The sequence below is a fragment of the Manis pentadactyla genome, chromosome 8, assembly GCF_030020395.1.
Source record: "Manis pentadactyla isolate mManPen7 chromosome 8, mManPen7.hap1, whole genome shotgun sequence".
In the NCBI taxonomy this organism is placed as follows: Eukaryota; Metazoa; Chordata; class Mammalia; order Pholidota; family Manidae; genus Manis; species Manis pentadactyla.
In genome coordinates, this window is record NC_080026.1 from 115,020,915 (window position 1) to 115,093,003 (window position 72,089).

A 72,089-nucleotide genomic window follows, 5' to 3' on the forward strand; every position below is an offset into this window, starting at 1 on the left:
CACTGACTGTGAACGGGTATGTTGGGGGGACTTGGTGAAGGGGGGAACCTAGTAAACATAATGTCCTTCATGTAACTGTAGATTAATGATACCAAAATAAAATTTTAAAACAAAAGGCCGCTGCTGGCACACAGCTGACAGGTAGGGGCGCTGGTATCACAGAGGAGCGCACCTTGCATGCCTGCCACTGCGCACAGGGCTCTGCGCTGCTCTGACGGAGACCCCACCCACAGCAGCTTGGGGGATTAACCCAGTGGCTGCTCCAGGAGTGCGGGTAACCGACACCGGTAGACGAGAAAGGCAAGGCATCCAGCAAGCAGGAAAGGACTTTCTGCTCCCAACTGGCACACCCACAACCTGCCTACAGCCACCACTATCACCATGAAAACACAAAATAATTTAGTCCAGTCCAAGATAGTTCAGACAACACCTGAGAGAGGAGCTGCAGAGGCAGAGCTAACCAGTCTACCTGAAAAAGAATTCAAAATAAAAATCATAAACATGCTGACAGAGCTGCAGAGAAATATGCAAGAGCTAAGGTATGAAGTCTGGAGGGAGATTAGAGAAGTGAAACAAACTCTGGAAGGATTTATAAGCAGAATGCATAAGATGCAAGAGGCCACTGATGGAATAGAAACCAGAGAACATGAATGCATAGAAGCTGATACACAGAGAGATAAAAGTATCTCCAGGAATGAAACAATATTAAGAGAACTGCGTGACCAATCCAAAAGGAACAATATCCGCATTATAGGGGTACCAGAAGAAGAAGAAGAAGAGAGAAAAAGGTATAGAACGTGTCTTTGAAGAAATAATTGCTGAGAACTTCCCCAAACTGGGGGAGGAAATAGTTGCTCAGACTACGGAGGCACACAGAACTCCCGAGAGATGGGACCCAAAGAAGACAACACCAAGACACATAATAATTAAAATGGCAAAGATCAACGACAAGGACAGAGTATTAAAGGAAGCCAGAGAGAGAAAAAAGGTCACCTACAAAGGAAACCCCATCAGGCTATCATCAGACTTCTCAACAGAAACCTTACAGGCCAGAAGAGAATGGCATGATATATTTAATGCAATGAAACAAAACGGCCATGAACCAAGGATACTGTATCCAGCACAATTATCATTTAAATATGATGGGGGGATTAAACAATTCCCAGACAAGCAGAAGTTGAGCGAATTGGCCTCCCACAAACCACCTCTACAGGGTATCTTAGAGGGACTAATCTGGTTGGGAGCAGTCCTGAAAAGAGCACAGAAAAAAATATCCAACATATGAAGAATGGAGGAGGAGAAATAAGAAGGGAGAGAAATAATCATCAGACTGTGTTTATAATAGCTCAATAAGTGAGTTAAGTTAGACAGTAAGGTAGTAAGCCAACCTTGAACCTTTGGTAACCACGAATCTAAAGCCTGCAATGGCAATAAGTACATACCTATCGATAATCACCCAAATGTAAATGGACTGAATGCACCAATCAAAAGACACAGAGTAAAAGAATGGATAAAAAAGCAAGTCCCATCTATATACTGCTTACAAGAGACTCACCTTAATCCCAAAGACATGCACAGATTAAAAGTCAAAGGATGGAAAAAGATATTTCATGCAAACAATAGGGAGAAAAAAGCAGGTGTGGCAATACTAGTATCAGATAAAATAGACTTCAAAATAAAGAAAGTAACAAGAGATAAAGAAGGACATTACATAATGATAAAGGGCTCAGTCCAACAAGAGGATATAACCATTATAAACGTATATGCACCCAATACAGGAGCACCAATATATGTAAAACAAATACTAACAGAATTAAAGGAGGAAACAGAATTCAATGCATTCATTTGGAGAGACTTTAACACACCACTCACTCCAAAGGACAGATCTATCAGACAGAAAATAAGGAAGTACACAAAGGCACCGAACAACACACTAAAACAGATGGAACTAATAGACATCTATAGAACTCTACATCCAAATGCACATTCTTCTCAAGTGCACATGGAACATTCTCCAGAATAGACCACATACTAGGTCACAAAAAGAGCCTCAGTAAATTCCAAAAGACTGAAATCCTACCAACCAACTTCTCAGACCACAAAGGTATAAAACTAGAAATAAATTGTATAAACAAAGCGAAAGGCTCACAAACACATGGAGGCTTAACAACATGCTCCTAAATAATCAATGGATCAACGACCAAATTAAAATGGAGATCCAGCAATATATGGAAACAAATGGCAACAACAACACTAAGCCCCAACTTCTGTGGGACGCAGCAAAAGCAGTCTTAAGAGGAAAGTATATAGCAATCCAGGCATATTTAAAGAAGGAAGAACAATCCCAAATGAATGGTCTAATGTCACAATTATCGAAATTGGAAAAAGAACAACAAATGAGGCCTAAGGTCAGCAGAAGGAGGGACATAATAAAGATCAGAGAAGAAATAAATAAAATTGAGAAGAATAAAACTATAGCAAAAATCAATGAAACCAAGAGCTGGTTCTTCGAGAAAATAAACAAAATAGATAAGCCTCTAGCCAGACTTATTAAGAGGAAAAGAGAGTCAACACACATCAACAGAATCAGAAACGAGAACGGAAAACATCACAATGGACCCCACAGAAATACAAAGAATTATTAGAGAATACTATGAAAACCTATATGCTAAGAAGCTGGAAAACCTAGGAGAAATGGACAACTTCCTAGAAAAATACAACCTTCCAAGACTGACCCAGAAAGAAACAGAAAATCTAAACAGACCAATTACCAGCAAAGAAATTGAAGCAATAATCAAAAAACTACCCAAGAACAAAACCCCGGGCCAGATGGATTTACCTCGGAATTTTATCAGACATACAGAGAAGACATAATACCCATTCTCCTTAAAGTTTTCCAAAAAACAGAAGAGGAGGGAATACTCCTGAACTCATTCTATGAAGCCAACATCACCCTAATGCCAAAATCAGGCAAAGACCCCACCAAAAAAGAAAACTACTGACCAATATCCCCAATGAACGTAGACACAAAAATACTCAACAAAATATTAGGAAATCAAATTCAAAAATACATCAAGAGACAGATGTGAAAATATGGCGTTGTGAGAGGAGAGACAGAGGCTTCCTCCTAAAACTGTACACAATTAGAAAATTTAATTGGCACAACTAATACTGACAGAGCAACAGGAAAGAGGACGGCGTCAGACTGCACACACCTGGAGAAGAGAGCAGAACTCAGCGAACGGGGTAACGTACCAGAGCTGTGGCTCCGCGGGACCCGAGGCCCTCCCCCACCCCAGCTCACCGGTGGGAGGAAGAGAAACAGAGAAGGGAGGGAGTGGAAGGCTTGGGACTGCTGAACACCTAGCTCCGGAGATCTGCTCTGGGAGCACAATCCTACATTTCATGGTGCTTTCATGAGACTCGCATGACTACCGGGTTGGAATGTTAATACAGACAGAGTTCCTGGGGAGACTGGGATTCCGGCTCCTTGTGGAAAGCAGGGATCCATATCCGGCTGCTCTGGGACAAAAACTTACACCTGTGTGCCTGGCCCACTGACTCAGGCAATGGAGACAGGCACAGCAGCTGGGAGGCAGGGAACAGCTATTTTCTCCCCCCAGGCACCAGAACCACTCCCCTGCGACCCCCAACATTGCTTCAGGGGCTGAGCAGTTCCAGAATAGAGCTTCTGGACACTAAAGGGCACCATATACAAACATGAAACACCAAAGGAACCTTGTCCAGAGTAAAATTGTTAATACAACTCCCGAGAAAGATTTAAATGATATGGACCTCGTGACTTTTCCCAAAAGCGAGTTCAAAATAAAAATCATCAACATCCTAATGGAGGTATGGAAAGACATCCAAGAACTCAGGAATGAATTCAGGTTGGAGATCCAATAGTTGAAGAACACAATGGAGGGTATTAAAAGCAGGTTGGATATGGTGGAAGAGCCAATAAATGAAATAGAAACTAGAGAAGAGGAATACAAAGAAGCTGAGGCACAGAGAGAAAAAAGGATCTCTAAGAATGAAAGAATATTGAGAGAACTGTGTGACCAATCCAAGCAGAACAATATTCGCATTATAGGGATACCAGAAGAAGAAGAGAGAGAGGAAGGGATAGAAAGTGTCTTTGAGGAGGAAGTTGCTGAAAACTTCCCCAAGCTGCGAAAGGAGATAGTCTCTCAGGCCATGGAGATCCACAGATCTCCCAACATAAGGGACCCAAGGAAGACAACACCAAGACACATAGTAATTAAAATGGGAAAGATCAAGGATAAGGACAGACTGTTAAAAGCAGCCAGAGGAAGAAATAAGATCACATAAAAAGGAAAGCCCATCAGGCTAACATCAGACTTCTCAGCAGAAACCTTACAGGCCAGAAGGGAGTGGCATGATGTATTTAATGCCATGAAGCAGAAGGGCCTGCAACCAAGATTACTTTATCCGGCGAGATTATCATTTAAATTTGAAGGAGGGATTAAATAATTTCCAGAGAAGCAAAAGCTAAGAGAGTTTACCTCCCACAAACCATCTCTGCAGTCAATTTTGGAGGGACTGCTATAGATAGAAGTGTTCCTAGGGTTGGATAGCTGTCACCAGAGGTAGTAAAACCATGGTAGGGAGGATGGAGCAGCTGATTGCGAGGCAAATACAGAATTAAATTGACTATCCCCAAAGTCAATCAAGGGATAGACAAAAAGTACAGAATTTGATACCTAATATATAAAGAATGAAGGAGGAAGAAAAAGGAGGACAAACAGAAAAGAACCTTTAGATTGTGTTTGTAACAGCATACTAAGTGAGTTAAGTTAGACTCTTAGATAGTAAGGAAAGTAATCTGGAACCTTTGGTAACCACGAATCTAAAGCCTGAAATGGCGATAAGTACATACCAATCAATAATCACCCAAATGTAAATGGACTGAATGCACCAATCAAAAGACACAGAGTAATAGAATGGATAAAAAAACAAGACGCATCTTTATGCTGCTTACAAGAGACTCACCTCAAACCCAAAGACATGCACAGATTAAAAGTCAAGGGATGGAAAAAGATATTTCATGCAAACAATAGGGAGAAAAAAGCAGGTGTTGCAGTACTAGTACCAGACAAAATAGACTTCAAAACACAGAAAGTAACAAGAGATAAAGAAGCACACTAATAATGATAAAGGGCTCAGTCCATCAAGAGGATATAACCATTATAAATACATATGAACCCAACACAGGAGCGCCAGCATATGTGAAACAAATACTATCAGAACTAAAGGAGGCAATAGAATGCAATGTATTCATTTTAGGAGACTTCAACACACCATTCACTCCAAATGAAAGATCCACCAGACAGAAAATAAGTAAGGATACAGAGGCACTGAACAACACACTAGAACAGATGGACCTAATAGACATCTATAGAACTCTACACCCAAAAGCAACAGGATACACATTCTTCTCAAGGGCACATGGAACATTCTCCAGAATAGGTGACATACTAGGCCACAAAAAGAGCCTCAGTAAATTCAAAAAGATTGAAATTCTACCAACCAACTTTTCAGACCACAAAGGTATAAAACTAGAAATAAATTGTACAAACAAAGCAAAAAGGCTCACAAACACGTGGAGGCTTAACAACATGCTTCTAAAAAGTCAACGCAACAACGACCAAATTAAAATGGAGATCTAGCAATATATGGAAATAAATGACAACAGCAACACAAAGCCCCAACTTCTTTGGGATGCAGCAAAAGCAGTCTTAAGAGGAAAGTATATAGCAATCCAGGCATATTTAAAGAAGGAAGAACAAACCCAAATGAACAGTCTAACGTCACAATTATCAAAATTGGAAAAAGAAGAACAAATGAGGCCTAAAGTCAGCAGAAGGAGGGACATAATAAAGATCAGAGAAGAAATAAACAAAATTGAGAAAAATAAAGCAATAGAAAAAATCTATGAAACCAAGGGCTGGTTCTTTGAGAAAATAAACAAAATAGATAAGTCTCTAGCCGGATTTATTAAGAGAAAAAGAGAATCTACACACACCAACAGAATCAAAAATGTTGCTAGAAAGGAAACATCACGACGGACCCAACAGAAATACAAAGAATTACTAGAGACTACTATGAAAACCTATATGCTAAGAAGCTGGAAAACCTAGAAGAAATGGACAACTTCCTAGAAAAATACAACCTTCCAAGACTGACCAAGCAAGAAACACAAAATCTAAACAAACCAATTACCAGCAAAGAAATTGAAGCAATAATCAAAAACCTACCCAAGAAAAAAAAACCCGGGCCAGATGGATTAACCTCGGAATTTTATAAGACATGCAGAGAAGACATAATACCCATTCTCCTTAAAGTTTTCCAAAAAATAGAAGAAGAGGGAATACTCCCAAACTCATTCTATGAAGCCAACATCACCATAATTCCAAAACCAGGCAAAGACGACCCCAACAAAAAAGAAAATTACAGACTAATATCCCTAATGAACGTAGATGCAAAAATACTCAATAAAATATTAGCAAACCGAATTCAAAAATATATCAAAAGGATCATACACCAAGACCAAGTGGGATTCATCCCAGGAATGCAAGGATGGTACAACATTCAAAAATCCATTAAAATAATTCACCACATCAACAAAAAGAAGGATAAAAACCACATGATCATCTCCATAGATGCTGAAAAAACATTCGACAAAATTCAACATCCATTCATGATAAAAACTCTCAGCAAAATGGGTATAGACGGCAAGTACCTCAACATAATAAAAGCCATATATGATACACCCACAGCCAACATCATACTGAACAGCGAGAAGCTGAACGCTTTTCCTCTGCGATCGGGAACAAGACAGGGATGCCCACTCTCCCCACTGTTATTCAACATAGTACTGGAGGTCCTAGCCATGGCAATTAAACAAAATAAAGAAATACAAGGAATCCAGATTGGTTAAGAAGTTAAACTGTCACTATTTGCAGATGACATGATATTATACATAAAAAACCCTAAAGACTCCACTCCAAAACTACTAGAACTGATATTGGAATACAGCAATATTGCAGGATACAAAATTAACACACAGAAATCTGTGGCTTTCCTATACACTAACAATGAACCAACAGAAAGAGAAATCAGGAAAACAATTCCATTCACAATTGCATCAAAAAGAATAAAATACCTAGGAATAAACCTAACCAAAGAAGTGAAAGACCCACACCCTGAAAACTATAAGACACTCTTAAGAGAAATTAAAGAGGACACTAACAAATGGAAATTCATCCCATGCTCTTGGCTAGGAAGAATTAATATAGTCAAAATGGCCATCCTACCCAAAGCAATATACAGATTTGATGCAATCCCTATCAAATTACCAAGAACATTCTTCAATGAACTGGAACAAATAGTTCAAAAATTCATAAGGAAACACCAAAGACCCCGAATAGCCAAAGCAAATCTGAGTAAGAAGAATAAAGTGGGGGGGATCTCACTCCCCAGCTTCAAGCTCTACTACAAAATCATAGTAATCAAGACAATTTGGTACTGGCACAAGAACAGAGCCACAGACCAGTGGAACAGATTAGAGACTCCAGACATTAACCCAAACATATACGGTCAATTAATATTCGATAAAGGAGCCATGGACATACAACGGGGAAATGACAGTCTCTTCAACAGATGGTGCTGGCAAAACTGGACAACTACATGTAAGAGAATGAAACTGGATCACTGTCTAACCCCATACACAAAAGTAAATTCAAAATTGATCAAAGACCTGAATGTAAGTCATGAAACCATAAAACTCTTAGAAAAAAACATTGGCAAAAATCTCTTGGACATAAACATTAGTGACTTCTTCATGAACATATCTCCCCGGGCAAGGAAAACAAAAGCAAAAATGAACAAGTGGGACTATATCGAGCTGAAAAGCTTCTGTACAGCAAAAGACACCATCAATAGAAGAAAAAGTACCCTTCAGTATGGGAGAATATATTCATAAATGACAGATCTGATAAAGGCTTGACATCCAAAATATATAAAGAGCTCACACACCTCAACAAACAAAAAGCAAATAATCCAATTAAAAAATGGGTACAGGAGCTGAATAGACACTTCTCCAAAGAAGAAATACAGATGGCCAACAGACACATGAAAAGATGCTCCACATCGCTTCTCATCAGAGAAATGCAAATTAAAACCACAATGAGATATCATCTCACAACAGTAAGGATGGCTAACATCCAAAAGACAAACAACAACAAATGTTGGCGAGGTTGTGGAGAAAGGGGAACCCTCCTACACTGTTGGTCGGAATGTAAATTAGTTCAACCATTATGGAAAGCAGTATGGAGGTTCCTCAAAATGCTCAAAATAGAAATACCATTTGACCCAGGAATTCCACTTCTAGGAATTTACCCTAAGAATGCAGCACTCCAGTTTGAAAAAGACAGATGCACCCCTATGTTTATCGCTGCACTATTTACAATAGCCAAGATATGGAAGCAACCTAAATGTCCATCAGTACATGATTGGATAAAGAAGATGTGGTACATATACACAATGGAATATTACGCAGCCCTAAGAAAAAAAGATATCTCACCATTCGCAACAACACGGATGGAGCTAGAGGGAATTATGGTCAGTGAAATAAGCCAGGCGGAGAAAGACAAGTACCAAATGATCTCACTCATATGTGGAGTGTAAGGACAAAAGAAAAACTGAAGGAACAAAACAGCAGCAGAATTACAGAACCCAAGAATGGACTAACAGTTACCAAAGGGTAAGAGACTGGGAGAATGGGAGGGTCGGGAGAGATAAGGGCAGGGAAGAAGAAAGGGGGTATTATGATTAGCATGTATAATGTGGGGGGTGGGGGAAAGGGGAGGGCTGTGCAACACAGAGAAGACAAGTAGTGATTCTACAACATCTTCCTATGCTGATGGACAGTGACTGTAATGGGGTTTGTGGGAGGGACTTGGGGTAGGGGAATGCCTAGTAAACATAATGTTCTTCATGTAATTGTAGATTAATGATAACACAAAAAAATGGATTAAACACCTAAATATAAAACCTGAAACTATAAAACATAGCTTTTATAGAACTAGAAGAAAACATAGGCAGAAAGCTCTTGAACATTCACATTAGTAATTTTTGGGGGGATGTGTCTCCCCAGACAAGGGAACCAAAGGCAAAAATAAAGAAGTAGTACTACTTCAAACTAAAAAGCTTCTGCACAGCAAAGGAAACCACCAACAAAATGCAAAGGCAGCCTAATGTATGGGAGAATGTATCTGCAAATTATATATCCAATATGGGGTAATAAACAAAATATATTAAAAAACTCATACAACTCAACTCCAGAAAAAAACAAGTAATCCAATTAAAAAGTATGCACTGTACCCAAATAGACATTTTTCCTAAGAAGGCATATAGATGGCCAACAGACATGAAAAGATAGTCAACATCACTAATCATCAAGAAAATGCATATCAAAATCACAATGAGATACTTCACACCAGTCAGACTGGCTATTAATATCAAGAACACAAGAAATAAGAATTGGAGAGGATGTGGAGAAAGGGAACACTTCTAAATTGTTGATGAGAATGTAAGTTAGTGCAGCCACCATGGAAAGCAGTATGGAGGTTTCTCAAAAAATGAAAAATACAATACAATCTAGTAATTCCACTTGCGGGAATTTAACCTGAAGAAAACAAAAATCACTAATTCAAAAAGACATATGCACCCCTATGTTTCACTGCAGTGTCATTTACAACAGCCAAAATATGAAAGCAATGTAAGTGTCTATCATCAGACAAATGGATAAGGAATATGAGGTACATATGTACATAATGGACTCAGTCATAAAAATGAATGAACTCTCACCATTTGCACCATAGACGGACCTAGAGGATATTAAGCTAAGTGAAATAAGACAAAGACAAATACTGTATGTGGAACCTAAAAACAAAACAAATGAACAAACAAACAAAACAGAAACAGATCCATAAACACACAGAAGAGACTGAAATAGACAAAAGGGGAAAAAATTAGTTAGAATGTCTGATATCTTGATCTCAGTGACAGTGACATGAATATATACACATGTCAAAATTCCTCAAGCTGTACACTAAGATTTGTGTATTTTATTGTAGGTATCTCAATTAATAAATTATGTGTATCAATGAAAAGTCATTTAGACTAGGTTTAAGTAAAAAAGAATCGCTACATTTTATAAGCAACATAATAGGGATGTATGACACATCTTTTTGAAAATTACATCATTCATACAATAATTAATAACAAGTGAGAAATTATGCATTAAAATTTATTAGCAAATGTTTCTAAGTGTTATACCCTGCTGGTGCATGAGGTAACTATACAGCATTTGCTAACCACTGTAAAACAAACTTAACTAATAAATCGCAGAGTTGGTCCTCAGTTGCACTGCATTCCAATCATGGGAGAACTAGACTCCAGTTTTAAAGTTCCAATGTAAGGAGTCCTATGGTTGCCACTACTGCATCAGGGAATTCTTAAAAGCAAAGGGAATGTTTCATGCACTTAGTTTCATGCTGATGCCAAAAAATGCTTTCCAAGCCTTTTTTTTTTCAGTATGTATACTGACTTTAGTGTTTTGCCTTCAGTATACTGACTTTTATAGTACCAGGGTGTAGGCAGTAAGAAAATTTGAAAAGCTCAGTATATTAAAAAACATAAGTATATTCACTTTATGTAAATGGAGTTAGTTTTATTTTTCTCCCACCTACTCACCTCAAGCACTTACTTTCTTCCGGGCATTTACATTTTTGTTCCACTGACAGCTTGCTAGCTACCAATAGAAAAGGTTGACAATGAATTTGCACCTACTGTGAAGCTGGTTGACAGATAACCCAAAAGCCAACAAACAGGCCTAAAACACCCAATATCGTCAGAAGGCCATGTACTGTTTGAAGTCCAATGTGGTTTTTTTTGATACTTCAACCAAAAGCACACATAACTATTACTTTCAGAAATGTGAAAAAGTATGACTTTGATGGCGGGGAGGAAGGAAAGAGAAATAAAGTGAGCGGGAGAAAACAGTGGCATATCCTATGTGCTGATGAAAGAAAAACGACAGGAAAAAACATGAAGACAGAAACTGAAGGACAAATTTGTAGGTCATCACTAAGACTGACAAGCCCAAGTTGAGCGCCTCCAAACAGCAAAAGAATGCATTTAATATAATCTATGAGAGCAGGAGGAGGAGGGAGGACTTGCACACAGGAGCACACAGCACAGCTGCTGGAAGGGAAGCTTCACCGAGAACCCAGCCGTGCGGATGCCCTCAGTTAGCCTGGTGATGTAACCTGCATCACCTCTTCGGTAGGCAATGACACAAAAAGGGAACCACAAAGAGCAAAAGCAGGCAGTGTCCAACTCAAGGAGATTCCAAGAAGAGATCCCCTGCTCAGAGACTTAAGAAATCCAATTTGTACTGTAATAACTCAATAATGGGGCCAGATGTGTCATAACTAAACACTGAATCATGCAACTAAAACAAAACCCTTTCTGTGGTTCTACATGTCAAGCAGCTAATGAAAGTCAGAGGAAAGGAAAATAATGTGTTTTACAAAGTGAACGCTCCTATCTACATTACATATATTTCTTAATAAACCAGCTTTCTCATGTACGTAAACTTCTATAAGCTTATGGTCAATGTGAACTTCTTTTGAGAGAATGACCTATACTTGTGGGGTGACACTGATAACAGGTGTCCGATCTACAAAGCTGAGAGCAAACGTAAAGGTAAACTCTGCTGTGAACCGACCCTCAGTTGGCTGCCACTCAGCCAGCCAACTAGCCGGCCTCCTCTGGTGTTGCACTGACTATGCCTTGCATTTTAATTAGCCTGCAACAAAGCCCCAGGGTTCTTAGGAAACAAAGACTCCAAGAGCTAGTACTCTCCTAGGGAAGCCTGCAGTACGAAGAAAACTGAGCTCCTAAGGATCATAAAAATAATGCCTCAAGTTTTCATTTAACAGATAAGCACTGAGGATATGATCAGTAAGCAAAAATTTACTGACAGGAGGAGGGCCTAAGAAATCTCTCTTGCGCACACACACAGAACAATGACCAGAAGTGCTAAATAAATGGTGCAACAAGAGCTTATAAAGAGGGTAAATGAAAGTCAAGAAAGGTTTCCCTGAAAAAGTGAAAAGTAAAGTAGAAGTATGAAATGTAATAACGAGAGGAAAAAGAGCTTCGGGTAAAAGGAACACCATGAGGAAAGGATCTACAGGGTGCTGTGCTGGACAGTGGAGGAAGGCCAGTGCAGCTGAAGCACAGAGACTGAGGAGGATGTGGTATATCTGACACAAGGGGAGAGACTGGCCTTATTTAGACTGCTCTCCACCAAAACCAACGGAGCTACCACCTAGGTTTCAAGAAAGGGGTGGGGAGGTCACATGATCAGATTGATGTTTTGAAGACACCATGCCAGCTGCACTAGAGAGATCAGATTAGAGGTAGGGAAGGGTCAAGGAAAATAGCTGGGGGTCGGTGGGAGATACAACCTAGACAAGATGAGAGTGCTGAGTAAACAGTGATGCAGAGGTCTGAAAGATAACAGTGAATTTGAACTGTTTTTCAGATACATTTTTTTCCCTTGAAGTTAATTCTTCTGCCAATTTTCTATGACACATTCTCTTTAATTTTCATGAGCAATTTTATAGTAATGATATTAGCTGTTTATGTCATATTTGCTGTATTTCTTTTTTCTACTTGGTTGTCCTATTTTTTTCCTTTGGCATGTTCTTCAGTTTTTCTATAAATGTATCCATATTTTTTTCCCTTTGTAGTTTTTCTTTCATTTATTTTCAATTTCAACACCTTCCCTCCTCTCCACTTTTTTCTGTCTCCCCCCCCCACCTTCATACAAGAACATAAAAAATTTACTTCAGTGTAGGATGTGTATAATTCATTCAGACTTCCAGCAACATTTACAGAGCACCTACGTTGTACGGGAGAGACATATACACAAAACAGAGAAACAGGTACAAGTGTTTCCAAAGTAGAGAGCACTCTGGCTGCACACAGAACAGACACCTCGCCCAGACTGAGGAGAATTAGTCAAAACTCCCTGAAGGTCAAATTTAACTGTTCTGAAGGGGCCTGGAAACTAAGTGCAAGAAGAGCGAGCCTTAAATGAAGAGTGGTAAATGACTATCACTCCTACTCTCGGAGTAATTTCAGAATTGAACAGGAAGCTCACTAGTATTTTCCATGAATTCCCAGGGATATCATTCCAGGTAAGGTCTCAGACTACCTCAGACGTAATCTAATGGTAAAAGTCCACCAAATGTTTTCTGGAACTAGCACAAGCTTAATGTATGCTTATGAATATATACTAAATACTCTCAGTTTCCCTTTTCAATATATTTAAAATGAAATCTAGGCTTAAAACCTAGCAGCAAAGCAATAACATATTTCGGTTTTATTTCCTACTTCACCCCACAAGTTCCCATCAATGAAGAGTTACCTATCCCTATACCTCCCAAGAGGCTTCCTACTGCCACCTCTTCTCTGCTTATTCCAGTCCCTCTGCCTGGAATGCCCTCTTCCCCTTCCCTCATCACCAACTGCGATTCCCGTGTAAGATCCTTAAAAAACAAGAACAAATATCACTCACCTCATTTTGCTCCGGGCATTATTCTGTATCATAGGTGGGTGTTTCTTACTCTTTCCTATCTGAGTGTGGCTTGCCTGGCTACTGAAAGTGTGTCATACACAACTACATAATGTATGAACAGTGACTTACTCACGGGCAGACACCTTCATACCCACTGAACAAAGATAACAAAAAACTTCCTTTGCTGTAGCTGTGAGATCCTCATTTGACCCTTGCTTTCCCAGATTACTTTAGGTCTTCAGATGACTTATGACTCCCTTGAAGAGAAGCGGAAACTGGAAAGACGACAGGCGCAGAAAGGGTAGCCTACGGATATGGACACGTTATGGTGGAGGTGATGAGAGCAAACGCCTGATTTAGGGCTGGATTTACTAGAGAGAAAGAGAACTGGATACAGCACGCATAAATAGCTTTCTCTTAAAATTTCGGTGTGAATGGAGAGAAGACATGCGGCAACGAACACACACAGTTAAAACCGGTACTGTCTCGTGCCAGAGCAGCCGTGTGTGAGGAATTCCCCACGGGTCTCCATCCCGCCCTCCGCTTCCGGCGGCCAGGAAAGGCAGGTAACGCGGAATGGCAGTTTAACTGTTGGCACCGCGCGCCTCACGGACTCCAGTCAACACAGCTCTCACGACCTTGGGAGGAAAGCACCACGAGCTTCGCGTACAGACAAGGGCACCGAACAGAGACACCAAATCACCTTCCCAAAGTCCCCCACACAGAAACGCACGGGGCCTCGGCGCCAGACACACGCCCCTCGCAGCGGCCGCCTACAGACCGAGGGGGGCGTTCCCGCCGCCGCCCTGCGCGCCCCGGGACACCCGCCCGCAGCCGCGCTCCCCGCCCTCGCTCCGCGCCAGACCGCGCGCCCGCCGGAGGGACGCAGAGGGACCTTTCCGAGGCCCGAGAAGGCCCCCAGACCGCGGCACTTACCTCGCTGCTGAGGCTCGGAGTCCCCGGCCGCGCCACGACGGGTCCAGGAGGGGCCGCCGCCGCCGCCGCCGGGACGTGAAACGCGCCGGCCGGATGGCGGCTGCGTGGCCACGCCCCCGGACGGCACGCCCTTTCATCCAAAACATACAGAAATAGCTATTTTCGTCGTGTGTATGCAAAAAAACCCCTGTGGTTTATAGAACTTCATCTTTTATCCTCAAGTATTTAAGAAAAAGTTTCAAATTCTGTCTCTGCAGTGGAATCTGTGTATCTGAAGGCTGAGGTCTATGTTTAGTCTAAATTGTATTGCTTGCTAAAAATTTGAATGAAATTAATTATATATATTAAAGAAAGGAATAAATTACCACCAGAGAGAGTATGGTTTTATATATATTCTTTGCTCCTCCCTTTTCCATCCCATCACTTAGTCCTATATTTTTATTTCTTAACTCTTATTACTTCAACAACTCTCTAAATGTCATCTCTGTACAACTTTTCTCATTCGTGATCCATTTTTGATATCACTACAGATTGATATTTCCCAGCAGAATGGTTCTGATCACACCTACACTCAACAATCTGGAACAACTACAATGTTTTCAGTGAAAAGAGACGCACTATTTCTTGTGTTCCAACTACAAGGAGCTAAAGGTCATAGGCACTTTACTTTCATTATTTCCTTTCACTAGATATAAGAAAAAAATTGTCAAGTAGGAGGTCATAATTTGGAGATGTTGGATTCCGTTTCATTTATTGTAATCTTACACTGAAAAACATACTATTTGTGCCATTTATTATCTTGAGAAATCTGCATCACAGGCTGAAAATTTCTATATCAAAAACAGATAACCTAACTGTACTAAGGTAAGGAATAACAGAAAAGTATGTTGAGTGATAAGCACTGAAGAATTCAAGTAATGGCGGCTGGTGCTAGTGTACACATGGTTCCTATAACAATCTGTTGTTTCCATTTTAAAAAATGAGAAAACTCAGGCTAATGTAAGTTTTATTGTCTAAGAGCACATAAATAGAAAATTGCATACGCATTATTTGAACCCCTTTCTATATGACCATACAGTCCTAGATGATTATGCAAAACCATATCCTTTAAGGTAGATGAACCTGAATATTCACAGACTTCATAATCCTTTTAGACAAGTTTTCTTTCCTCTATAATGTTTTGCTTTCCCTCTTCCCTTGCCCTGCTTCTCTTAAGCCACACCAAACTAGTCATTGTTATATCACCCAGTTACTGGTTTTATGCCTCTTGTCTACATTTATGTCGTCTGAAATTACTTCTTCCATCTTTCTGTGTGGCAGATGTTTCCCATTTAAAAAATTTCTGACAAAGTATTACTAAATCACTCAATATTTCTAATTATTTACTTTGAGAGCTGAAAGGAAAGTCATTGAATGTGACTTTTCTCACCTGAGAATATGGCCAAGAACATGAAGGGAATGAAAATGGAAGCCCCCATATTAGAGTCAGTTGTTTCAGATTTGTTTGTTGGATGGTTCTAAGGCGAACTCTTCAGTAGATGCTTTCTGAATAAACCATGCTGATCACCACCATGTTATATATTTAAACCCGCTCCCAAGGTCTCACCTCTGGAGGGCCGCTGTCCCGAGCCTCCACCGCAGCACAGACCCAAAGCGGTACGCCAGGACCCCCTCCAATAAGGCCCCAAAGGTTGCAGCCAGCGAGCGCCGCTGGAGCGACCTCTACCCCGCCCGCACAGATCATAGGGACCTCCAGGACAGCCTCTGATAGGCCCTAAGGCTGCACCCCTGCAGTACCCCTGGCTCTCCCCCTCCCCCCCACCACAGACCCACAGGGGTCTGCCCAGACCCCCTCCGATAGACCCACAAGGCTGCAGCCCCGTAGTGCCGCTGGCGCAACACCTCCCCCACCAGCACAGAACATTGGTCCGCCAGGAGCCCCACCGATAGCCCCCAAGGTTGCACCCCTGGAGTGCTGCTGTCCCGGGCCCCGCCCCCGCCAGCACAGACCCATAGGGGTACGCCAGGGTCCCCTCCAATAGTCCCCCTAGGCTGCAGCCCTGTAGTGCCGCTGGCGCAACACCTCCCCCACCAGCACAGACCATAGAGTCCGCCATGAACCCCTCCAAGAGGCCCCCCAAGGCTGCAGCCCTGGAGTGTCAGTGGCCCGACCTCTCCAAGTAGCACAGACCCATAGGGGTACGCCGATAGGCCCGCAGACTGTACCCCTGCAGTGCCGCTGGCCCGACCCCTCCCCTGCCAGCACAGAACATAAGGTCTGCCAGGACCCCCTCCCATAGGCCAAAAAGGCTGCAGACCTGGATAGCCGATGGCGCGACCCCTTCCCCGCCAGCACAGACTATTGGGTCTCGAGGATCCCCCTAAGAGAGGCCCCCAAAGATGCAGACCTGGAGTGTCGCAGGCACGTCCCCTCCGCCACCAGCACAGACCAATAGGGGTCTGCCAGTACCCCACTGATAGGCCCCAAGGCTGCAGCCCTGGAGTGCCGCTGTCCCAACCACTTCCCCACCAGCACAGAACATAGGGTCCACCAGGTCCCCTCCCATCGGCCCCGAAGGCTGCACCCTTGGAGTGCTGAGGTCCCGGAGCCTCCCCCACAGCATGCACACATAGGGGTACGCCATGACCCCTCCGATAGGCCCAAAGGCGGCACCCATCGAATGCCGCTGTCCCGGTCCCTCCCCCAACAGCACAGACCAATAGGGGTCTGCCAGAACCCCTCTGATTGTCCTCAAGGCTGCAGTTCTGCAGTCCGGTTTGGCTGAGCCCTCCCCAACCAGCACAGACCGTAGAGTCCCCCAGGACACACTCCGATAGGACCCAAAGCTGCACCCCTGGAGTGCTGGAGCCTGACCCGTTCCCCACCAGCACAGATCAATAGGGGTCCGCCAGAACCCCCTCGAATAGTCCCCAAGGCTGCATCCCTGGAGCCGCTGGCCCAACCCCTCCCTCGCCAGCACAGAACATAGGGTTCACTAGAATCCCCTCCGAGAGGCCCCCAAGGCTGCAGCTCTGTAGTGCCACTGGACCCCTGCAGCACAGAGGCATAGGGGTACGCCAGAATCCCTCCGATAGGCCGCAAGTTTGCACACCGGGAGTGCCTCCGGCCCCACCCCACCCCACCCAACAGACCCATAGGGGGTCCACCAGGAGCCCCTCCGCTAGTCTCTCAAGGCTGCAGCCCTGAAGTGCCGCTGAGCCGACACCTCCCCCAACAGCACAGACCCATAGGGGTCAGCCAGGACCCCCTCCCATAGCCCCCAAGGCTTCAGCCCTGGAGTGCGGCTCGCCCGACCCCTCCACCACCAACTCACATCATAGGGTCCTCCAGGCCCCCTCCCATCAGCCCCCAAGGCTGCACCCTTGGAGTGCTGCTGTCCCGGAGCCTCCCCCACAGCACACAAACATAGGGGTATGCCAGAACCCCTCCGATAGGCCCCAAGGCGGCACCCCTCGAGTGCCGCTCTTGAGGCCTCTCCCCCACCTGCACAGACCCAGACTGACCCTCCAGGAACCCTCCAATAGGCCCCAAGGCTGCAGCTCTGGAATGCCGCTGGGCCAACCCCTTCCCCACCAGCACAGACCACAGAGTCCACCAGGGCCCCCTCCGAAAGGCCCCCAAGGCGGCACCCCTGGAGCCGCTGGCCCTGACCACTTCACCGCCAGCACAGACCATAGGGTCCACCAGGCCCCCGTCCAATAGGCTCACAAGGCTGCACAGCTGGAGTGCCGCTGGGTCGACCCAGCCCCCACCAGCACAGACACATAGGGGTCTGCCAGGATCCCTTCCGATAGGCCCCAAGGCTGTACCCCTGGAGTGCAACTGGCGCAATCCCTCCCCTGCCAGCACAGTCCATAGGGTCTGCCAGGACCCCCTCCAATAGTCCCCCAAGGTTGCAGTCCTAGAGTGCCGCTGGGCCAACCCGTCCCCCACCATCACAGGCCTATCGGGGTCCACCAGAACCCCTTCAATAGGCCCACAAGGCTGCACCCCTGGGGTGCCGCGGTCTAGGTCCCTCCGCCACCAGCACAGACCAATAGTGGTCTGCCAGTACCCCACTGATAGGCTCCAAGGTTGCAGCACTTGTGTGCTGCTGGGCCGAACCCTCACCCACCAGCAAATACCATAGGGTCAGCCAGGCCCCCATCGGTTAGGCCCCCAAGGCTGCAGCCCTGGAGTGCCGCTGGCTCTACCACTGCCCCGCCAGCACAGATCATAGGGTCCACCAGGCCCCCTCCCATCGGCCCCCAAGGCTGCACCCTTGGAGTGCTGCAGTCCCGGAGCCTCCCACGCAGCACACACACATAGGGGTACGCTGTGACCCCTCCGATAGGCCCCAAGGCGGCACCTCCCCCAACAGCACAGTTCCTGCCAGGAACCCACCAATAGGTCCCAAGGGTGCAGCTCTGGAATGCCGCTACGCCGACCCCTCCACCACCAGCACAGACCATAGAGTCCGCCAGGACCCCCTCCGATAGGCCTCCAAGGCTGCACCCCTGGAGCCGTGGCCCTGACCACTCCCCCGCCAGCACAATCCATAGGGTCTGCCTGGAGCATGTCTGATAGGCTCCCAAGGCTTCACCCCTGGAGCGCCGCTGTCCCGACCCCTCCCCTGCCAGCACAGATCATAGGGTCCGTCATGATCCCCTCCGATAGGCCCCCAAGGCTGTAGACCTGGAGTGCCGCTGGGCCGACCCCTCCCCTACAAGCACAGACCATAGGGTCTGCCAGGGCCCCGTCCAATAGGCTCCCAAGGCTGCACCCCTGGAGCCATAAGTTTTTACTGGTAGAAACCTGGCATGACATGTTTCAAATCAGATATTTCATTGTATTCTATGACAAAAACTTGAGGCCACTGTAAAGCAGTGAGGGTGAAGCAGTGAAAATATTTGAGTTCAGATTATACTTTCTGAGGCTATGTGGTTTAGACAGAAGAACGCTCAACCTAAAAGTTCATGTTCTTACTGTGTCTCTGCTTCTTACTAGGTATGTGATAACTGGAAAAATCACTGAAACTTTCTGAATTTTAACTTCATTTGTAAAGTGAATCGGATAATTTCTCTGCCTACCTTTACAAGGTTGTTAAGAGAATCAAATGAAATCATGTATATTGTACACATAATGTATATAAAATGTGCAATCAGATATATGGTCCTGTTACATAGTTGGAAGTCACTTCCCTCAACTATGGATCCTGGGAATGAAGGTGAATTACATGTATCATGTTCAGGCTGGCTATGTGGTCACAAAGCTATGCTAAATTTTATCCTCTGAGTACACGGAACATGATTGTGGGCTAATTTTAAGAAGGAATAAGATTATTAAGTTCCCTTAAATTGTTCATAAGCATTAGCAACACGTTTGTGTTATAGAGTGGTAATGGGCTGGAACATACTAGCATTTTGTATGATCTGTTTACTCAGTTCCAGAATTTTTTTTAAATGAAAGAATGCAGAACAGAAGATTTCTCAGTATGTCCCACATGATGGAGTGTTTCAGGTGTGTGTGTATTTGTATTTTTGTACTTGATCACTTTTAAAAATGTATTTTTTCCTTAAAAAATGTAAGTACTTAAGAGGTGACAGTAAGGGAGACATACTGTATTCCATCAAATCTAAGATAAAATGATAAGGGGAAAACCTACCAATGAAATTACAAAACAATCCTTTCTCATCACCCAGAACTTTTACTGTATACTTATTGAAAAGCTCTTTTAAACTTAGATTTTTATTATAGGAGAATTCAAACTCATTTGGAAACAGATTTTTGTCATATATTACTCTTTCGCAAGTATGAAAAAAAAATAGAAGTGACAAAAGATATTCCTACAACTTCACTTTTAGAATCCAGCTCTTTTGAATAATTTTTCAAATCAGAGTCATAGGTGTTCATTTCTCCTACATCAAACTCTGAGAGGCCATAAAGTTTTTATCACTCCATTTTACAGATGAGGAACTGAAATACAGGGAAAAAACCCGAATTCACAAGGTTAGTTAAGGGGTTATTATAATTCATATGGCTACATAATAAATTCATATGCTAAATTATGAATTCATAAATTCGTATATTGAAGCCCTAAACCCCAGTACCTCAGAATGTGACCTTGTTTGGATATAGGATCATTGCGGTTATAAGTTATACAAGCAGTTATAAGTAGTTATACAGTTATGAGATGAGATTATACTGGAATAGTGTGGGCTCCTGATCCCATATGACTGGTGTCATACAAAGGGAAAATTTCAATACAGACATGCACAAAATAGGATGCCATGTGAAGATGAAGGCAGAGATGGAATGATGCTTCAGCACTCCAAGGAATGCCAAAGATTGCCAGCAAACCATCACAGGTGCTCAAATTCTCAGCCTTCAGAAGGAAGCAATCCTGCTGACACCTTCATCTCCGAATTCTAGCCTTCAGAGCTGTGAGGATAAATTTCCATTGCTTAAGCCACCCAGCTTGTGGTACACGTTACCCAAGACCTTGCACACTAGTACAAGGGTGGAGTCAGGATCAATCCCCCGGCAGGAAGGCTCTGAGATAGGCATACTTAGCACCTCGCTCTCTGCTTCTGACAGAATAGCGCTAACCAAAATAAAAAGAATCCCCACCCCGCCTCCACTGGCCTTCCTGCAATGGGAGTTACCAGTTTTCAAATCTCGGCAGACAAGCCAAACATCCTGTATCTGCATCGTAGGCCCTGGAGCCCCTGCTTTCCTAACCGCTAAATTAAGAGTCTGTTTGAGCTGACTCCCTGGCCAGACCTTTTTCAGACCTACAGGACTAAATTCACTCAGCCCATCTGCCTGGCAGTCTGTATCCCTACTAAAGTTTAAAAAGTCAGTGTTTAATAGATTTGGAAAGCAACACCATCTGAGGATAGTTGCAGGTTTGTGCTGTTTCCTTTAGGTTAAAATGAAAGGATATGTCCTATGGGTGATAGTGGAACAGTGGCCCTCCAAGCAGTTGTACTGAACCAGTACTGACAGAAAAAGAAAAAGGCTGTCAAGGTGGCTTGGCAAGAGTGGACAGGACCTTAGAGAGCCCTTACTGCAACCTTGAATTAGAGCTGGGCCCTAAGCACAGGTCCTGAAGTCGGGAAGGCTTGGGAGCGCAGCGGGATCTGCGACCAGGTCCGTGCCGCGTTGAACGCAGCCGGGGTGCGCCTCCGGGTTCCCGCGGCGGGGTGTGGGAGGTCAGGGTCAGGTTCAGACGTGGTCCTGCATGTTGGGTTAATGGAGACTACCATCGTTCGGGGCGGGGAATGGCTCTGAGAGTTTTGAGCTTCATTTATGCATCTCGACATGGGCGCGTCTCTCGGCCAGCACGATACCCTTCGGCACAACCGCCAGCTGCGGTGTTTTAAGATGTCATCCCCACAAAACCCGGGAGGCCGGCCCTGGGTCGGAGCGCATGGGCTGGGCGTCCAGCCGCGATTTCCCTCGGGATTCCTCCAGGGCTGCAGCAGAAGGCGGAGATGAGCCTGGGCGCGGCCGCCGGCGCTGCGCGCGCGGTCGCTTTAAGTGCCCCAGGTGCCGGGGGCCGGGAGCACGCGGTCTGGGCGGGGCCGGCGGCGCCCCCGGCCCGCTCTCGGGAGAAAGGGAGGGAGGGAAGCAGAGGGAGGGAAGGGCGACCTACTTCCTGAATAGCCTGCAAAGCCCGGGGCGAGCTTGGCTAGCGCTGCGCGGAGATGTCCAGAGGATCAGCCTGGAGCCTGGCGAAGGGTGAGGCCTTCCCGCCTCAACAGGCTGGGGGTCTTGGCGACCCCGCAACGCCGGGAACCGGCCGGGGCTGCAGCGAGCGGGACTTCCCCGCGGCCCGGGGGCGGCGGGGGGCTGGGGGTCCCAGCAGCTCTCTAGGCCGTAACCACCTGCCCTTCTCCCCGGCAGGAAGCGCGCCCCCGGGGCCGGTTCCCGAGGGCCTCATCCGTCTCTACGGCATGAGGTTTTGCCCATTCGCCAAGAGGACACTCCTGGTGCTGAAGGCCAAGGGGATCAGGTGAGGTCCGAGACGAGGGCGGTTCCCCGAGCCCCCGGGGAACCACCTGCTGCCGGAGACAGGGGTGGGAATCTCGGATAAAGCTCCTCAACATCCTTCACTGCAAACTATTCTCAGCCTTGGCGGGGGACACCAATGAGGTGGGAGGGTGGGGTGAGGGGAATGTTACAGACTCCACCAGGCTAGGACACCCAACCTAGACTAACCTAACCTAACCAGTATATGGATTTGAAAAACTGGGGCTCCAGTAAAGTCAATGCCTGGTTATTCCATTCCCGGTCCTCTGCCCTTTCACTTTTACCCCACTGTCCGCTCAAGTCCAGCTCATCTGATACTGTTTGCTGTTTCTGAGTACATAGTCAAATAGTCGACTGTTTGCTGTTTCTGAGTACATAGTCCATTTCTGAATAGTTGGTAATTGATGACAGCAGAGTCCAGACCTTGACCCTCTTGGCAGAGTGCTGAGTTAACTGCACTGTGCATACTCCTGTAAGTTGGGTTGTTGGTCATGCCCAAGTGTATGTGCCCCAAAATTCACTCTTTTGTGAAGCCTCATGGAAACTAGCATGATCATCCACTGGAAATACATAAATACATAACAGTCACTTGGCTTTTCCCTTCCCCCAAAGATACATTGGCACTGCCTCCTGTCCAAAGACCTTTGAAATCTGTTAAACAGACATTGGATGGATACCTGTGGTGTGGATGCTTAAAATATAGCCCCTGTTCTTTTTTTTTCTCCTGATATCAAAACTTTATTATATTTTTAAAATTAGTTTTTGGTTCAAGTAGAGTTAACATACACTACTAGTTTCAGGTGTACAACATAGTGATTTGATATTTATATACATTAGGAAATGTTCACCGTGATGTGATTACCATTTTGTCATCATACAAAGTCATTACAACACTATTGATTATATTCCCTATGCTGTACTTTATATCCCTGTGATGTAAGATTTGTAGCTCTTAAGCCTGTTCACCTATTTTGTCCATCCCCACCACTTCCCCCTGGCAACCACCAGTTTATTCTCTGTATTTATGAATGTTTATTTTATTTTTTTAGATTCCATATATAAGTGCAATCATACAGTATTTGTCTTTTTCTGACTTAGCATAGTGCCTCTAGGTCCATCTATGTTGTCACAATGGCAAGATTTCATTCTTTTTATGGCTGAGTAACATTCCAGTATCTTATTTATCCAGTCATCTATTGATGGGCACTTAGACTGCTTCCGTTTCTTAGGTATTGTAAATAATACAACAATAAACATAGAGGTGCATACGTATATCTTTTCTAATTGTGTTTTCATTTTCTTCAGATAAATACCCAAGTATCAACTATATTTGAATTTAAAAAATGTATACAGTTGACCTTGAATAATAAGGGTTTGAACCATGCAGGTTCACTCATGTGTAGATCTTTTTCAATACATGTACTGGAAAAATGAAAAAAAACTACCCGGAAGTAGAGTTGCTGCATTGTATGGTCATTTTTCTATTTTTAGTTTTTTGAGGAAACTCCATACTGTTTCCTATAGTGGTAGCACCAATTTGCATTTCTGCCAACAGTGCATTAGAGTTCCCTTTTCCCCCATCCTTGCCAAAACTCATTTCTTGTTTTTTTTAGTATTAGCTATTCTGACAAGTGTGAGGTGATACCTCTCTGTGGCTTTGATTTACATTTCCCTGATGACTAGTGATGTTGAGCATCTTTTCTCATGTCTGTTTGCCATCTGTATGTCTTCTTTGTAAAAATGTGTATTCAGGTATTCCATACATTTTTAAGTGGTATTGTTTATTTTTTTGGTGTTGAGTTGTATGAGTTCTTTATATATTTTGGATATTAACCACTTACTGGATATATCATTTGCAAATATCTTTTCCCATTCAGTTGGTTGCCTTTTTGTCTTGCTGGTTTTCTTTGCAGTACAAAGAATGTAGTCCCACTTGTTTAATTTTGCCTTTGTTGCCTTTGTGTGAGGAGACACATTCAAAAAGTATTGTAAGAAAATTAGAATTCTTTTATTGCAAGTAAGAAATTTAATTGAAGTTGGACTGAAAAGACTTCTTGTGCTCATGTATTTGAAAAGTCCAGGAGCAAGACATAGCTGGATTCAGGGGCACAAAGTCATGTGTTCTGTGCCCCTCTGGAACTCTAGGTTGAAACAATCCTAACTTATTTACTGGGACAGTTTTCCAAAGGAAAATCGAAATGATTTTACCATAATATAGTGTATGGGAGATAAAGAGTGCTAACAGCTGAGGTTGCAAACAACAGAGGTCTACCACATTCATGGATCAGTTTTGAGTCTGAGGAGACTTTCATCAGAGAGGTGCTAGATTTTTACCACATGCTATAACTGAACAAAACATAGTTTTCTCTAAAAGGTGCATCTCCCAACTTGTGGCAGATGTGTTGACTTCTTGGCTCACAATGCCAGGTCACCAAATTCATGTGTGTTCTGAGACCCTTCTTTATCACAAAAGACCAGGATCTACCTTTTTTTGTTTTGTTTTGTTTTGTTTTTTGTTTTTGAAGAACATTATGTTTACTAGGCTCCCCCCTTCACCAAGTCCCCCCAACAAACCTTCAGTGTAGTAAGATGCTGGAGAATCCCTACTCATCTTCTCTGTGTTGCACAGCCCTCCCCGTGCCCCCCACCCCCACATTACACATGCTAATCGTAATGCCCCCTTTCTTTTTCCCCGCCCTTATCCCTCCCTTTCCACCCATCCTCCTCAGTCCCTTTCCCTTTGGTAATTGTTAGTCCATTCTTGGGTTCTGTGATTCTGCTGCTGTTTTGTTCCTTCAGTTTTTCTTTGTTCTTACACTCCACATATGAGTGAAATCATTTGGTACTTGTCTCTCTCCACCTGGCTTATTTCGCTGAGCATAATACCCTCTAGCTCCATCCATGTTGTTGCAAATGGTAGGATTTGTTTTCTACTTATGGCTGAATAATATTTCATTGTGTATATGTACCACATCTTCTTTATCCATTCATCTACTGATGGACACTTAGGTTGCTTCCATTTCTTGGCCATTGTAAATAGTGCTGCAATAAACATAGGGGTGCATCTGTGTTTTTCAAACTGGGCTGCTGCATTCTTAGGGTAAATTCCTAGAAGTGGAATTCCTGAGTCAATTGGTATTTCTATTTTGAGCATTTTGAGGAATCTCCATACTGCTTTCCACAATGATTGAACTAATTTACATTCCCAGCAGCAGTGTAGGAGGGTTCACCTTTCTCCACAACCTCGCCAACATTTGTTGTTGTTTGTCTTTTGAATGGTAGCGATCCTTACTAGTGTGAGGTGATATCTCATTGTGGTTTTAATTTGCATTTCTCTGATGATTAGCGATGTGGAGCATATTTTCATGTGTCTTACCTTTTGTTTTTCATAGTATAGTATTTCAGAAATGTTGACAATTCCTTGGCCTGGGGCCTCATTTTTCTTGCAAAGTCTCCTATCTGGGTGTCCAGTATTCTGTCAGCACATGAACCTTTTAATACACACACACACACACACACACACACACACACACAGGTGTTCAATCTGGGTACTCCTTTGTTTCCATGAGGGATTACATATTTAAATCCTCAAACTAATGCTGTTCTAGCTACTGAAGTGGATAGGGAAAGAGGAAGCAAAAGATGTTGGTGTATATTATTTCTAAGTAACTAATCTGTTCTATTGAACAATTATCCAGCTTTGACAATTATATGGACCTGGCTTTAAGTGTATGAAACTTTCTCTTATTTCCCCTACAAGCTACCAGGCAAGATACAAATCAGATCTAATTACATAATGAATACAGCTTGGATGTCATCTGGTTTTTTTCCTTTTGGGTTTACTTAATGTGATTCACCTATGTAACATTTCAAAAAAATACCAAAGTGTGGAGATTTAATCTGAAAGTTTATGTTATAGATGAATTTTTGGGTTCCTTAATATTCTTGTAAAATGAGGAACTTTGTATTCAAACTAACAAAAGGAATTTTATCATGTTGATTCTTACGTAGTGGGTAGTGGACAAAATGCAAGTAGTTGCCTCATGTAATTTACAGTTTAGAAACCTCTTAGCCCAAAATGGAGTATTTTATGGATAATCTTGAAGTATTTCCACTTATTTATTCATTCATTCAACAAATATTTATTGAATACCTATCTGAAACTATTTTTATTTTCTTAATGGCATTTAAACCTATTTAAAATTTTGTTCATTTATATGTTTATGAATATGAACAAAACACACCAAATGGAGTTTACATTCTAGGGAGATGACATAATGAGCACGTAAATAAGCAAAGTAACTTCAGATACATATCACCAGTTCAATGAAGTGAGTAAAACAAGATGATCATGTAATAGAGGTTCTCAGCAGCTCCAGAGCAGGTGGTTGGGGGAGGGGGCGGGCTCTCTGAGGATGTGGCATTTGACCTGGGAAGACAGGCAGAGAAGGCAGAGGAACAAGCACAAACATGCCAAAGTGGGAACATGTTGGTAAGTTCAAGGAATATAAAAAAAAAGGCTAGGGTGGCCAGATCATAATGACTAGATGTAGTCATAGGAAATAGGTGTGACAGGTAAGCAGGAGCCAGATCAAAGGTCATGGAAAGGTTTTAAAGTTGATCCTTATTGCAATGAGGAGCAATCATGGAGTTGTGGCAAGAGGGTGGCCTGATCCAATTTACTTTGTGTATGGAGAATGGACTGCAGGGAAGTCACAGTGGAAGGAGGGACCAGTGGGGGACTAGAGTCCCAGGTGACAGGGTAAAGCTGAGAAGTGAATAGTCAGAATGTGATTTGGAGGTCTAGTTGACAGGTCTGCTGAAACCCTTTGACTTGAGAATGAGTTGACTCCAGAATCTGGGGTCTGATCAGCTAAGCAGATAGTAGAGTCAGTGAGGATTTATTCAGCTGCCCAAAAAAATGTTTTACTCTCATTTCTTCTGTGTGTCTTTTAGGCATGAAGTCATCAACATCAACCTGAAAGATAAGCCTGAATGGTTCTTTAAGAAGAATCCCTCTGGTTTGGTACCAGTTCTGGAAAATAGTCAGGGGCATCTGATCTACGAATCTACCATCACTTGTGAGTACCTGGATGGAGCATATCCAGGGAAGAAGCTGTTGCCAGATGACCCCTATGAGAAAGCCTGCCAAAAGATGGCCTTTGAATTATTTTCTAAGGTGTGTGTATAAGAAATTTCAGTCCCTATTTGAAAAACTTCTGTTTTTTAAAGCTCAATCAGTGCTTTTATGATTCAGTGATTTGGGAAAGGAGAACAAAACAGGATTCTGGTCTTGTCAGCTCTGGTATGTCCTTCAAGCCCCTTCTTGACCTGGTTCCTGTTAACCTTTCCAAAGTTCATCCTCTTCACTCTTCTGGCAATTCACATTCCAGCCATACTGAATATTTTCAGTTTTCCCAAACTCACCACCTTCTTCTCAACTCTTCCTGGAAGACTCTTCGCCTTCTCACTGTGCCTGGTTATCCCCAAGTCTGTGTTCCCGTATCTGCTCAGACACTGCTGCCTTCCAGGAGCCTGTTGAGCAGGACTGGTGCCCAGCCTTGTATTCCCACATGTGCCAACTTCTCCTCGGTGACTGCCTGGGTGTTGTGCCAGGGCTGTGAGCTGCTTGAGGGTGAGGGCTGTGTTGTCATCACAGCTGGCTCACTGCCTAGGTTTGTGACCAGCTCTTCCAGTTGTGTGACTCTGAGAAAGTTACTTATTACTTTACCTCTGTGCGTCAGCTCATCATTTATAAAATGAGTATAGTAACTATTATCTCCTCATAGATAAAAACCCATTAATATAAAACACCTAGAGCAAAGTCTGGCACATGGGAAGTGCTCAGTTAGCTCTGGTTGTTTCGGCTACAGTGTCTAGCAGTGAACATCTACTGTGTGTTGGCAGCAGCTCTCAGCTGACTGAGTGGATGGCATTCCTGTGGAGGAACTGTTGGCATCTTAATTAGCCTTGATGTTGTAGATTACTTAAACAATTAGTATTAATAAATCAATGACTAATAGCAGATCATAAGAATAGCAACATCAGGTTATATCTCTGTAGCAATCCTCTGTCAGGATATATGCCAGCATTTAAATAATGTTTAAAGAAATACCTTGAAGATGAGACTCATAGGGAGAACATTTTGTTTAAGGAGACAATGCAAAAGGAAGCTAGCAAGGAAGGAAGAGGGAGTTGTGTGGCTTAGCAGAATGAGTGAAAGAACAGTAGAGGTGGCTTCTAAGATGATGGACAGGGAATATGGGATTTACAGGACAGCTATTGGAGCATTAAAAAAAATAGTAACAAGAGATTCACTGTATTGTCTATATAGAAAATGAGATAAATGCTGGAGATGGCTACATTACTTCCCTGCTCACAGTCAGGGAAAAAGGTGGCTTTAGGTACCATATGACACTATCCTCCTGGCCAGCTCAGCAAACCAGAAACGCTCCCACCCATACCCCCAGTCTTAGGATCTTCTCATCTATGAACTTGTAACTGAGACACAGAGACTAAGACAGTAAGGATGTTGAAGTTTTGGAGCTGTGTATACACACACACACACACACACACATATATGTATATATGTGTGTGTGTGTGTGTATGTGTGTGTGTATATATATATATATATATATATATATATATATATACCATTGGAGACTGACAAACCGAAGTCACATGAGCCTTGCAAAGGGAATTGATCAATGGAAAATAGTATGGAGCAGACATTTAAGAGGAAGAGATGAGAGACCAGGCGGGCCCAGATGGAAATGTGGACAGAAGGGCTGCCTGCAAACCTTCAGTTCCAACGAGAAGAGGCTGTGCTGACATTGATGGGACTTCAGGACATTCTCTGGTATTTTTACAAGTGCTTGTTTACTTAAACTGGGATGAGTGGACTTGTTTCTTGCAATGGGATGATACCAAAGACTGAAGTATTAAAATACGCAAACACGTCCACCAGAAGCATTAAAGCATCTGACTCTACATCTGTTAAGTCTTGAGGTAGTAAGTCCCTTTTGGACAGTCTTCTCATGTGCTCCTCAGGATAGAAATCAGAAAGATTCTCTTCCCCAACTCCCTTTGCAGCTGGAGCCAATGTCTGAGTCCTAGGCTCTCCCTGGCAGGTACACACCTGGTAGAGTTCAGGTCAGAAATGAGCGATGCGGGGCGCCAGACTTGGTGTGGGGCACTGGGTTCTGCTGGTATGCATGGCTGGTGGCAGAACTGGTTTTCAAGAGCAGTTGGACTGCAAGATTAAATTCAGAGTAGAAATGGCTTCGAAGCTAGTGGCATCAGTTACTTCAGAGTCCAACCTCTGGCCACGCCACAAGCTGTAGCATCTAGTGCTTCACTCACTGGTAGCTATGGGTGCTTCCCCTCAGGTCAGTTCTGAGCATGATTCTGAAAATGTTCCAGTTTTGTTCCAAGCCTATTTTTTCAGTCACTCAACAATTCTATAAGCCACTTAGCATCCTCCTAAGACATTTTTGGCTCATACTCACCAAAGTGCATTCTATTATTTGCAACTTACAAAATCTTAACCAATATAGCATCCTAGACCACAAAACTGTCTCTGAAATCATTGCATGACCTCTGTGAACCCAGGAATTGGTACACTTTTGAAATTTCTAGAACACCTTAACACTGAGACTATAAGGGTCCTATTGTACTTTTATGTTGAGGGGCTGGTATAGTTAGCTTCACATTGATAAACTAAGAAGTTATTTTCTGTCTAGATACCATCTTTGGTAATAAGCTTTGTTGGAAGGAGAAATGAAAAAGACTGCTCTGGCCTGAAAGAAGAGTTCAACAAGCTAGAGGAGGTAAACAATCACTTCTGCTTTTTACCAAAGTGAAGGATACACTGTATCCACCCTCTTCTTCCTTCTGCTTTTCAATATTCCCATTTTCCAAATCACCTGATGGCAATAATACTAAATAAGGAGTTTTTGTTTATAACAAATTGTCATAACAGACTGCTGTTGTGTTTAAGATATAAACCAAAACACCTAAAAATATTTTGTCATGGGCTTTTTCTTAAAACTTTTTGTTGCATTGACATTAAAGTAATGAGGAAAAAAGAAAATTTCATCAGCATTTCTACAATTTGTCACCTGTTCTCATTTTTCCGTGGTTGTTTCCAGTCCTTGTCCAAATAGTAAAAAAAAGATAAACTGTAATCAGAGCAGAGATACTATTCAGTGTTCTTTTTTCCACTTAGTATTATATAATAATCATTTCCCACTGCAAAGAGTTTGCCATGAATCATACAGACACTTGGGGAAGCCCAGATGTGTTTTTGCCTCCTTTGGGGGAGAACACCATTTGGGCCTTTAGATCTAGTTGTGTTCTTGGCCTTCAGACATTCCATTCACACTTAGCCTTAGGTTTTACTGAGGGAAGAAACAGTTCCTATCTTGTATGGGAATGCATGCTAACATTTTATCATTAAGTATGAAGATTGCTATAAATTCAGAAATTTTTGCACTAAGAAAGTTCTATTTCTAGTTTGCTAGTTTTTTTAAAAGTCATGAATGAGTATTGGACTTTATCAACTGTTTTATCTGCATCTGTTACATCTTTTGAAATGTTCAACGAAGTATTTTCCCTTTACTGTGATGAATATGGTGTTCTTGACAGGTTCTTCTGATGCTGAATCCTAGCATTACTGGGATTTCAGTGGATTTTCATATATGCTCTAGAATTAATATTTAAAGGATTTTTGCATATTTGTTCATAAATGAGATTGGGCTATTATTTTGTTCTTATAGTGTCTTTGTTTGGTCTTTATATCAAGTATAGTCTAACCTTATAAAATTAGTTGTTATTTTTCTTGTATTTTTAGTCTCTGAAACCATTTGATAGGGTTTGGCTGTTTTTGTAACATTTGAGTCTGGTGTCTTTTATGAGGGTAGGTTTTTCATGAATAGTTGGGATTTCTTCAATGGTAATTGATTTTTTGGATTTAATATTTCTTCTTGAATAAGTTCGATGATTTACATTTTTCTTGAAAATTATACATTTCATCTAGGTTTTCACACATATTGGCATGAAGATGCTCATGTTTCCTAATTTTTAAAAATCTCTACATACAATTACTTATATACCTGTATTTGTTTCCATGGATGTTTGTTTTTTCTGTAGTTTCTTGATCAGCATTGCTAGACATGTATTTTATTATTTTTTAAAATTAGCATATGGTGTTCTTAATCCCCTAGTGTTTATTTTACAACTCATTACTTTCCACTTTTATCTTTATTTCCGTTCTTAACAATTACTTTGGATTTACTATTGCTCTTTTGCTAAGTAGCTCAGTTGAGTATTTAATGCATTTGTTTTCAGTCTTTCTTGATTTTTTAAATGCATTTATGACCATACACATTTACTTCTAAATAACATGTTAGTTGTATCCTGTAAGTTTTAATACAGATATTTTAATATAGGCAGTATATTCATTCTTAAGTTCTAATTTTTTTTGGCAGTTTGCATTGTGATTTTCTCATTGCTTAGTAAATATTTCTTTGTATGTTTAAGTTTCCTAAACTACTTTTTTGCTGTTTTCTAATATAATTACATTATGGTCAGAGAATGCAGGTGGGATATTGCTTCTTTGAAGGTTAAGACTTCCTCATAGACTCATTTGGCAACCTGGTAGTCTATGAACCCCTTCCCAGAATAATGTTTTAAAATGCTTAAATTAAAATATGTAAGATTAGCTCTACTGAGCTTTATAGCCTATTTCAAAATGGAAATACTTGCTAAATTTGAGGTTAGTTGTGGGAGGCAGGGGAGCATGTAATTTTTTTTCCCATCTAAGTTCAGGCTCCAGGTTAAGAACTCATGCTTTAAAGTGAGTAGTACCCTGTCTTGTTTTATGCTGCTAAGAGGGTATTTCTTTCTGACTGAAACTACCATCCTTAATTTTACTTATGCATATTATAATTACCAGGCAGTACAGTTTAAGGACAGACCCAGGCAGTACTGATTCAGTGTACAATTCTGAGTGCCTAAAAATCACAAGGCATTCTCTGGGCAGTATGGGAGGTAGACAGTTTAAGATGTAGTCCATTCTCTTTAGAGGATTAGTTTGGTAGTAAACAAAAGACAAATACTCGGATAGATACAAGCTATCAATCTACAAGGCAGAACTTTATAAAGGCCCTGAGAAATCTATGAAGTTTTATAAAGTGTAAGTTGTTTTGGTGTTCATTAGCCAGATGATATTCACAGTTCCCCCACTTTGGCAAAACTATAATACCGATTCACCTTCTTAAATTTCAGAAACATACTATTTGTGCTTCATTTTCAAATAATTTTGACATTTGTTTAATGGTTAATCCAGTTATTTCTAGTATATATTCTAAGTAAAATTTTTATTGAAATATTATATGCAAAAAAGTACCCAAAGCCTGAGTACAGCTTGATGAATTTTTACAAAGTGAACAGCCATGGAACCAGTACCCATGTCAAGAAACAAAATTTCAGTTTTGGCTGTTTTTGTATTTCATACAAAAGGAATCATATAATATAAATTCTTTTGGGTCTTTTTTCATATGATTCTAGGTTTGTAAGATTCATCTATGTTGTGTGTAGTTCATTCCTGTTCTTTGTATAGTGTTTTAATATGACTGTAGCACAATTTATTTACCCATTTTACTCCTGATGGATGGTAAACATTTCCACTTTGGGGCTATTGAAAACAGTTCTGTAATGAATATTTTATACCTTTCCTTTGATAATATATGTTCACATTTCCAACGAGTAGAATTATAGGTTATAGAGTTTGTGTGCTCTCAGCTTTAGTAGATACTGTTAAAACATGGTTGTACCAATGTGCACTCCAATCAGTAGTGGTTCCACACCCTTACTTTGTCTTATATGTTAGCCATTCTGATGGGTGTGTAGTGGTATTACATTTTGGTTCTAATTTTCATTTCCCTGATGACTAATAGAGTTGAGCATCATTTCATATGGTTATTGGCCATTTGGACATCCTCTCTTGTGGTTCAAGTCTTGATGAATTTTCTGATGGGTTGTTTGCCTTTTTTCTTATTGCCTAGGGGTTTGTTCTTTCTTCTGAATACCAGTCCTTTGTTGGCTGTATGTATTACAAAGGTCTTGCATTCTGTGGCTTGTTCTTCTCAACTTCCTAGTTTATTCTGTTGACAGTTTTGTTTCATCCCAAACCAAAGGATTCTAAAGCTTAAACTGATCAAACAGACAGAAAGCCAGTTTGAATATATCAAGGTAAAAAGCTGCAGTTCTCACTTGCTCTACTTAACTTGCCTTCACCATTTCTGATGAAGAGTCTTACTAGATGCACAAATAAAAAGCACTTTTATTCTATTTAATGTTCAGGTTCTGACCAATAAGAAGACAACTTTCTTTGGTGGCAGTTCTCTTTCTATGACTGATTATCTCATCTGGCCCTGGTTTGAATGGTTGGAGGCTCTGGAGTTAAATGAGTAAGACATTTGAATATTTTGTGCATAATTTAGGATGATAATTGGAATAGTTTATATTAACCTTTGTCTCTTTCTTCTTTTTTTAACTTCATGAGAATTTTTAATCAGCAAATGAAAAGGTTATCATCATATACTTAAGTTGACCTTTTTTCTGAACAAAAATTAAGATATTTCATACAGCTGGTATGAATGGGAACAAAGGAGGGGAGTCTTGGCCTCTCCAGACCACACCTATATTCACCACTCTTCCCCATCCCTGGGGTGGACAGGTTGCTCTGTGACATGTAGTAAAATGTTTTAAAAGGAATTTACTACTTCCTTCCCGGTTAAAAATCCCACACGGATGTACGTTTTCATAAGGATGTCACGCAGGATTGTATGACCAATGATACTTCCCCTTTACCAGCATGATTCCCACATATTTTCCAAACTCCATGTTTTGAAGTTTGGCAGCTACCTTGGCTTATTCCCACTTAACAAAGCTTATAGCTCTTCAGTGTTACTTTTATTCACATTCTGGCTGTAGACTAATCAATATATAACATTCTTGATTGTGTTTCATGTTCTCACTCTAAAAAGTTATCAGTCTGTCAGACAGGTTCTCATGCTACCTGAGCAAGTCATCTCACTCCAGTCTTAGATTTCTCTTCCATAAGAACTATACAATAATCTAAATCTAAAATTCTATGATTATGTGCATTTTAAAGAAGTATTTTTAAAGAAGTATTTTAAAAGGTTAGAGGAAGACAAAATGAAACTGTAGCATGAGAATGGTGACACAGGAGACTGCAGTGCCTTCCTAGTCAACCTCACTCCCTTCTTCATTCTGTCTTCCTCCCACAGGTGTGTAGACCACACTCCAAAACTTAAGCTCTGGATGGCAGCCATGAAGGAAGATCCCACAGTATCGGCCCTCCTCACTGATGGAAAGGCCTTGCAAGGTTTCTTAGATCTCTACTTGCAGAACAGCCCCCAGGCCTGTGACTATGGGCTCTGATGGGGGCAGGAGTCAGCAGTGAAGATTATGTCCAATTTTTCCTTCACTAATACAAGTAATAACATGCTTTAATTTTACCAAGTGCTCTAAGTCTCATTGGATTGCCGCCTCTGACTTGACACATTATGGCTTAACTGTGGGATGTCCTCAAGGCCTTCCTGCAGATATGTTTGCAGAATTTCATCTCAGGGTGTTCAGGTGACTCAGAGGGATCTATCGCATCTGTGATGAAAACCTCTACATCATCATCTCTAGTGAGAACTGGACTGCAATGCAGATTTCTAACTGCCCCTAGGTCATTCCCACTTGGATACCCTGTTGTCATTTTCAATGAGATGCCCTTTCAAGTTTGTCTTCTCAGTTGAGAAACTTCCAATTCCTCATTCCTTCCTTTCTATCAGCTTTCACTACCTTTCTTATTCCCACTATCACCACTGAGACCACATCTCCTCAAAGCCAGGTGATCGGGTTCTGGCCTTGGTCTACGTGGTCTCCCAGTCTCCAATCTCTATCCCCTTCAAATCCTTCCTACCAAATTCCATCCTGGGTGCAAAGCAGACGTCCAATACGTGTAGTTAAATACTGTGAAGACCAAATCTGGCAATTCAGTTAGGCTGGATGAGTAATTCAGAAATACTAATGCCATATTCCTTACACTTCCACAGCCCATTGGGCTTCTCACTAATTTTTATCATCACATTACCTCCATGAGAAAAGGTGGAGAGGTTGGAGAGCATCACCTCGTTGTACAGAAGATTCAACTAAGGTCTGGGGTTAAGTGAGGTCTTAAGATGTTGGCAGAACGATCTGCAGATACACCCACCACACTGCTCTTCCCATAATGGGGGAATGTAGACCTGCCCCAGTCCAGTCTGGTTCCTGTGCTTATTTTAAATGTAAGAGTGCATAACAATCACCTAAAGTTCACTGCTGGATTTCTGATTCAGTATGTCGGTAAGTCCACACTTGAAGTGAGGCCCCTGCCCCATGGTGATGCACGTGATCTGGGGGCCGCGCCCTGAGAGGCCTTTGAGACAAGGTTGACTTCACAAACACCTCCTGCTGGGGTTTAATAGGAAGTGATGTTCCTTTTCCAAACTTAGTGTGCTTTGTTTGATTTTTATAAATGTTTGACTTTGGTTGATTTTAGGGTCTTGGAAAATCTGTCTTTGCTTATTCAACTGTTATCATATCAAAATGTTTACTTTTTTTGTCTTTGATCCTTGAAAGCTGTAAAGAGAAGTAGGGATAGGAGAGTACGATCAACTACTTAAAAAGAAAATCTTTGGCTCTGCTTTCCCTGATTGGAAGATGAAGTTCCTCCTATGATAACTTTGGTAATCTTGTTTAATACAAGATTTGTGTGTGTGTGTGTGTGTGTGTGTGTGTGTGTGTGTGTGTGTGTGTGTGTGTGTGTGTGTGTGTATGTGGTGCAGGTGGGGGATTGGATAAACTTCCAGTTATAAGATAAAAAAACAGTGAGGATGTAATTAATGTAAAACAAAATGACATAATTAACACTGTTATATTATTGTCAGAATGGCCATCCTGCCTAAAGCAATCTACAGATTCAGGCAATGCCTATCAAAATACCCACAGCATTCTTCAATGAACTAGAGCAAATAGTTCTAAAATTCATATGGAACCATAAAAGACCCTGAATAGCCAAAGCAATCCTGAGAAGGAAGAATAAAGTGGGGGTTGGGGGTGACTATGCTCCCCAACTTCAAGTTCTACTACAAAGCCACAGTAATCAAGACAATTTGGTACTGGCACAAGAATAGACCCATAGACCAGTGGAACAGAATAGAGACTCCAGACATTAATCCAAATATATATGGTCAATTAATATAAGATAAAGGAACCATGGATTTACAATGGGGAAATGACAGCCTCTTCAACAAGTGGTGTTGGCAAAACTGGACAGCTACATGCAAGAGAATGAAACTGGATTATTGTCTAACCCCATGCACAAAGTAAACTCAAAATGGATCAAAGACCTGAATGTAAGTCATGAAACTATAAAACTCTTAGAAGAAAACATCAGCAAAATTCTCTTAGATATAAACAGGAGCAACTTTCTCCTGAACACATCTCCTTGGGCAAGGGAAACAAAATAAAAAATGAACAAATGGGACTACATCAAGCTAAAAAGCTTCTGTACAGCAAAGGACACCATCAGCAGAACAAAGAGGCAACTGACAGCATGGGAAAATATATTTGTAAATGACATCCAACAAGGGGTTTACATCCAAAATATATAAAGAACTCACATGCCTCAACACCCAAAAAGCAAATAACCCAATTAACAAATGGGTGGAGGATATGAACAGACACTTCTCCAGAGGGGAAGTTCAGATGACCAACAGGCACATGAGAGGATGCTCCACATTGCTAATTATCAGGGAAATGCAAATTAAAACCACAATGAGATATCACCTCATACCAATTAGAATGGCCAACATAGAAAAGACTAGGAACAACAAATGCTGGTGAGGATGTGGAGAAAGGGGAACCCTCCTACACTACTGGTGGGAATGTAAACTAGTTCAACCATTGTGGAAAGCAATATGGAGGTTCCTCAAAAAACTAAAAATAGAAATACCATTTGACCTGGGAATCCCACTCCTAGGAATCTACCCAAAGAAAACAAGTTCTCAGATTCAAAAAGACATATGCACCCCTATGTTTATCTCAGCATTATTTACAATAGCCAAGATATGGAAGCAACCTAAGTGTCCATCAGTAGATGAATGGATAAAAAAGAGGTGGTACATATACACAATGGAATACTATTCAGCCATAAGAAAGAAAGAAATCCTACCATTTGCAACAACATCGATGGAGCTAGAGGGTATTATGCTCAGTGAAATAAGTCAGGCAGAGAAAGACAAATACCAAATGATTTCCCTCATTTGTGGAGTATAACAACAAAGCAAAACTGAAGGAACAAAATAGCAGCAGACTCACAGACTCCAAGATGTGAGTCTTGAGTGGTGGTTACCAAAGGGGAGGGGTGGGAGAGGGAGAAGGGGATTGTGGGGTATCATGATTGGTGCACATGGTGTGTGGGGGTTCACAGGGAAGACAGTGTAGCTCAGAGAAGACAAATAGGGACTCTGGCATTTCACTACACTGATGGACAGTGACTACAATGGGGTATGTGGGGCGACTCGATAATAAGGGTGAATGTAATAATCACATTGTTTTTGTGAAATCTTCATAAGAGTGTTTATCAATGATACCTTGATAAAAAAAAACACTGTTGTACATTTAAAAGTTGCTAAGAGAGTAGATCATAAAAGTTCAAATGAGGAAAAAAAATTTTTGTGACTGTATGAGGAGATGGATGTTAATTTTATTGTGCTAATCATTTTACAATATATGTATGTCAAGTCATTATGCAGAGTATCTTAAACTCATAGAGAGCTGTTCATCAATTTTATATCTCAATAAAACAAAAATGACCCAAAGACATTAGAACATAGGATTCCCTATTATCCTCACTTTTGGAATCTAGGCCCACTTGAAAATAGAGCCTTTTTGCTCATTTATCTCACTCTGAACTTGGTGAACAATATTTGAACATCCAGTAACATAATCTTTCATGTAAATTAGGCTTCTGAAATATTAAGGGGAATGTCCTCCGGTTTGTGCCACTATCAGGGATTGATAAGACAAAAAACTTGAAAGCTGCAAAATGCAAACTCCACTTCCTCTCCTCTTCTCAAAACAGAGACTCGTGTAAACAGAGGAGAGAAATTATTTCTGTGTTGGCATTCTTCTTTTAGAAGGCTTAAGTTATTATCACCCATGAGTGAAGCTCCCTACATTTTCAAAACATCCTATTATATTTCAGGTAACTGGAAACCTATTCGGAGTAGGTTTAATATGGCCTTATTACCATTTGTTTCTTGCTTGAGTGAGTCAATATAATAGAGGTGTAAACATAATATAATAACATAGGCAGATTTGCAAAGAGGATTTCAAAGAGATATCTAATGGATCTTAGAAAGGAAGTGGGGATAAGCTTAAAGGTCATAATTAAAATCTTTCCAGGGAAACCATAGTGTTCAGTGGTAAGATGAAAAGTCACATTACTGAAAGGTAGCCTGCAGCATTCAATCCATTCAGTTGGCATTAAACTGATAAATGGTGAACTAAGTATTCTGAGTTGAATTTTAATTATAATATGCTTGGCAAAGCTGAATTGCAGTGTATTTCATCTTTATGGATACAAAATTGGAATGCATTATGCTATAAAAATGTGTCCCTATTCACTAGTACTTGTCACTGTTTTGAAGTACACTGAGTTTTTATCATACTGAGGGTAGCCTGCACTATTTCATTCAGTACTCAAAACCCATCAAGTAGGTACTATTAGTATTCTCATTATACGACTAAGAAATATGAAGATCCAGGAGGTTAGATAGCATGTGTAAGTGCCAAAGCCAGGGTTTGAATATAGTGCCAAGTGAGAACCTTGACATTATATTGCTTGCCTTCAGAGGAAGAACTATTTCCATTCCTCTGTTTATGCTCCCTTAACTACACCAAATAGACTTGCATTTTATAATGTTACTTCCTATACACAAGTACACTTTTAATAAGCAATATTTTCCAACTCTCAGAATTGGGTTCCTTTAAAGGGTGGGAATGAGGAAAAAAAACTGGAAATAGGTCCTCTTCTGACAGAGTAGAAAGGTGGATCTAGCAACCTTTTGCTTGGCAAATGGAATTCTCAGTTTGGCCGTTGCTAATTCAGTCATTGTCAAAATAGAACTGGGATGGCAAACTAAGGCCAGTGGGCCAAATGCAGCCCACTGCCGGTTTTTGTACAGTCTAAGAGCTAAGAATAGTTTTTACAGTTTTAAATAGTTGAAAAAAATGAAGAGAATCATAATTTGTGACATGTGAAATTCATCAAGAGTGAGCCCTAATCTAAACTGTGGACTTTGGGTGATAATGATGTGTTAATGTAGGTTCTTTGATTCTGAGAAATGTATGTCTCTGGTTCAGGATGTTGGAGAGGAAGACTGTGCATGTGTGGGCTGTGCAGATGACTCAAAAAAGCTCTACTAAAGAAGGGGTCTTCTTGCCCACTCTTCCTAATCTTTAGGCTTTTGAATAATCTGGGGTGATGCCTCTCTTGGTTAAGGTACCCTAGCTCTCGGCTCAGATCACGTCCCCTCTGCCCCCCAGAGCTCAGTGGCTCAGTAATTGAATTTGGGGCAGGAGGGGCGCGCTGGAGCGCAGCTGTCTCTGGGCCCTGGCGCGGCGGCGTTGGGCGCTGGGCGCTGCGCAGAGCCCAGGAGGCGTGGCTGAGGAAGCGAGCAGGACCCTGGGGAAAGGTGAGGCCTGCGGGTGGGGAGCACTGCCAGGCTGGGGGATGCTGGCTCTGGATGGGGTGGACCGGCCTCGGCTCCCTTACCATCACGGCGGGGAGGAACTTGATGGGTTCCTCCGCGCAAAAGCCACCTGCGAAACGAAAGTGATGTCTCTGGGCCTCGGGAAGCGAAGCGCGCGCAGCCGGCTTGGGGTCCCGGGAGGCGGGTGAGCCTATCCAGCCACCGGGCTACATCCCTCCCTCTCCCCTCCCCCGCAGGACGCATACCCCCAGGGCCGGTGCCACAGGGCCTGATCCGCAGCTATGGCACGAGGGTCTGCACAGGATGCGCCTTGTCCTCGGGGCCAAAGGCATCAGGTGAGAAGCAGGGGGCCAAGTGGCCCACAGGGGCCGTTTAAAATTAGGGGCACCCTGCTCAGATTCCAAAGGGCTCTCTGTTGCTTTCTTCTGAGGCAAAGCCAATAAATGGTTAGCGAAGTGTTCTTTAGCGGCCTTCCCGAGATAGAGAGCTTTTTCTTAGAGTTGTGTCTGCATTAAACGTTTAGGACAACTCAGCATAAACTGAATGATGGTGCTGGTGAGTGGGTTCGGGTTCCCCACCCCATCCCTCCCTTAACCTGGTGAAGGAAGGACATAGCTGAGGCCCCGGCTTTCTCTGACTTCTCCACAGCGGGTACCCCCGCCCACATCTCAGGCACCTTTAGATCAGCTCTATTCTCTTCATTTCCCTTTCCAGCTCCAGCATTTTCTTATTTGTTGATGACTTTCCTCACACCCAGCCCCACCCCTACACTCACCCCCACCTCACCACCACCCCACCCCCTATGGTAAGGTTTTAAGGTTAAGGACTTTCGTCTCCTTTGCTCTTGGTCTAGAAGAGGGCCTGGCACATAGTAAGTGCTTAAAAATATTTTTTTAATGAACAAATAGTTCCAAACAATGAAATAAAAGGGACTGCTATTGTCAGGTAGCTGCGTCTGGGGAGGTCGCTCCCTGTGCACTAGGTGAAACCTCAACCCAGGTCCGGGAGAGGTCTTTTCTATGACTAAGAAAGACTTCTCGAGCAGGCCAGAGGAGTGTCGGTAAGGAAGGAATTACTAAAGTGAGACTTAGCAGCAAATGACAGCAGCTGTGCTGGCAGCAGAGCACAAGGAAGAGCAGAGGGAGGGAAGGGAAGCTCATTGCATTCCTGCTCCTCATAGGGCAGATCCCTTGCCCACTCCTGAAGCCAGGGTCCCCTTGAATCTGCACAGCGTGGGAACTGAGCTCCTACCACCCCAGGATATGGGGGAGCCGCAGAGCACTGGATGGAGTGAGATTATCTTCTGAGAACTTCCCAAAGGCAAAGAAAGGAGATCTGGGGGCAGGCTGCTAAAGAGCGTGATTGTACAGCTGCAGTCCCATCCTGATCACCCAGGTGATGGGAACTTGCAAGCCCAAATCAGAGATCTCAGCAGCCCTTCTCTACTTGTCTGAAGTAGGACAGAGAGAGAAGACTAGTGCTTAAGTCTAGAAAATTGAATGAAGTAGTGATACAAGAAAGACATTTACCACTGGAAGACCACAGAAACAAAATGCAGCAAGTTGAGCAGCAAGAAGTCTTTATTTAGGGCAAAGTACACACTTGAAGAAAGGGGATTATGTAAAACCAACCTCGGAGAGGAGGTGCGGCTAAGGCTTTGGATTCTGTCTTTTAAGGTTTTCAAAAATGGGGCAAAGGGCTGGAGCAGGGGTGTGGTTAGGCGTTACATGTTGCCTCATGATGTCTGTCTGGTCAGACATCCAGTCTGTCCTCTAGATATTCTGTCAGCTTAACTTAACACAAGGAATTTCTCGATCATGTTCTCCAAGATAGTGGTTCCCCTCAAGCAGTGGGAAGATATCATTTAGGACTGCTTGCCCTGCCTTAAGATAGGGTAGGTTATTGGCAGATTACCAGAAAATATGTTAGGAATCTTACCTCCTACCTCCCTGGTTTTTAAAATGAAATGGAATCTTGGCCTTAAGATGGAGTCCCTGCTGTTCTTACTGTGCTACTTATATCTGAGCATTTTCATCATAGGCAGGAAAATTAATCATGATGCTTGTTCCATGTCTCTGCCCTACCTCACTATCAAGAGGTGCCTTGAAGGTTCTGACATAGAAATAGGTATATATCCTTCCAGAAGGAATTTTGCAAGACCAGCTCCTGCAGGGAGTTCTGGATTTGGAAGGTAGAGCAACTTCCCTGGAATGGGGACTGTGTAATGCCGCTGGCCTCAAAGCCAGTGGGTTGAGAACGTGTTACTCCAGACTTTCGGCTCTTGTCTCGGCGAGTCCATCATCAGGAGATAACTTCAGAGTTTCAGATTCATGTCAGAGAAATACAGAGACATTTTACATAAAATTATGTAATTCTGTTGTGTGATGTGTATAGCATGTATGCCCTGATTCTTCCCTCTGGCTCAATTCTAGTTGACCCTAATGTTCTCTATTTGAAGTAACAATCGCTTGATGTTTTACCCAGAATGAGAAATTGGCAGCTTAGGAATTAATGTAAATATTTCTTTAGGGCAGAGTTTTTCAATGCTTTCACTATTGGCATTTGGGCCAGACAATTCTTTATTATGTGTTGGGGATGTGGGGAGGTTTTCTGAGTGTTACTGGATATTTAGCGGTATCCCTGGTGTCTACCCTTAGGAGGTAGTTGAATCCCCTCTTCCTCCAGTTATCACAACCAAAAATATTATATCTCCAGACATTGCTATGTGTCCCTGGGGAATGGGACAAGATCACTCTTGGTTGAGAACCACTTTAGAATTTAAGACAATTACCTGAGCAAAGGATATACACACTTATTTCCTTTAACCTTTTTTAAACATATGTGAGCACCTCAATAAACTTTGTAGGCTTGAACCTCTAATAATAATTAAGAAGAAGAATTAAACAGTTACTGCATGCTTATATACTGGGCACTGTCCTAAGCACTTTATAAGTACTCACTTATTTGATCTTCACAACATGCCAAGAGGTGGATATAACTATTACCCCCAGTTTACAGTTAAGGGCACTGAGCACAGGGAGGTTAAGGAATTCAGCCAAGATCACAAGCTAGACTGTCCAGACCCCAGGCGGTTTGATGCCAGAATTCATGCCCATAACTGCTAACACTTAACCATATGCTGCGGTGAACTGTTAAAGTCAGAGTTGTACTTTTTTTTTTTTTTTGAGAGGGCATCTCTCATATTTATTGATCAAATGGTTGTTAACAACAATAAAATTCTGTATAGGGGACTCAATGAACAATCATTAATCAACCCCAAGCCCAATTCTCAACAGTCTCCAATCTTCTGAAGCATAGTGAACAAGTTTTTACATGGTGAACAAGTTCTTACATAGTGAACAAGTTCTTACATGGTGAACAATGCAAGGGCAGTCATCACAGAAACTTTCGGTTTTGGTCATGCATCGTGAACTATACACAATCAGCTCAATTATGATTATTCGTTTGATATTTATACTTGATTTATATATGAATCCCCATTTTTCCCTTATTATTATTATTATTATTATTTTTAATAAACTGCTGAAGTGGTAGGTAGATGCAAGATAAAGGTAGAAAACATAGTTTAGTGCTGTAAGAGGGCAAATGTAGATGATCAGGTGTGTGCCTATAGACTAAGTATTAATCCAAGCTAGTCAAGGGCAACAAAACATCCACGGATGCAGAAGATTTCTCTCAAAACAGGGGGGGGTGAGGTTCTAAGCCTCACCTCAAAGTTGTACTTTTGAGTTCTAAAAGCATGTGAGCTCTGAGTCAGACCTACTAGGCTCCCATTCTTGGCTCTGCTACTTCCTAGTGGTGATTTGGGGCAGGAGATTCAACCTCCCAGAGACAGGAATCACAAGGAGCACAGGAGACAAGGCACAGGCAATATTCAACACACACAACTGTAGGAAGGAAGACAGTGAATGATATGGCTGTGCATTTTTCTTTGTAAAAGACCTAGATGTTAAAAACCTTACTGCAAATTCAAATTTTATAAATCGATTGCTTCTGCCTGGGTAAGCCTCTCGTTTTTGTTCTGCCTTATTTTCCCTCTGCTTTCTAAGACATGAAGTTATCAACATTAACGTGAGAAACAAGCCTGAATGGTACTACTCAAAGCACCCTTTTGGCCAAATTCCTGGCCTGGAGAACAGCCAATGTCACCTGATCTATGAATCAGTCGTCGCTTGTGAGTACCTGGATGGCACTTACCCGGGAGGAAGCAGTAGCCCCATGAGCCTTATAAGCGAGCTTGCCGGAAGATGTTATTGGAGCTATTCTATCAGGTATATCCAATGTTTAAAACAACTTACACTCTATTTGGATGTCTTTCCCAAATTTCAGTCCATTTTTAAAGCTAAACGATTGGTGAAATTGTTTTGTTTTCCTATGTGCGCCTTTGGAGGATAAGTGGCATAGAATCATAGTAGGTCTATCACCTGGCTTAACTGATAGACACTCTTCCATTTCAACTAGCAGTCTCAAGAGGTATGGTTGTGGTGTAGTTATGACTGTGTGGCTTGAGATAGGAACATTGGACGGGCTGAAAACTGGTAGTGCCTGTATATATCTAAGGGACCTATCTAAGGTTTCAGGTAAAAAAAATAATGGGGTGTGAAGAAGGTAATGCACAGAAGGGGGTTGTCCTTTACGTAGAGCAAGAGTGTCAGCTCTTGGAAAATGTGGAGAAGAAAGACAAAGTGACACCTGTTGATAATGGGAAAAAAATGATGGAGAAATTTAAAAGTAGTTTTCTTTGAAAAGAAGTAGAAATAAGTCAGTGATATTAATAGCTGACATGTATTGAGGACTTACGTTGTGCCAAACTCTATCGTCACTACTTTATAAATGTGAACTCATGTGAGCCTCACTACTGCCCTTTAGGGTGAGTGCTATGATCGTATCCATTTTTCAGATGGGGACACTGAGGCGTAGAGAGATTAATTGCCCCGCCTAAGATTGTACAGCACGGAAGTAGCTGATGAAGTAAGAAAACTGGAGAACCCCTTTTAAAGGACCTTGTTTTACCATGGTGCTGTGGTAAGGGGATTCCTGGCACCACCGGGATGCCCCTCAGAGACAGCTGAGGAGCCTGGGTATGGGTGTCAGCCTGTTAATTAGGGTGACACAGTTTCGGTTGCATTTTTAGGTGGAGCAGCAATGTGGAGTTCCCTCAGACTTCTCCACTGAGAGCCTCTGTCCTTTGATTAGGCCCCACATTTGACCAAGCAATGGCTGGTACCATTGAGATGTGGGAGACAGTGTGCTGATCTGAAGCCAGCCCTGTGTCAGGAATTCAGCTCTCTTGAAGAGATACAAAAAGAGGCCCCTCTCCTGGTCAGATATAATGGAAGAAGTGATGCAGCGTCCACAATCTGCTCCCCCAGACACCCACTGCTTTCACGGACTTATTCTTTCTGCCAAATTTTGATAAGTTTGGCTACTAATCATCTAATTTTAACTTGGGAATGTTTACTCTCTGCTAACTGGCTCTGGAATTATTCTTGAAAATCTGGCAAGGAGTTGGGAAGGATATGTGGTGAATTTCTTCCTTTCCTGGAGTCACCACATCTGTTAACCACATACAGAGATCTGCTAAGTATGTCTGTATGGCTTCCTTAGCTTCTGCCAATGGGGCCAAGGTTTGGCTGCTAGGAAAAGAGACCTAACTACTGTAAATTTATCTTATAAGGGTTTATTCTCTCACATAAAAAAGGTAGAGGTAGGACAGTTCAGGGCAATTTTGATGGCTTCTTCATGAAGTCACCAGGAACTGAGTAATTTTCTTTCTGCTCTGTCATCTTTAGTGCAAGGCTATTCATCCTCACAGTGAGAAGACAGCTGTTGGAGCTGCAGCCATCACATCTAAGTTTCAGGTTGCAGAAAGGAGAACAGAAAAGAAGAAAATGGCCAAAGGCCATGCCCCTTTAGAGGGTTTTGCCAGAAGTCCTACTCAATGACTACTTAACTATCATTGGCCAGGACTTAATTGTATGGTCATAACTATCTGCAGGAGAGCCTGGGGAAATTACTCTTTCTTCTTGGGACACCCTAAATAAAATCAGGGTACTATAATTAAGAAAGAAGGGGAAAGTAGCTATGGGTGAGCATGGAGCAATCTCTGCTAGCAGATCCTGCATTAACCTGGCAGTAATTGGGCTAGTTAACTCTTACCTCTAGAATAATCTGGGAGGTGGGTCTTTGACTTCCTTCATCTTTGTTCCAGAAACTGACATATTCTTTTTATGGTTGGGTTGTTACTCTGTGGGCAGCCAGACAATGCTGTTCTTATCTCCTTAAGGGAAAGCTGATATTAATACTCTTCCATTTGACCTTTGTCAAGTGGAAACAGATTGTATTATTTATACTTCCAGCTACCTTGGATTTGTACAGTTGCAACATTTATAGACGATAAACAGTCATGTGTAGTCAACCCTTGGTCCTGAGACCACAGACTGTGGTCTTGACTCTGGAGGCAGTATGATGTGGTGGAAAGAGTATGAGATCCTCGGCTGGCTTTACTGGATTCCAGAACCTTGGGCAAGCTTCTAGACCTCTCTCTGCTTGGTTTTCCACATTTATAGAGTGAAGGAGTGTTTTGAAAGGTGTATTTTCTGAGCCTCTAGGTTCTGCAAAGGAATGGCCCAGCAAGGGGAGATCTGGTGGGTGGTTCAGATCCTGCTTCACCCAGAACAGCCCTGCTTTTAACATCTTGTTTAACATGACATCTAATAAGGTAGCATCTGGGGAAGGAAATTTGAAAGCTCTTATACATAGAGCATTTTTAAGGTCTTTATTTTAAAGATTAGCCGAACTGATTCCATCATGCCTGGTTAACCTTCTTACAGATAAATGCTGGGCCAGGGAAAGGAATTTTGAATTGAAACAAAACCCTCTGAATTCAAAGAAAATTGGAAACATATTTTGATCTGTCGCTCTCCTTCTGTATATTTGAATGATGGATGAACTCTGTAAATTGCAGATTGCTGCATAAATGTATAATGTGTTGGTTCTTTTGTTGGGGCTCTTCCAGGGAAAGAGAACCTATCTTTTTGTGCCATGCACTATGCTGCACGTGTTTGCATGCACCATCTCATTTAATCTTCCCAATAACCAGCTCAGGTAAATGGTACTGTGCCTACTTTACAGATGGGAGTAGCCTCTCTCTCTGCAGGCCCTGAGCTAGGTACTACATACCTAGGGATACAAAAAGTAAGCCAAGCTCTAAGAATACAAGAAGCTTGACTCTGGTCCTAGGACTGCAGAATGCAAAGACATTCACAGAGCTCAACGCCCCAAGTAGGGAGAGACAGACTGTTACACCCATTTAAAACTATGGTGTACGAAGTACTATGCTGCAGACATAGCTAAGAGAGAGACCTGGTGGTTTGCTGGGTGCAGACTAAGGCCTCTGTTGACTTCTCCAGGATGAAGCAGAGGCACAGAGCAGAAAGACTGGTGTGTCCAGCAAACAGTAAGCAGAGAGAGGTTAGTGACCAGGGAGTTATTGGTAACAGAGAAATGTAGAGGTGGACCAGAGTCTGGTGCTAAAGGGCCTTTTCCACTGTGCCAAGGAAATTTGCGCTTTGTACCAAACTTGATGGAGAGTAACGAGGAATTATTAAGCAGGGAATGGCGTGCTCCCTCTTGCTTTTTCAAATGTTCAGCCCAGCAACCTACTGTATAAAGGTTGGATGAGAGGGGGCAATATGGGGGATGGTGGGGGATTTGGGGGACCACATCAAAGTGAATTGGAGAGGGGATTTGATTGGAAAGATTAACAGGGAGTGAAATGAGCAGGGTCTGCCAAGAGGTTAGCATTGTTGAGGATGGTTTCCAAGTTTCTGCTCAGGAAATGTGATGCTTTTCAGAGAGGTGGAGGGAGGATCCATTTTGTCCAGTGTGAGGTGCTGATTGGCTATTCATGTGGAAATACACTGAGGAAGGAAACCTGGGGGCTGTTCCAGACCTTCAGGAAGGTCCTACTGCCTAAGAGCTTGGCTCCTTACAGACCACGCCCTTCTTCACACATGCAGCTTGGCAACAGCAAGCAGGAATATCTGTTTTTGTTGAAGTCACGGCTAAGTGGGGGAGGCAAAACCACTGAACAGGGCCACAGAATGCATCCATCAGTCATAAGAACAAGAACTGAGACTCAGTGTTTAACCTTTGTGACTGCTGTTTAACCAGAGATATCAGGAATATAACCAATGGTGTGGTGATAAATGTTTGACAACAGACTGAGTAAAAGGGGGGGAAAAGCCCTGATATGTAGCATTCACTGATTTCATGGTGCAAAGACTCCCACTGAAGGCTGGTGCTAACCTACCAATGTGATGTCTTTAAACTCAGAGTTGGGAAGATAACTCTGGAAAAACACTGAGGGAGTGAGAATGTGTGCCTTCAGTAACCAAGGCCTTCAGCTTCCAGAGGCCACAGGACCCTTTATAATTCTTGGCATTCACTAAATTCACCTGTGGCACTTGACTTTTCATTTCCATGCAAAGTTTCACACATCACCAAATTTGATTACATGCCCCTTATGTGTAGCAGTTTGCAAGAAATCAAATTTGCATAAATGGTTCATTTTATCACCCAGGAGATTCTGTAGTTAAATATCTTCAAGATTCAAAATTTTCCCTATAATCTTAATTTTTAATCTGTCCTTTCTCCTTCCCAAAATGAATACATTTTTGCCCAATTAGATTATACTGCCTTGGTTAAGTTTTGCTATTTTTCTTTCATAAGTTTTATTACTTTCAATAATAAAATTACTTATATATTGTTTAATTGTTTCTCCTTTGATGTCATCAGGATATGAATGAAAAAAAGTTTATATCTGGCTAATTGTTGACAGAAAATAATTTTCAGTAGTAGAGCAGACTATTTACAAGCTAAATTAATTTTATTTTTATATATAACAAAAATTTATTTCTCAGTTCTAGAGGCCTGGAAGTCCAAGATCAGGGTGTAGGCATGGTCACGTTCTGGCGAGAGTCCTCTTCCCAGTTCACAGCCTGTACCTTCTTCCTTACATGGTGGAAGGGGTAAGGGAGTCCTCTGGGGTCTTTCTCAAAATTTTATTTTGGTATCATGAATCTACAATTACATGAGGAACATTATGTTTACTAGACTCCCCCCATCACCAAGTTCCCCCCACATACCCCACTGCAGTCACTGTCCATCAGCGTAGTAAGATGTTGTAGAATCACTACCTGTCCTCTCCGTGCTGTACAGCCCTCCCCGTGCCCCCCCCCACATTATGCATGCTAATCGTAATGCCCCCTTTCTCCCCCTCCACTCCTTATCCCTCCCTTCCCACCCATCCTCCCCATTCCCTTTCCCTTTGGTAACTGTTAGTCCATTCTTGGGTTCTGTGAGTCTGCTGCTGTTTTGCTCCTTCAGTTTTTCCTTTGTTCTTATACTCCACATATGAGTGAAATCATTTGGTACTTGTCTTTCTCCACCTGGCTTATTTCACTGAGCATAATACCCTCTAGCTCCATCCATGTTGTTGCAAATGGTAGGATTTGTTTTCTTCTTATGGCTGAATAATATTCCATTGTGTATATGTACGCGAAATTAATTTTTTATCAACTACATTTTTATCAACTAAATTCATTGTTACTTGCTATTTTCTATACCAGCTTTATTGGGATATAATTCAGATACTATAAAATTTACCCTTTTAAAGGGTCCAATTCACTGGTTTTAAATATGTTCATAGAATTGTGTAACCATCACTATCTTATTTCAGAACATTTCATCATCCTAAAAAGAAACCCTTAACAGTCACTCCCATTTCTTCCCAATCCTGCAGCCATGGGCAACCACTAATTTACTTTTTTTTGTCTATGGATTTACCTGTTCTTGTAAGTGGAATCATACAATGTTATGGAATCAAAAATGCTAGCCTTTCATGAGCTTCTTTTACTTAGCGTAGTGTTTTCAAGGGTCATCTTTTATTCCTTTTCATGGCTGAATAGTATTCCATTGAATAGATATACCAATTTTGTTTATCCATTCATTGGTGGATGGACACATGGGTTCCCACTTTTTGACTATTACCAATAATGCTGGTGTGAACATTTGTATACAAGTTTTTGGACATATGTTGCCAGTTCCTTTGGATTTGCTACCTACGTTAACTGTCTACCTACGCGCCATATTTAGTTGAAACCACCATTCTTTCACATTAGGGAGCTGATTATTCTCTATTCATGTCGGCTAGTTGAGTGGTCTAAATGCTGTTGCTAGTTTGGTAACTTCATTTGTTGTTCAATTCTGACAGCTGCTTTCTAAATAAACCAATACTCTGTTTCTTTCAATAACCTTCAGCTCTACCATCTACCATCATGTAAGTAACAGAATAAGAATGATTATTATTTAGAAATTAATTTTACTCTTCTCCCATTATAATGTAATACTTTTTCACTAGAGAGGATTTGGAAAATACAGAAAAATTTAGTAACTGACAGAAAAACATCTATAATCCCACTACTCAGAAATAACTACTGTTGTTATTTTAGACTTTTTGTTTGTTTTCTGTCCTTTTATACAAAATATATTTTTGTATAGTTGAAATTATACTGTATGTAGAACTTGGTTACCATTGTGATGTAAGGATTTTCCCTGTATTTTCATAAACTCTATAAATGCTTATATATATACACACATATATATATGTGTATACATATAAGGGTGTTTATTAGAGCAACATTATTGTGATGGTGACAAGTTATAAACCTTACTGTACATCAGACAGGGAATGGTTAAATTATATTCATCCTGTGGGATTCCAGAGAGCAGTTAAAAATGAATGAGATAGACCTATGTGTACTGACCTAGAAATATTTAAGTGAATTACACAGTCTTACAGATGGTGTGAGCCCATTTTTATAGAAGAAAACAAGACTATGTATATGCACATATACATGTAAATAAATGCCTAGAAAAACGTCTAGAGAGGATCCACATCAAACTTCAAATAGTGGATCCTCCTGGGAAAGGAATTAGATTTGGGAAAGGAAAGGAAAGTGGTAAGGGCAGGGATGGGATGGGAGGGTCTTTGCCTTTTATGCTGCTTTCTGTGTTTGAATTTTTTAAGATAACGAGAGTGTATTTCTGTATTATATTTGTAATTTTTTAAAAATACAGAAAAAATCATTCTACATAACTTGCCATGTGTATAAACCATAGTTATTTATCCAGCACACTCATTAGGGGTGTTTAGATTATTCCCAGTCATTCACCACTGTGAATGGTGCGGCAGAGAATAACAGCTTCTTCGCATTAAAAAAGCACTTTCTTTATTTTAGAGTATGTCCATAAGCTAGACTTCCAGGAATGGAACTACCAGACCAGAGGGGATGAACACTTTGGAGGCCTCAGCTGTATGTTGCTAAATTGTTTCCCCAAAGACTTGGGCTGTTTGCCTTCCACCAGCAGTACATGAAAATGCTCTTTGCACTATCTCAGTGTTGGGAGATTTCATTTAAAAAGTTATTTGCCTGTTTTGGAGAGAAACATAGTTTCTCATTGTTGATTTTAATACATATTCCTTTGGTTGCTGTGCAACAGAAGATTTTCCTCGAAGTATACCATCTCTCTATGTTTATGAAAATGGCCTGTTATCCACCCGTATGTCAAGGACTTAACTGCTTTTCCTTGTTGATTTGTAAAAGTTCCTTTTAAAGAAGTTCCTATATATAAAGGATATTTGCCTGTTTTTTAAAGCATTTTTTGGGTTCTCTTCTGTTTTTCCTTTAAGTTTGGTGTATCTGTGTATCTTTTTTGTACATATAGAAATATAACATTTAAAAATACTGCCCTATAAAGTGTTCCTGTTGTGATTTCTTCCACAGCTTTTATGCGTGGCAAGTCCTCTCCCCCTTGGGAGATCTGATAAATACTCACTCACCAATCACTTTGAAGATATTTACCTTACCAAGCGTTGCCCTCCTAGCTTTACCCCTACTGTCCTATAGGCACATTTTGACATGAGAATTATGGCCATTAAACGGATTTCATCATGGAGCTTTCAGGATGGTCCTTTAATCCTCAAATATTGACAAGTTGCGTTCGAATATTCATAGGGAACTCTGGGTTGTGATTGGTGAGCAGCAGGGGAGGTCTTGTGCCACAGACCCTACTTCTAAGGCTTCTTACTAGAGAAGAAATGGATTTGTATGGTTTGTTATATATCCTTGGTTTGTTTTATAGGAAATCGGTTCACCGTCGCTACCTCAAGCCTCAGCTATGGATCGGTGTAGCAGGGACCCGAAATTTGAAAACTTGAGAACCTCCCTTTATCTTTTAGGAACTCCGAAGAGCCTCCTAGGGGAGCGGCGGCGGGTGAGCCTCACCACAGCTGGCCACAAGGGGGAGCCCCGTGCGCCTCTTCCTTCTGCTGATGCTCTAGCGTGCATCTGCTTTCCGCCCCCAGGGGGAGCCCAAGAGATCCTCCCAGAGGATGAAGGGGCCCTTCACCCAGGCTTTTAACGTCCAGGGGATAGAAATAGTGTCTCCTCCTCGTCCCAGATATTCCCTCCCTCTTCTTTTGCATGCTCACTCCTTATCCCTTATCACATCCAAAAAAAGCAGGGGAAGGCTCTGTAGTCATTTTTCAGTGAACTGGAGAACAGAACATTTTAAAGATAGATTTTTCTAATAGTCCAGGACATCGAATAGCTTTTCCCACAATATCAATGCTTAAGCCTGAATGCAAGCTGTGTTAATACTTCTAGGAAACCTCAGGGCTAGAAGCTAGAGCCTCATTCCCCTCCCCTGGTGGTGTGTGGCCTAGTGGGGGACGTCAGGGGCCTCCTCTCTAAGCTGTTTTGCCTTGCTTGTTGGTACCAAGGACGATGGTCCTGAAAGTGGGGGATTCCACTGTGAGAGCAGCTATTTGACATTAAGAATGGCCATCATTACATGTGGCCAGTGGGTGACAGAAAGAACTCAAAATTGAGTTTAAAAATGATGCTGGGTATTAACCACTAAGTGGGTGGAGGTATAACAGCAGCTTCCTATTCCATTTTGATGATAAAACACTTAGTAAAGACAAGACTTTGGAAATTATGACTGTCGATTTATTTTACTTCTGACTGTCCTAAAATCTTTCAAGTAGCTAATAGGCTGTAAGCAAAGGCCCTAGTCTGAGAACACGGAGAACTACTTTAGTGAAATTGCCTGAAGGCCTTCCTATCAATGGAATAAAAGAGGAAGCAGAGAATTTGCTAAGCCCTTTTACCATTATTGTGTCTCACCTCCCTGTTAGGTGCTCTGGCAGAGCCCCTGATTGAGAGAAAGGGAGAAAAGCAGACAGAGTTCTCACGGGGAAGCTCAGAGCTGGGCCAACCCTTGGCTGTAGAGCAGCAGAAGGGTTCAGAGTTTGCTGATTGTAAGCTTTTGTCTCATACTTAAATTTAGAGAACAAGCAAAGAATTCACAAGAGACTTCCGTGATTGAAGTCCTCATGCATATGTATTTGAAGTTGAGTGACGCAAGGGCTCACACTACTCTGGGAATTAGGAGAATGGTGTTTTTGTCTTAGCTCTGGCACAACCAGAGCCCCTTTACGTCCCTAGGACCGAGTGTCTTGCTCCATAAAGTGAGTCTCTTGTGCTTCCATGAGAGAGACAGGGACCAGGTACACAGCATGCTTTCCTCTACACTTCAGCTGCCAGGAAGCTCAAGTCAAATTCAAAGCTGTATTTAAGGAATTCTGCAGGACCCTTGGCTTGTTATCTTGATGTTATTTTTCTTCCTGGTTTTGACCTTCTGTTCTTCTATTTTCTCTAATCTTAGCACTTTATTTCTTTTCATATTTAATATTTTATTGTACACTTTCTTTTTTACACTGCACTTGTAATCCTTCTGTGTAGTGATCATGGTGTAAATCAATAGCAAATGGGAGGGCAGTCATGCTAGATGAGTTCCAGCCGCCTTCCCAGTACTGATGGCCTAGGATTCTAAGGGGATGAGTCAGTTCACAGGTCTGAAAGGTATCAGGTCTACATCGCAGGGAGCTCTCCTACTGAGGGCCCTGAAGACTTCGATAAGCCTCTAAGGAGGTGTAACTAGGAAGTCCTCCTACATCCCTGGGATGTGTCTGTAAACAAGCCAGTGCTTTGTGCTGGTTTATAGGAAGACAGCTTTTTTTTTTGTCTTTTCTATCTTTTAATACTCTTTTATTTTTTCTATCCTTCAACATCCCATAAACTTCATCTGTATTCCTTAAGAGAACCTATTTATAAAGCATTTTCAGAATTCTTACAGTATTTAAAACATTTACAGTTTGAATAAAGATGAAGTTTAGTAGAAATTGTGGGTATTTTAAGGGTCAAGGAAGAATTCTTACTAATTTGTGTTGATACTGTGTTAGAGGTTGAGCTCCTAAAGATAGTTTAAGTAAAGAAACAATGGCTATGGGTCTTAGAAAAGGGAAGTTATATGTGTTTAGTTTAAACTGAAGTCAAAGATATGACAGTTGAATAGGAGGACCCTTCAATGATTCAGTCTTAACCATGCTATTTTATATGCTCGTTGGCTCAGAAACTATGCATAGCTCAACATTTTTGGAGGCATTAAATTTAAAAATTGGAGTTATCATACCTAAAAAGTTAGTTTTTTTTTTTATTGGTATCATTAATCTACAATTACATGAAGAACATTATGTTTACTAGGCTCCCCCCTAGTCCCCTTCAGCAAGTCCCCCCCACATACCCCTTCACAGTCATTGTCCATCAGCATAGTAAGATGCTGTAAAATCACTGCTTGTCTTCTCTGTGTTGTACAGCCCTCCCCGTGTCCCACACACACTATACATGCTAATCGTAAAGACCCCTTTCTTCTTCTCCGCCCTTGTTCCTCCCTTCCCACCCATCCTCCTTAGTCCCTTTCCCTTTGATAACTATTAGTCCATACTTGGGTTCTGTTATTCTGCTGTTTTATTCCTTCAGTTTTCCTTTGTTCTTATATTCCACGTATGAGTGAAATCATTTGGTACTTGTCCTTCTCCGCCTGGCTTATTTCACTGAGCATAATATCCTCTAGCTCCATCCATGTTGTTGCGAATGGTAGGATCTGTTTTTTTCTTATGGCTGAGTAATATTCCATTGTGTATATGTACCACCTCTTCTTTATCCATTCTTCTACTGATGGACATTTAGGTTGCTTCCATATCTTGGCTATTGTAAATAGTGCTGCGATAAATATACGGGCGCATCAGTCTTTTTCAATCTGGAGTGCTGCATTCTTGGGGTAAATTCCTAGAAGTGGAATTCCTGGGTCAAATGGTATTTCTATTTTGAGCATTCTGAGGAACCTCCATACTGCTTTCCACAATGGTTGAACTAATTTACATTCCCACCAGCAGTGTAGGAGGGTTCCCCTTTTTCCACAACCTCACCAACATTTGTTGTTGTTTGTCTGTTCAATGATGGCGATCCTTACTGGTGCTAGGTGATATCTCATTGTGGTTTTAATTAGCATTTCTCTGATGACAAGTGATATGGAGCATCTTTTCATGTGTCTGTTGGCCATCTGAATTTCTTCTTTAGAGAACTGTCTTTTCAGCTCCTCTGCCCATTTTTTAATTGGATTATTTGCTTTTTGTTTGATGAGGTGTGTGAGCTCTTTATATATTTTGGATGTAAACCCTTTATCAGACCTGTCATTTATAAATATATTCTCCCATACTGTAGGATACCTTTTTGTTCTATTGATGGTGTCCTTTGCTGTACAGAAGCTTTTTAGCTTGATACAGTCCCACTTGTTCATTTTTGCTTTTGTTTTCCTTACCCGGGGAGATATGTTCATGAAGAAGTCACTCATGTTTATGTCCATGAGATTTTTGCCTATGTTTTTTTCTAAGAGTTTTATGGTTTCATGACTTACACTCAGGTCTTTGATCCATTTCGAATTTACTTTTGTGTATGGAGTTAGACAGTGATCCAGTTTCATTCTCTTACATGTAGCTGTCCAGTTTTGCCAATACCAGTTGTTGAAGAGGCTGCCATTTCCCCATCATATGTCCATAGCTCCTTTATCATATATTAATTGACCATGTATGTTTGGGTTAATATCTGGAGTCTCTATTCTGTTCCACTGGTCTGTGGCTCTGTTCTTGTGCCAGTACCAAATTGTCTTGATTACTATGGCTTTATAGTAGAGCTTGAAGTTGGGGAGTGGGATCCCCCCCACTTTATTCTTCCTTCTCAGGATTGCTTTGGCTATTCAGGGTCTTTGGTGTTTCCATATGAATTTTTGAACTATTTGTTCCAGTTCATCGAAGAATGCTCTTGGTAATTTGATGGGGATTACATCGAATCTGTATACTGCTTTGCACAGGATGGCCATTTTGACGATATTAATTCTTCCTAAGAAGGAGCATGGGACAAGTTTCCGTTTTTTAGTGTCCTCTTTAATTTCTCTTAAGAGTGTCTTGTAGTTTTCAGGGTATAGGTCTTTCACTTCCTTGGTTAGGTTTATTCCTAGGTATTTTATTCTTTTTGATGCTATTGTGAATGGAACTGTTTTCCTGATTTCTCTTTCTATTAGTTCATTGTTAGTGTATAGGAAAGCCACAGATTTCTGTGTGTTAATATTGTATCCTGCAACGTTGCTGAATTCTGATATTAGTTCTAGTAGTTTTGGAGTGGAGTTTTTAGGGTTTTTTATGTACAATATCTTGTCATCTGCAAATAGTGACAGTTTGACTTCTTCTTTACCAATCAGGATTCCTTGTATTTCTTTGTTTTGTCTAATTGCCGTGGCTAGGACCTCTAGTACTATGTTGAGTAACAGTGGGGAGAGTGGGCATCCCTGTCTTGTTCCCGATCTCAGAGGAAAAGCTTTCAGGCTCTCGCTGTTCAGTATGATGTTAGCTGTGGGTTTATCATATACGGCCTTTATTATGTTGAGGTACTTGCCCTCTATGCCCATTTTGTTGAGAGTTTTTATCATGAAGGGATGTTGAATTTTTTTGAATGCTTTTTCAGCATCTATGGAGATGATCATGTGGTTTCTGTCCTTCTTTTTGTTGATGTGGTGGATGATGTTGATGGATTTTCGAATGTTGTACCATCCTTGCATCCCTGGGATGAATCCCACTTGGTCATGGTGTATGATCTTTTTGTTGTATTTTTTTTTTTTTTGTGAGAGCATCTCTCATATTTATTGATCAAATTGTTGTTAACAACAATAAAATTCTGTATAGGGGAGTCAATGCTCAATGCACAATCATTAATCCACCCCAAGCCTAATTTTCGTCAGTCTCCAATCTTCTGAAGCATAACGAACAAGTTCTTACATGGAGAACAAATTCTTACATAGTGAATAAGTTACATGGTGAACATTACAAGGGCAGTCATCACAGAAGCTTTCAGTTTTGCTTATGCATTATGAACTATAAACAGTCAGTTCAAATATGAATACTCATTTGATTTTTATACTTGATTTATATGTGGATACCACATGTCTCTCTTTATTATTATTATTTTTGATGAAATGCTGAAGTGGTAGGTAGATACAAGATAAAGGTAGAAAACATAGTTTAGTGTTGTAAGAGAGCAAACGTAGATGATCAGGTGTGTGCCTGTAGACTATGTGTTAATCCAAGCTAGACAAGGAAAATAAAACATCCACGTATGCAGAAGATTTCTCTCAGAACAGGGGGGGTGAGTTTCTAAGCCTCACCTCTTGATCCCCAATTTCTCACCTGATGGCCCCCCTGCGACTGTGCCTGTCTTAGGTTGTTCCTCCCTTGAGGAATCTTACCCGTCTCTGGCTAACCAGTCATCTTCTGGGGCCATACAGGGAAATGTAAAGTTGGTAAGTGAGAGAGAAGCCTTATTGTTTGAAAAGGTTAGCATTTTTTTTCTTTGCATATTTATGCCCTGTAGCTTCTATGCCCAGCATTTGTCTTGAGGTGTCTTTACCACTTGGAAGAATTATGATACTCGGTAAATTTGATATGAGGCATGAATTCTATTTAAGGGTTGTAATTAGGAAGGAAGAAGAAAAGCTATAGAAGTAGCAGGCGGAAGAAAACATGGGAAGATTGATTATTTCTTTGACATATCTTCTTGTAGAGTAACTTCAGCATGTACAGGTTTTAAGCTACTACTTAAATTGCGCACACACATTAACATAATAGGAGTATAGTTACATAACCAAAGCATACCTGTAATTACCAGCCATCTCCAGTGAAACCAAGAAAACCAGTTAGGCACCTTAGGCATTTGTGAAAACTTATCTATGATATGGTGGATGTTGTCCAACTGAACTTGAACAGTCTGAGAGAAATCAGACAAATTAAAACAACCCATTCCTGGGGAATGTTCACATCCCTTATGTTCTTTTAACAGTAAATAGTCTGTAGTTGTAAGATTTTGGAGCGCTACAATTTGCACTTCTCCTAATTCTTGGTTGAGTTCCAACAGTATAAATCCAGTCAAATTTGTTGTTTTACTGTATGCACAGGCCAGCTTAGATATCTCCTTCCTCATTCCCATGGCAAGTCCAGGAACTGGTGGGATGAGTGCATCTACAGCTGTAGCAGTGCGTGGAACTTTGTTGGGGTTTTTTGATGATCATCTTCTGGCATTAGTCATCCAGAGAGTGCTGATGTTGGAAATTCTTTTTCATATTGTATCTTAGTTGAATTTCGGGGTAGCCAAATTAGGCTTTGATCCTCTGTATAAACACAAACAGGCACTTTGCTTACACTTTTATATGCCCTTTATACCCTTATGTAGGACTCCTTGGAGGTCACCACACAGGAACTGCCTTTTTTTTTTTTTGGTATCATTAATCTACACTTACATGACGAATATTATGTTTACTAGACTCTCCCCTATACCAGTTCCCCCCTATAAACCCCTTTACAGTCACTGTCCATCAGCATAGCAAAATGTTGTAGAATCACTACTTGCCTTCTCTGTGTTGTACAGCCCTCCCCTTTCTCCCACCCCCCCATGCATGCTAATCTTAATATCCCCCTTCTTCTTCCCCACCGCTTATCCCTCCCTACCCACCCATCCTTCCCAGTCCCTTTCCCTTTGGTACCTGTTAGTCCATTCTTGAGTTCTGTGATTCTGCTGCTGTTTTGTTCCTTCAGTTTCTCCTTAGTAGTTATATTTCACAGATGAGTGAAATCATTTGGTATTTCTCTTTCTCCGCTTGGCTCATTTCACTGAGCATAATACCCTCCAGCTCCATCCATGTTGCTGCAAATGGTAGGATTTGCCCTTTTCTTATGGCTGAGTAGTATTCCATTGTGTATATGTACCACAGCTTCTTTATCCATTCATCTATCGATGGACATTTAGGTTGCTTCTAATTCTTGGCTATTGTAAATAGTGCTGCGATAAACATAGGGGTGCATTGGTCTTTCTCAAACTTGATTGCTGCATTCTTAGGGTAAATTCCTAGGAGTGCAATTCCTGGGTCAAATGGTAACTCTGTTCTGAGCATTTTGATGTACCTCCATACTGCTTTCCACAATGGTTGAACTAATTTACATTCCCACCAGCAGTGTAGGAGGGTTCCCCTTTCTCCACAGCCTCGCCAACATTTGTTGTTGTTTGTCTTTTGGATGGTAGCCATCCTTACTGGTGTGAGGTGATACCTCATTGTAGTTTTAATTTGCATTTCTCTGATAATTAGCGATGTGGAGCATCTTTTCATGTGTCTGTTGGCCATCTGTATTTCTTTTTTGGAGAACCGTCTGTTCAGTTCCTCTGCCCATTTTTTAATTGGGTTATTTGTTTTTTGTTTGTTGAGGCGTGTGAGCTCTTTATATATTCTGGACGTCAAGCCTTCATCGGAGGTGTCATTTTCAAATATATTCTCCCATACTGTAGGGTTCCTTTTTGTTCTTTTGATGGTGTTTTTTGCTGTACAGAAGCTTTTCAGCTTAATATAGTCCCACTTGTTCATTTTTACTGTTGTTTTCCTTGCCCGGGGAGATATGTTCACAAAGAGGTCACTCATGTTTATGTCTAAGAGGTTTTTGACTATGTTTTCTTCCAAGAGTTTAATGGTTTCATGACTTACATTCAGGTCTTTGATCCATTTTGAGTTTACTTTTGTATATGGGGTTAGACAATGGTCCAGTTTCATTCTCCTACATGTAGCTGTCCAGTTTTGCCAGCACCATCTGTTGAAGAGACTGTCATTTCGCCATTGTGTGTGCATGGCTCCTTTATCAAATATTAATTGGCCATATATGTCTGTGTTAATGTCTGAATTCTCTAGTCTGTTCCATTGGTCTGTGGCTCTGCTCTTGTGCCAGTACCAAATTGTCTTGATTACTATGGCTTTATAGTAGAGCTTGAAGTTGGGGAGTGAGATCCCCCCTACTTTATTCTTCTTTCTCAGGATTGCTTTGGCTATTCGGGGTCTTTGGTGTTTCCATATGAATTTTTGAATTATTTGTTCCAGTTCATTGAAGAATGTTGCTGGTAGTTTCATAGGGATTGCATCAAATCTGTATATTGCTTTGGGCAGGATGGCCATTTTGACGATATTAATTCTTCCTAGCCACAAGCATGGGATGAGTTTCCATCTGTTAGTGTCCCCTTTAATTTCTCTTAAGAGTGACTTGTAGTTTTCAGAGTATAAGTCTTTCACTTCTTTGGTTATGTTTATTCCTAGGTATTTTTTTTTTTTGATGCAATTGTGAATGGAGTGGTTTTCGTGATTTCTCTTTCTGTTGGTTCATTGTTAGTGTATAGGAAAGCCACAGATTTCTTTGTGTTGATTTTGTATCCTGCAACTTTGCTGTATTCCGATATCAGTTCTACTAGTTTTGGGGTGGAGTCTTTAGGGTGTTTTATGTACAGTATCATGTCATCTGCAAATAGTGACAGTTTAACTTCTCCATTACCAATCTGGATTCCTTGTATTTTTTTGTTTTGTCTGATTGCCGTGGCTAGGACCTCCAGTACTATGTTAAATAACAGTGGGGAGAGTGGGCATCCCTGTCTAGTTCCCAATCTCAGAGGAAATGCTTTCAGCTTCTTGCTGTTCAATATAATGTTGGCTATGGGTTTATGATATATGGCCGTTATTATGTTGAGGTACTTGCCCTCTGTTCCCATTTTGCTGAGAGTTTTTATCATGAATGGATGTTGAAATTTGTCAAATGCTTTTTCAGCATCTATGTAGATGATCATGTGGTTTATGTGTTTCTTTTTGTTGGTGTGGTGGATGATGTTGACGGACTTTCGAATGTTGTACTATCCTTGCATCCCTGGGATGAATCCCACTTGGTCATGGTGTATGATCCTTTTGATGTATTTTTGAATTTGGTTTGCTAATATTTTGTTGAGTATTTTTGCATCTACGTTCATCAGGGATATTGGTCTGTAATTTTCTTTTTTGGTGGGGTCTTTGCCTGGTTTTGGTATTAGGGTGATGTTAGATTCTAAAATGAGTTTGGAAATATTCCCTCCTCTTCTATTTTTTGGAAAACTTTCAGGAGAATGGGTATTATATCTTCTCTGTATGTCTGATAAAATTCCGAGGTGAATCCATCTGGCATTGGGGTTTTGTTCTTGGGTAGTTTTTTGATTACCACTTCAATTTGTTTGCTGGTAATTGTTTAGATTTTCTGTTTCTTTCTGGGTCAGTCTTGGAAGGTTGTATTTTTTAGAAAGTTCTCCATTTCTCCTAGGTTTTCCAGCTTGTTAGCATATAGGTTTTCATAGTATTCTCTAATAATTCTTTGTATTTCTGTGGGGTCCGTCGTGATTTTTCCTTTCTCGTTTCTGATTCTGTTGATGTGTGTTGATTCTCTTTTCCTCTTAATAAGTCTGGCTAGAGGCTTATCTATGTTGTTTATTTTCTCAAAGAACCAGCTCTTGGTTTCATTGATTTTTTTCTATTGTTTTATTCTTCTCAATTTTGTTTATTTCTTCTCTGATCTTTATTATGTTCCTCCTTCTGCTGACTTTAGGTCTCCTTTGTTTTTTTTTTCCAATTTTGATAATTGTGACATTAGACTATTCATTTGGGATTGTTCCTCCTTCTTTAAATATGCCTGATTTGCTATATTCTTTCCTCTTAAGACTGCTTTTGCTGTGTCCCACGGAAGTTGGGGCTTTGTGTTGTTGTCATCTGTTTCCATATATTGCTTGATCTCTATTTTAATTTGGTCGTTGATCCATTGATTATTTAGGAGCATGTTGTTAAGTCTCCATGTGTTTGTGGGCCTTTTTGCTTTCTTCGTACAATTTATTTCTAGTTTTATACCTTTGTTGTCTGAATAGTTGGTTGGTAGAATTTCAATCTTTTTAAATTTACTGAGGCTCTTTTTTGTGGCCTAGTATGTGATCAATTCTGGAGAATGTTCCATGTGCACTTGAGAAGAATGTGTATCCTGCTGCTTTTGGATGTAGAGCTCTATAGATGTCTATTAGGTCCATCTGTTCTAGTGTGTTCTTCAATGCCTCTGTGTCCTTACTTATTTTCTGTCTGGTGGATCTATCTTTTGGAGTGAGTGTTGTGCGAAGTCTTCTAAAATGAATGCATTTCATTCTATTTCCTCCCTTAATTCTGTTAGTATTTGTTTCATATATGCTGGTGCTCCTGTGTTGGGTGCATATATATTTATAATGGTGATATCCTCTTGTTGGACTGATGCCTTTATCATTGTGTAATGTCCTTCTTTATCTCTTGTTACTTTCTTTGTTTTGAAGTCTATTTTGTCTGATACTAGTACTGCCACACCTGCTTTTTTCTCCCTGTTGTTTGCATGAAATATCTTTTTCCATCCCTTGACTTTTAGTTTGTGCATGTCTTTGGGTTTGAGGTGAGTCTCTTGTAAGCAGCATATAGATGGGTCTTGCTTTTTTATCCATTCTATTACTCTGTGTCTTTTCACCCCATTTACATTTAGGGTGATTATTGAAAGATAGGTGCTTATTGCCATTGCAGGCTTTAGGTTCATGGTTACCAAAGGTTCAAGGCTAGCTTCTTGACTATCTTACTATCTAACTTAACTTGCTTATTGAGCTATTATAAACACTGTCTGATGATTCTTTATTTCTCTCTCTTCTTATTCCTTCTCCTCCATTCTTTATATGTTGGGTGTTTTATTCTGTGCTCTTTTGTGTTTCCTTTGCCTGCTTATGTTGGTAGTTGATTTTATGTTTTGTCTTTAGTTAGTGTTTGGTTGGTCTACTTTCTTTGCTGTGATTTTATTTTCTCTGCTGAAATCTGTTTAGCCTTAGGAATGCTCCCATCTAGAGCAGTCCCTCTAAAATACCCTGTAGAGGTGGTTTGTGGGAAGCAAATTCCCTCAACTTTTGCTTGTCTGGGAATTGTTTAATCCCTCCTTCATATTTAAATGATATTCGTGCTGGATACAGTATCCTTGGTTCAAGGCCCTTCTGTTTCATTGCATTAAATATATCATGCCATTCTCTTCTGGCCTGTAAGGTTTCTGTTGAGAAGTCTGATGATAGCCTGATGGGTTTTCCTTTGTAGGTGACCTTTTTTCTCTCTCTGGCTGCCTTTAATACTCTGTCCTTGTCGTTGATCTTTGCCATTTTAATTATTATGTGTCTTGGTGTTGCCCTCCTTGGATCCCTTTTCATGGGAGTTCTGTGTACCTCTGTGGTCTGAGAGGCCGTTTCCTACCCTAGTTTGGGGAAGTTTTCAGCAATTATTTCTTCAAAGACACTTTCTATCCCTTTTTCTCTCTTCTTCTTCTTCTGGTACCCCTATAATGTGGATATTGTTCCTTTTGGATTGGTCACACATTTCTCTTAATATTGTTTCATTCCTGGAGATACTTTTATCTCTCTCTGCATCAGCTTCTATGCGTTCCTCTTCTCTGGTTTCTATTCCGTTAACTGCCTCTTGCATCTCGTCCATTCTGCTTTTAAGTCCTTCCAGAGATTGTTTTATTTCTGTATTCTCCCTCCCTACTTTGTCCATTAGCTCTTGCATTTTTCTCTGCAGCTCCATCAGCATGGTTATGACCTTTACTTTGAATTCTTTTTCAGGAAGATTGGTTAGGTCTGTCTCCCCAAGCTACTTCTCAGGGATTTTCTCTTTTAGTCTGGTCTGGATGAAATTCTTCTGCCTTTTCATAGTGATAGAGGTAGTTGTGGGGAGTAGGCACGTGTGTCAGCTGGGAGATCGTCCCTTCTTGCTAGTTTGTGGCCTTCCTCTCCTGGAAGAACGGTGACCCCTAGCGACTTGTGCTGGGCAACTGCGCACAGATGGGGTCTCTGATTCTTGCTCGGCTGCTGTGGGCATGGCTGGCCTCAGGCTTCTGCTCTGCTATGGTGGGGCCACGCCGGAGGGGTAACAGGCGGGAGGCTGTTTAATCGCTGTGAGGGGCCTCAAAGCTGCGCTGCTGCCCAGGGGGTTAGCGCGCCCAAGTTCCCTGGGACTCCCAGCTGCTGGGCTAAGTGTCCCAAGATGTTTCCATCCAGCTGTGGGGTCCCTGTCCCTTTAAGACTTTCAAAGAGCACTCGCTTTTCTTTGTCCCAGGGGCACCGGCTGCGGGGACCCACTCAGAGATTTTACTGTCCTGTTTCCTTAGTATCCAGCACACCATGCACTGTGTGTCTGCGCTCCGATGCGGATGGCTAGGGCTGGGTGTTTAGCAGTCCTGGGCTCCCTCTCCCTCCCCGCTCCGATTCCTCCCCTCCCGCTGGGAGCTGGGGTGACGGGCGCTCGGGCTCCGCCGGGCTGCGGCTTGTATCTCACCCTCTTCGCGAGGCGCTGGGTTCTCGCAGGTGTAGATGTAGCCTGGCTGTTGTCCTGTATCTTCTGGTCTCTCTTTTAGGAATAGTTGTATTTGTCGTATTTTCAAAAATATATATGGTTTTGGGAGGAGATTTCCACTGCTCTTCTCATGCTGCCATCTTGGCTCCTCCCTCTAAAATTACAATTTTTATATAAAATTATTTTAGAAGATTTAATTAAAATAAAAATGAAATATAAATTTTAGCTGTATTTAACCAACTCTGATTTTAATTTTCAATTTTCATTGTTGTATTTTGACTTTTGAATTCTAATAAATCATTTAAAATAGTTAGATAAATGGCATATAGGTCTCTGTTTATATCCTTGTCTTAGAATTAGGGGTGAGCTTCATTTGACAATCTTCCCTCCCCACTTTGAACTAACTTTCTCAGTGTCCTTTTTCAAAGCAGTATCTAAAGCTGGTATGTTTAGTGTGTTATTTGCTGGGATGTTGGTTACAAACCCTTTCCTTGTTTCAATCTAGTGTAGTTATTTCAGCAACAAGATCCAAGTAAGCAACTTGGGACAAGAAATGTAATCATAAAGTAGTGCTCCACACACACAATAAAAATATTTGGAATATGAAAATAAAGTCTGAATCTGTTACTTAAATGCACAAAATAATAACATTCATCCACTTTTACTATCTGGCCCAGAATCTCCATAAAAATGGAACCTCTTTCCGCATTATTTATTCTAAAACTCCTGGGAATTATGACTCCCTATTTTTCCTCTTTCAGAAAAATGCTCACTTCAAGTTAAATGCCGAATTCAACTTAAAATTCCAAGCTTTCACATCTCCTGAAAAGAAGGGTTCTTTAAGACAATTACAACTAACTGAAATCTGCTTGAAAGTTGCAAGACTCTGGGCAAAACCTTAACTTTTCTGAGATTCAATTTTCCTGTTCATGCAAGAGGGATAAAATAATTCATGTGTCATAAGTGTAAGATGCCAGGCACAGACTTAGCAGCTTAATATTAGTTAGCTATTATTAGAGCAGAAAGGAAATCTGTGCAGAACATACAGACTTCAGAGGAAGGTGGACCCAGGTTTGAATCCAACTCTGCCACTAACTGAATGTGTGAATTTTAGTCACATACTTCACGTCTCTGAGTCCCAGTTTCCTCTGTAGCATGGTCATCAGGAGGATCCAGATTTAATAGTTCTTAACACATAGTAGGAGCTCAATAAATTGTGGTGAATTGCCCTCACTACTGTAAAAGGGGTCAATTACACCAGAGAATAAGTATATGTTCCCTATTGCAAACAGTTATTCTTGTACCTTAAAAAATGTTTCTTTCTACCCAGAGAAACTGCTCCCTTCTTATTCCAACTTTTCTTAAAAACTTTGCTACCGTTCAACAAAAAGAAAACAATTAGCTAATACAGAGGAGGTCATTTATTCATCTACATAATGGAAGAATTTCTAGTATGCTATATAACCTCTGTTCATATTTAAATGATCTTAGAAAACCTAGTTGATGGGTGAAAATTCATCTTTCAGATATCATGGGGTTTGGCTGGAACCCAGGAGAAGCCAGGAGTAAAATGATTTCTTAGTGTTTTTTTGTCTGTTTATGGTTGTGTATGGGTTTGTGTTTTAGGGCTCAATGAACTTGAACTGGCCACTGTTCTTTCGGCCTTTAAGACAAGCTGAATTCTACATAGGTATAAAAAAAATCTCATAAAAATTGAGAATTAGGTTTATTGTGTCCAGGACTGATCTAGTGGTGGTAGGGTGGACATATGCAAGGAAAGATGTAGTTGAGAGGGTTAGGGCAGGTTTAGCATGTTGGGCACTTCCTAAAAATGATGGAACGTACTGGTTATCACCTTAGGAAACTCCTTGGGTCACTGATTATAAAAATCATCTGTAGGTCTTAAATTTTATTTCTAATAACGGTGAATCATTCAGAGCAAGAACTGCAACAGACTAATCCCTCCCGGCTCATTCTCTGGGATGCTCTATACTTCCTCTCCTGAGAAAGACCACTCACATGGGTAATAATAACTTAAGCCTTCTAGGAAAAGAATGCCAACAAAGAAATAGTTTCCCTACTTTATTTACATGAGTCTCTGTTTTGAGACGAGGAGAGGAAGTGGAGTTTGCATTTTGCACCTTTTTAAAAAAATTTTTTTGTCATACTAAGCTCTGTAACCAGCAGGGTGTAGAGGTCAGGGCATGTCCTGAATATCAGCCACAGATATCCCCAGACACCCAGCTGGAGTGTCCCTTTTCATCTGAACTCCAAAGTCAGGGTTACATGGAGTAAGGGATCCACATGCTTTTTCAATTAGACTTTGTCCACTTCCTCTCTTGCTTCAGCACAGGGCAAGTTCAGCTTTCCGGGTCAGGGCTGATTCCAGCCCCAGTCAGCCTCTCTGCCCACCTTACATCCTCTACCTACCATTCACTGGGAGCAGTGGCACGACTTGCCCCATCACATTCTTCTTTGGTGTTGGCTTTAAAATGCTCCGGTTGTGGTTAAATATATGTTGGAGGGGGAGGGGAAAGGGCTTGGTCAAAACACACACAGGCCGACTAGTGAGAGAGAGGCCGCAGAACCTGCGCAGCGCTTAGGAAGTACTAAGAGGGGCAAAGCCTGACTTTTCTCCAAGCCATTTCTCCCTGTGACTCAGAAATGTGGAATCATGTCAGTTTTGTGCAGTTCTTTAACATTTAGCACTGCATGTGTTTGACACCCACATCTCAGCAAAGAAACTCTTTAGGACAGAAACACATCTCCATTTCTTCCTCACCCCATCTCAGCAAAGGACACCATCATCTCTGACTGTGGTAATCATAAATCTAGGAGTGTCCTTGACTCTTCCTTCCTTCTTACCCCTTTTTATCAATCCATCATCAAATCCTATAGATTTATACCTTCTAAAATAATTTTTCAATACATTGACTCATCAGTAGTTTCAGCTGGGGGTGATTTTATCCATATGTTGTCCAGCAGCTGTCTCTGGGGAGGTCTCTCCCTGCACACTAGGTGAAACCTCAGCCTAGACAGAGGAGGGTTCTTGATGCTGATGATAAAAAAAGAATTTTCAAACAGGTCAGAGGAGTAGAGGTAAGGAAGAAATTAATTAAAGCTAGGGTAGCAGCAAATAGCAGCAGTGCAGGCAGCAGAGCACAAGGACGAGCAGAGGGGGAAAAAGGAAGCTCATTGCATTCCTGCTCAGCATAGGGCAGATCCCTTGCCAACTTCTGAAGCCAGGGTCACCTGGCATCTGGTGTCTGCTTGAATCTTCCGGGTGTGGGTACTAAGCCCCTACCACCCAAGGATTTGGGGGAGCCATAGAGCACTGGATGGAGTGAGATTAAGTTCTGAGAACTTCCCAAAGGCAAAGAAAGTAGATTTGGGGGCAGGCTACCAAAGAGCATGATCTTACAGCTGCAGTCCTATCTGAGTAACCCACGTGACAGTGAGATAGGGAGGCAGCAGGGAGTAACTCTGCCCAGTTAGAGTATAGTGTGGACCCTGAAAAAAGACAAAGTCTTGCTGAGGCTTCAGAAATGTAGAGGAAGAACAGGGTGCTTGAGATTGAAACAATGTAACAATGTACACCCCATCGGGACCCAGTGATATGGAAAAGCTTGCTGGCAATAGTCACAGTAGGCCCATTAGTTTACATTAGGGCATCCGGGTAACCTTTACAGAGATAGGATAAAACATAACTAGCATTCTGCTAAACCTATAGAAAACTAACAGCTCCCACTGTAACAAGCATAAAACCCTAGACACTGAGACCCCAAGCGGCAGCCTTGCCCCTCCCTGCACCTGTGGGGAGTTCCAAACTTTCTCTTATCCTGAATAAAACTCTCTGTAAATCTCCTACCTTGCTCATTCATGAAGTTCATTCTTCAACTCTGTGAACAAGAACCCCAGTATCAACAGGAACTTGCAAGCCCATATCAGAGATCCCTGCAGCCCTTCCATCCTTGTCTGAAATAGAACAGAGAGAGTAAAGACTTGTGCTTAAGTCTAGAAAACTGAATGAAATAGCAAAATAACAAAGATGCTTACCATTGGAAGAGTGAAGAGACAAAATGCAGTAAGTTGAGCAGCAAGAAGTCTTCATTTAAGGCAAAGTACAGACTTGAAGACAGGGCAGTGTGGGCAACCTCAGAGAGAAGGCGCACTTAAGGGCTTAGGGTTCTGTCTTTTAAGGCTCTCAAGAATGGGGCAAAGGGCCAGGGGGAAGCATAGGTTTGACATGTAGTCTCATGATGTCTGTCTCCCGTAAGAGACATTATGTCACCATCCATAGTAAGTCCTCTAGATATTCTGTAAGATAAAGTTAACACAAGGAATTTCTTGCTCCTGTTGTTCCCAAGACAGTGGTTACCCTCAAGCAGTGGGCATATACCATTTAGGACTACTTGCCCTGACGTAAGACAGGGTTAGTTATTGGTTGATTATCATATAGAAAGCTTACCTGTCAAGTCCCAGGTTTTTAAAATGGAATCTAAGCCTTAAAATGGAGTCTCTCCTTTTCTTCCTTTTCATCATAGGCAGGAAAAATTAATCCTGACGCTTGTCTCATTTCCCTGCCCTACCTCACATAGACATTTTGGTTGTCCCATCTGGAGAAGTGCTCCTGGCACCCCCGAACCCCTCTTCCAACCCCAAATGCCAGTAGTGCTGGGCTTGAAAACCCTGCTTTGCTTTGCTTCCCTTGTTAGGACCATGAAATAGGCTCCTAAAAGATCTTCCTATTTCTATTCTCCCCACTCGCCTACCCAATTGATAACCCTCTTGCAGCCAGAATGATCTTTTATAAACATAGATCTGATCATATCATTCTTCCCCTTAAAACCATTTAATGTCTTTCCATGGCTTTTAGGGTAAAGGCCAGAATTCTCAGCCTAACCTTTACCTGGCCCTTGGCTGCTTCTCCAGGCCCATCATCTCCCACTGCTCCAATCACACCGCTTTTCCCAGTTCATCCAATCTGTTGTTCTGCCTTAATACCTTTACAAAAACTCTCAGCCCATTTCCCCCTTCCCCCTTGCTGTGCCTCCAGCAATCACTCCTCTTCCTTCTGAGCACGTGTGCAGACAGACCATCTGTCACTGCCCATCCAATTAGGTGAGGACCCTAACAAAAGCGCTCATGATATCAATTGCCTTTTCTACTTACTTCAGTCTATAAATTCTATATTTGTATAATGAAGTGGGTGTCTATTCTCCTCCCTGTAACTAGTTTCTAAGTTCCAAGAAGAAAGGAATTTTATCTGTTTTGTTCGTTATTTGTTCTAAGTGACTAGCACAAGGCATGGGAGGTACTCAGTAAATATTTGTGAATGGAATGAAGGCAAGCAGGTGGCTAAACAGCCAGAAGAGACCTAAAGAAGGAAAGAGGACTGGAAGGGAGGAGTAACCGCTGCGGACCCGAGCCGGGATCCGGCGTTCGCTGCCCGCGGTCGGGCTGAGAGACACCTGGCCGATGGCGCAAAGGCCGGGAGCGAGATGAGTCCGTCTACGCAACCAGCCGCTCAGCCCTGTCCGTGAGGTCGGCGTCCACCGCCCTGCGACTGACTGCGGTCTCGAGGAAACCCTTTCTTCCGACCTGCATCCCCTTCCTGCCTTCTTCCTCCTACCATTCTTTAGATCTGCTCTTCCGGAAACTTCGACGTCTTCTCCTTCAACCCCGACGCCTTCCTACGAGCTCCTTCCCTGTGTGATCTCTTTGCTCCACCCGCTCATCCCTTATCCGACGACCACATGCCCGGCAGTCTACCCCCGCCCTGTTTCTGCGACCCCACCCCTAGCTCGCTGACCCAGTAGTGCTTTCCTCCACTTTTCATTTCTGCCTCCTCTTTCTGGCTCAGTGTTCCCTTCAGTGACTTGCTGCCCCCCGACCTTTCATACATATCCCCAGCCCATGCTTGTCCCACAGTCTTCCCCCACAGGGCCATCAATTCCTGCCTTCTAACTCCTATCCACTAATTTTGGATTTACTTGCATTTATAGTGGCCTTTGGAAAGCATAAAGTGCAGCACAGATAAAAGGGGGTATTTCCTTACACATTCTAGACTGTTACATGCACTCTGTTCCATACAGCATCGTCCTTCTGTCCTGGCTGTATACACTCAATTTCTTGAAGTTTCTCACCAAACGGGTGTCCGTCTCTTGCCCTCTCCACCATTTTTGAGCATAGCTTTAATATTTAAAAGTAGAATCTCCCTTCATCTCAGATTCTCATTCCTTGTAGAATACACCCACAACACACTCCTTATTTAAAAGTATGTTCCTCTTGTGTTCTAACTTTTCCATTCATGTTGACTTAATTCCTTTTATTTCTGCATTTATCTGTATTTTTAGATCTAAAATATAGCTACACATGCTTCATCTCTGCAAAGATGCAGTTTTCTACCCAACTCACAACCACGAAGCAGGGCTGCCCTATTCAAAGTTGTTTTTTAAAGTTTATTTTTAAAATCAAAACAAATGATGAAAGAAAAGCCTAGGATATAACCGTTTTCTATTAGGATCAAGCTCTTCTTTCACTCTGTTGTTCTCCCTTTTTCTTTTCCAAGTATACAAGACCCCACAATGCTTTCTGAGACTTTCTCAAGTTTGTTCAGAGGATTTGCTTCACTGAAAAAGTTCTCTGAAGGTGGCTCTTGAGACTTATGGAACTTTAGATCTACTTTTAAATTTCTGTAGTGCCTGGACTAAAACTGTCTCACAGCCAATATGTGTTCTTTTATGTTTTTTCTTTTTCATCTTAGAGATTGTTTTGGGCAGAGAGGGGGTGGAAACCAGATAGATGTGTTTCAGAGAACTTGATGACCTTTTGTTTGCTTTGTTAAAAAAAA

At 41.7% G+C, this 72,089-nt stretch overlaps 1 protein-coding gene and 1 pseudogene across 1 annotated transcript; both read left to right on the plus strand.

Moving 5' to 3' along the window:
- The first annotated feature begins 22,130 nt into the window (after positions 1–22,130).
- On the plus strand, positions 22,131–36,293 carry LOC118929738 (glutathione S-transferase omega-1). Its single transcript, XM_036920120.2, has 6 exons — positions 22,131–22,355; positions 22,521–22,629; positions 27,603–27,825; positions 30,389–30,475; positions 34,011–34,117; positions 34,961–36,293. Exons 1-6 carry the CDS (start codon positions 22,322–22,324, stop codon positions 35,112–35,114), a joined length of 714 nt encoding a protein of 237 aa, XP_036776015.2. The 5' UTR covers positions 22,131–22,321; the 3' UTR covers positions 35,115–36,293.
- Positions 36,294–40,338: 4,045 nt separating this feature from the next.
- Positions 40,339–46,449, plus strand: LOC130684482 (glutathione S-transferase omega-2-like; annotated as a pseudogene).
- The last annotated feature ends 25,640 nt before the right edge of the window (positions 46,450–72,089 follow it).

Excerpts from the sequence above, each read along its gene's own strand:
- LOC118929738 (XM_036920120.2), top strand. The coding sequence starts at position 22,322 with ATGTCCAGAGGATCAGCCTGGAGCCTGGCGAAGG. Across the intron at positions 22,630-27,602 it reads CTGAAGGCCAAGGGGATCAG|GCATGAAGTCATCAACATCA; the intron begins GTGAGGTCCGAG and ends TGTGTCTTTTAG. Across the intron at positions 34,118-34,960 it reads GAGGCTCTGGAGTTAAATGA|GTGTGTAGACCACACTCCAA; the intron begins GTAAGACATTTG and ends TTCCTCCCACAG.